Below are 72,089 nucleotides of genomic sequence, written 5' to 3'. Positions count from 1 at the left end.
AGTGGTCTCGCATTAACCACTGAGTTATATAGGATAAAAGCAGCTCTGTTCATATGATCAATGCAAATCATCATGGATCAACCTGGTGCAAAAATAGACTGAGGCCTTCACAAAGATGGATTCTGTCTCTTTTGCCTGCTTTCTCTTCCCACCCTCTAAATGAAGAGTTTCTTCAGGATTTATGCTTGTCTTTCTTCTTGTTGCGATATATGTGATCTGCTTTGTCATGTATCTGGTCCTTACTTAATGCTTTGTGGACATGACCTTCAAATCAACATTTTGCCTTGACTCTCTCCTGAGCTCCAGTTCTGTTTCCAGCAGTCTTTTCTTCTATACCTTGATTTTCTGAAAGTCCCCTACATACTGTATGTCCTTGCCTTACACTCTTGCTTGACTATGACCAAATTTTCATTCAAGTTGCCAAGCAATGAGGGGGTATGTTGTGAAATGAATGTGCCTGGGAACCTGGTGAAAGTGAACATCAAGCATTTAAGAAGAGCAGGAACTGGGGAATGGAGCAGGACTCAAATGGCCTGTATTTTAAATTCTAAAAGTACCTGCTTCTTGAGTGCTTACTATGTGCCAGGTAAGGAGGGAATCCCAAAACACCCAGTTATGGGACCTCAGTTCTACTCTAGTGCTGTTGGTGAGACTCACTTTCTGCACGTCTGCTTCCTCATGTCTTAACTGCTAGCTTAGGTCTTCCCTCTCTCTCACAGTTTCTGCATCTTCATTTTACTTATGCTTATGGTTCTTAAGTTCATGACCCTTTTTTTTTTTTTTTGGAGATGGAGTTTCAATCTGTCACCCAGGCTGGAGTGCAGTGGTATGATCGTGGCTCACTCCAACCTCCACTTCCTAAGTTCAGGTGATTCTCTTGCCTCAGACTCCTGAGTCCTGAGTAGCTGGGACTACAGGCATGCACTGCTATGCCTGGCTAATTTTTTTTTTTTTTGTAGTAGACAGGGTTTCACCATGTTGACCAGGTTGGTCTTGAACTCCTGACCTCAAGTATCCTCCCACCTCAGCCTCCCAAAGTGCTGGGAATACAGACGTGAGCCACTGCACCCAGCCCATGATCCTTCTCAATATCTTTTCAGGGTTATCTACACTTGACAGCTTCATTTCCTTGCTTTTATTCCCCTCAAGTTCCTGAGACAGGTAATCTGATTGGCTGTGCTATGTTTTTGAACTAGGGAAATGCCGAGGTTTCTGGTCAATCTATAGGTTGGTTGCCCTTAGGTCAGGGGTCCACACTTGCTTGACCAGTTGTGGCTGGAGGGATTATGTGGCTCCTGAGAACTGCCCTTACTACTTCAGCAGGGCCAGCGGCTGAGCAGCACAATGGCTGGCATGCCCAATACAGTCCCAAACTCCAATCTCTTTCCTTCCCATTTCTGTTAAAGGAACAACCATCTTGCCTTCTGTTTGGATAAGAAACCCTGGCCTCATATTTGAATCCATCTTTCCTCTTAATATTCAGTTCCAACCTCTGCCAAATCATATTGATTCTTTGCAGGCTATCTTAGTAAGCTCAGGCTGCTATAAGAAAATATCATAGGTTGGGTGGCTTCGACAACAGAAATTTATTTCTTACAGTTCCATAGAAGAAAGACTATAACCTATTCTCTTCTCTTGATTTTCACCTTCACTGTCCAAATCTGGAAACTCCTGATTTCTTTCTCAGACCCACACGACAGCCTCTTACCTTATTTTTCCTTCTCCTGTTATTTTCACATCCTACTTTCAGATTGACTTTCTTTTTTCTTTTCTTTCTTTTTTTTGGGGGGTTGGGTGGGGATGGAATCTCCCTCTGTCGCCCAGGCTGGAGTGCAGTGGGGCGATCTCGGCTCCCTGCAACCTCCACTTCCCGGGCTCAAGTGATTTTCCTGCCTTAGCCTCCCGAGTAGCTGGGATTACAGGTGCCCGCCACCACACCAGGCTAATTTAAAAATTTCTAGTAGAGAGGGATTTCACCATGTTGGCTAGGCTGATGTCAAACTCCTGACCTCAAGTGATCCACCCTCCTTGGCCTCCCAAAGTTCTGGGATTACAGGCATATGCCACCGTGAAGGGCCCAGGTTGACTTTCTTGAAGTTCACCTTTGCTGATGCTACCCTATTGCTCAAATAACTTCAGTAGCTTTCTGCTGTTCATGGAATAAAGTCTGAATGTCTTTCCTTGGCATTCAAGTCTCTTGATGATCCAGGCCCACTGGATACTTTCAATATATTCTCCATTAGTTTTCTTTTTGACTCTTGTATTTCTCAAAGTGTAGTCCTCAGGATGCCAAACCTAGATTTACCTGAGTGCTTTTGAAAGTGCAGGTTCCTCCTGAACCTGCAGAACCCCCAGTTACTTGGGAGGCTGAGGCAGGAGAATCACTTCATCCTGGGAGGCGGAGGTTTCAGTGAGCCAAGATTGCGCCACTGCACTCCAGCCTGGGCGACAGAGGGAGGTTCCATCTCAAAAAAAGAAAAAAAAGAAAAAAGAAAATCATCCCTAGAAACAGTGAATATTACCTCTGCAGGTGGGGCCTAGGAATCTATATGGCAAACAGGAATGCCAGGTGATTCTTCTGCATATTGAACTTAAAGAGTGCGCAATATTGACCGTGAGGAAATGGAGAGTCCTCATTCTTGTAATGCTCTGAAAGGAGAGGTTGGGAGTATTTTTTTCTGGGATAATGAAGGAGTTAGGCTCTTCTCATTGCCTCTTTGTCATGGAAAGTGGCCAGTGGTTCTGATTCCTTAAGGCAGTGATTTTCAAGCTGTGCTCAGAGGAGCACTCAAGAGACCCCAAAGGAGGCAAGGGGGGTGCTGAGTGGATGGATTCCACAACTCGCGGTTCTCCCCTTTCACTAAAAGAACTCCACTTTGATCTGTTTTATAGTTTGAGTTTCTAAGATTATATTTGAAATAAGTATCCTGCTTTAAGTTTTCCTAAAGGTCTCTGTTTTGATTTAAATTACAGCTTTTCTCTGACTTCCAACTTTCAAATCATTTGAGAAGCAAATGCAGCGTTTATTCCATGCAGATGGAGATTGTAAATTAGCTTTATTATTGATAAACCCCCACTAGGGATTATAGCCTGGACCTATGGCAGCCATTGGGCTTCTCAATAACATCCCTCCAAGCCTAGACCTTGGTACAACTCACCCAAGGGAGTAAGTAGTGCCTTTCCTTGCTATTCCTCAACTTTTTGTTCCTTTATTCATCCTTAGCGTTTTCCATGTCCAGTGTGGCGACTTCCCTCAGTGGAGGAGACCATCAGTTTCTCCAGATGTTCCCGTTTCTGCCTTCCTAAGAACACATTCCTAATATAACCATAGCTCCTCTGAGTGTCCTCCTGTGACCACAGGTGGGAGGTTTATCTTCTGCTAATGGAAGAATCTGAAATGGGATGGAAAAGGAACATGAATTAAATTATCAGCAAGGCTGTTCTGCACTCTTGGCTGAAAATAAATCACTATGCTGTTTCACATTTCAATTTATGCCTAACTGTGTTAGCTGATGTAGAATATCAGAGCCCAGATGATGACATAGAAACACCTTAAGTAATATAACATCAGCAAAATAAAATCATCCCACTTTAAAACAATAAACATTTGAAGCTTTCCCATTACTAAATTCCCAGGAAGAAATCAAAGTTCAAGAATTCAACTTTCTTTTATCAATTAAAGTGCAAAAAAATTACAGCTCTTACCAGTTTGTCATTCTGCTTAATCTCAGGGGGTCTCATTCAGACCCAGGGTAGAGTTAAGTTCTTTAGCATTGTCAGCTTTGGCTGTCTTCCACTGGAATGGATGTTGTTTTCTGTGAGAATTATCAGCTCTGTGCAAATTAAGTATTTCCTGCTTTGCTCTTTCATGGAACATGGAAAGATCTCACTTCACTCCTACCTTGCTATATGACTCTAGCGGCCAATGAAATCATACTTGCATTCTTATTTGCAGCACTGTTCACAATAACAAAGATACGAAATTAACTTAAGTGTCTGTCTACAGATGGATACATTAAAAAATGTAGCATGGGCCAGGCATGGTGGCTCATGCCTATAATCCCAGCACTTTGGGAGGCTGAGGCGGGTACATCACTTGAGGTCAGGAGTTCGAGACCAGCCTGGCCAACATGGTGAAATCCCATCTCTACTAAAAATAAAAAATTAGCTGAGTGTGGTGGCGGGTGCCTGTAATCCCAGCTACTCAGGAGGCTGAGACAGGAGAATCACTTGAACTAGGAGGTGGAGGTTGCAGTGAGCTGAGATCATGCCACTGAACTCCAGCTTGGGTGACAGAGCAAGACTCTGTTTCTAACTAAATAAAATAAAAATAAAAATGTACTATGTATACAAAATGAAATACTATTCTACCATAGAAAAGAAATAATTAAATTATTTGAGGCAACATGGATGGAAATGGAGGACCTTATCTTAAGTGAAATAAGCCAGGCACAAAAAGGCAAATAGTGCACGTTCTCACTACATGTAGGAGCTAAAACATTTGAACACATGGAGGTAGAAAGTAGAAAAATAGTCCGGGCGCGGTGGCTCAAGTTTGTAATCCCGTTGGTATTACAGTACATTTTTTACACACACACACACACACACACACACACACACACACACACACACACACACACACAGAGAGAGAAGGTAGAAAAACAGATAACAGAGACTGGGAAGGGTGAGTGGGGAGGAGAGGAGAGGATGAAGACAAGTGAGTTAAAGGGTGCAAATATACAGAAAGATAAAGGAAATAAGTTTAATGTTTGCTAGCAGAGCGGGCTGACTGTGTTTTTTTCTTTTCTTTTCTTTTCTTTTTTTTGAGATGGAGTCTGGCTCTGCCGCCCAGGCTGGAGTGCAGTGGCGCGATCTCGGCTCACTGCAAGCTCCGCCTCCTAGGTTCACGCCATTCTCCTGCCTCAGCCTCCAGAGTAGCTGGGACTACAGGCGCCTGCTGCCACGCCCGGCTAATTTTTTGTATTTTTAGTAGAAATGGGGTTTCACCATGTTAGCCAGGATGGTCTTGATCTTCTGACCTCGTGATCCGCCCTCCTCGGCCTCCCAAAGTGCTGGGATTACAGGCGTGAGCCACCGCGCCCGGCCTCATGTGGCTATGTCTTTAAAAAGATGATAAAGCCAGGCGTGGTGGCGCACAGCTATAATCCCAGCACTTTGGGAGGCTGAGGCCGGCAGATCACTTGAGGTCAGAAATTGGAGACCAGCCTGGCTGACATAATGAAACCCCGTCTCTACTAAAACTACAAAAATTAGTTGGGGACAGTAATGCACGCCTGTAATCCCAGCTACTAGGGAGGCTGACAGGAGAATTACTTGAACCCAGAAGGCAGAGGCTGCAGTGAGCCTGCCACTGTACTTCAGCCTGGGAGACAGAGTAAGACTCTTTCTACAAAAAAAAAAAAAAAAAAAAAGATGATACAATGTTGCCAGGCATGGTGGCTCAGGCCTATCATCCCAGCACTTTGGGAGGCCGAGGTGGGTGGATCACTTGAGCTCAGGTGTTTGAGACCAGCCTAGGCAACATGGGGAAACCCTGTCTCTATTAAAATAAACAAAAAACAAAAATTAGCTGGGTGTGGTGGTGGGCGCCTGCAGTCCCAGTCACTCAGGAGGCTGTAGTGGAAGGATCGCTTGAGCCTGCGAGGCAATGAGCTGATACTGCGCCACTGCATTCCAGCCTGGGCGACAGAGGGAGACCCTGTCTCAAACAAACAAACACAAAATGATAACATGTGGATGTGCATTTGCATAACAATGAACTTCCCATTAAAAAGAAATCCTCAAGAATTGTTTCACTGTTCATTGTGTTCTGTCATAGTTATTGTTTGTTTCCCATTTTTGAAATTCTTTGCACAGTCACTTTCCCTCGCATCCTTGTCTTGTTTCCTCTTTGTCCCTGTGTGTATTTTTAAAGCTTTCTCTTCACAATGGCAAAGACAGCAGCTGGCTCCAACTCCTGTTTAGATACCGGTTGGAGGCCTTCGTTGAATGAAAGAAGATCCATTAAAAGAGGTAATTATGCATCTTGTTTATTTTGTAACAGGCAATTACCTTAAGTCTTACGGTCTCAGAATGTCTTATTGATCAGCATTCTCTGATTTTAAAAGATTTGTGTTTTTGAAGTTTACAACTCAGCTATTTGAATTTGAAATACATTTTCTTGTAGAAACTGCTATAAAATGGTGTTTAAGACTCCTAGACCAGCCCACTGAAGCCCATAATACAGCAGAAATGTTTTACTGTCATTAGAAATCATTAGAAACATTTCCAATGATAGTTTTACAAAAGGAATACATGTAAAGAATAGAAACATAAACTGAGAAAAGGGTGTAAAAATAGATGAATGTTGATGCTTGAGGAAAAGTAAGCACTTAGACAATGAGGAGGGAGATGGCCACATTTACTGATTGCTGAGCATATTGGTCGGGATTAAGGTCTTTTAATTGGAGGTAGTGAGTTTGGTCTCAGTTCAAAAATGGCATGAGGGGCTGGGCACGGTGGCTCATGCCTGTAATCCCAGCACTTTGGGAGGCCAAGGCAGGCAGATCACTTGCTGTCAGGAATTTGAGACAAGCCTGGCCAACATGGTAAAACCCCACATCTACTAAAAATATAAAAATTAGTTGAGTGTGGTGGCACATGCTTGTAGTCCCAGCTACTCCGGAGGCTGAGGTGGGGAATCACTTGAACCTTAGAGGCGGAAGTTGCAGTGAGCTGAGATCACACCACTGCACTTTGGCCTGGGCAACAGAGCGAGACTCTGTCTAAAAAAAAAAAAGCATGAAGAGAATGATTGAGAAAAAAAGATTTTCTGGAATGAGATGACCACCCAGAGGCTGGGAGAGGATGGGAAGGGAGAAGAGGCAATACAGATAGGCAGGTCCTTGCAAAGAAGAGCTTCTGGGAGGTGAAATTAGTTGAGTGAAAAGTGAGGAAAGGTTGGAGCCAGGGGAGAGGGGAGGGTCCCTGGATGCAGGACGTGCTGAGCCGGGATGTGACTGATGAGCGAGAAAACGTGGTGTCTGTGGGACAGAAGCCCCCATGGGCTGCTCACTTTCTGTGCCTTCAACCACATGGGGGTTTTCTCTCAGTCATTCTCCTGTATCCCCAAGCCCCCGAGGGCACTTCAGATTTTCTTAGGTGAGGAGTTGGGGGTTGATGGGAGACAAGAGCTTGGAATATTTCTTTGAGAAAATTAGGAGAAATATTGTATTGCCACATACAATAGTTGTATTGTTAAGTGTGTGTGTGTGTGTGTGTGTGTGTGTGTGTGTGTGTGTATGAAAGAGAGAGAAATATCTTCCCACAGAGGAACTATACTGCCTTTCCTGGGAGGTACTAATACCTTCAGTGTGGCTGGTACCAGGAGACCCGACTGTGCAGTAAGAATGAAGTAGGGAGCTTGGTGCATTATAGGAAATTAAGCCAACTAGTTTATTCCTGTTCAAAATGTTATTTTTTGTTTTTGTTTTGCTTGAAATAAATTCGTTTTAAATAGAAGTCTAAATAAAACACAACTCCAGGAAAGAATGAAATCTCACAATGGTGCAACCATTGCTTAATAATTTCCTGCTTGTCCCCAAATGGACCAATTGCAGAAGGATTGGGGGAGATTTCATCTTACAACATGTTATGACAGAGAAGGAAGGGTTAAGAAATCATTCCACCTCATTGCCACATGTCTGGTGTACTTACAATAACTAGAGATTTTCTGGGGTGTCCTCAATTCAAATATCCTGTTATGTTGACTCATGTACATTACTACTTGTCAGATTGCAGCTCCCAAGTTCTGTTCAGAAGGTAGAGTCGGCATACGAATTCAGTAGCAGATTCCTAGCTGGTGTTCTCAACCCTACTCCTCTCTTCTATTAGAAGATGTTATCTATTAGATATTATCATTTATTTTTGTTTAAACAAAACAAAACGCTTATATGTGCCAATGCTTACAGAAACTCTATAAGTTATAGAAACTTTGATGGTTCTCTATTATACATTGCAACAAGCCCAGAGTTTTTTTTTTTTTTCTAGCATTAGAGAGTTAGTCTTACTTAGGTAACTTTCTTTCTCCTGCTTCCTGGACACCCACCTTTTGTGTCAATCCAGTAGCTCTGTTCTCTTTTCTCTGCAACTGACCTATTCATTCCTATCTGCTATGCCTTTGCTTCCTTTCTATGTCTAAGCTTCTCTCCTGGGATGCTTTCCTCCTTTCTTTACTTATTAGAACTAAACTCACTTGTAAAATTTTAGCTTGAGTCTGACATCAAGCAAAACAAAGCACAGTGTAGAGCTCATAGAGAATAGAATATCTTTGTTCTTAAAGGGTCCTAGATGAGCCACTGCGAATGTGTTCAGTATATTGAATGTGTTGGCCTTGGGTGCTGTGTTAGTCTGCATTCTCCAGAGAAACAGACCAAAAGGAGTTCTATAAAGAGACTTACTATAAAGAATTAGCTCACATGATTATGGAGGCAGAGAAGTCCCAGGATCTGCCGCCAGCAAGCTGGAGACCCAGGAGAGATGGTAATGTATTTCCAGTCCAAGTGCGAAGACCTGAGAACCAGGAGCGCTGATAGTGTAAGTTCTAGTCTGAGTCCAAGTCCAAAGGCAGGAGAAGACTGACTTTGCAGCTTGAAGACAGGCAGAGAACTAATTATTATTTTTTTTCTCAACTTTTTATTCTATTAAGGTCTTCAACAGGTCGGATGAGGCCCAACCAAAGCAATCTGCTCTTCTACCCTACTACCCTACTAATTTACTTTTTTTTTGTTTTTTTGAGATGGAGTATTGCTCTGTCACCCAGGCTGGAGTGCAGTGGCACAATCTCTCTCTGCTCACTACAATTTCCGCCTCCCGGGTTCAATTGATTCTCCTGCCTCAGCCTCCCGAGTAGCTGGGATTACAGGTGTGCACCATCACGCCAGGCTAATTTTTGTAATTTTAGTAGAGACAGGGTTTCACCATGTTGGCCAGGCTGATATCAAATTCCTGACCTCAGGTGATCCACCTGCTTCGGCCTCCCAAAGTGCTGGGATTACAGGCCACTGCACCCGGCCTAATTCAAATGTTAATTTCACCTCAAAACACTCTCATAGACACTGAAAATAATGTTTAATCTGGGCAATCCATGGCCCAGTCATGTTGACACAAAATTAACCATACCATCACATTGGCCGAGTGTGGTGACTCATGCCTGTAATCCCAGCACTTTGTGAGGATGAGGTGGGTGGATCACCTGAGGTCAGGAGTTTGAGACCAGCCTGGCCAACATGATAAAACCCCATTTCTCCTAAAAATACAAAATTCGCCGGGTATGGTAGTGCATGCCTGTAATCCCAGCTACTCAGGAGGCTGAGGCAGGAGAATCACTTGAATCTGAGAGGCAGAGGTTGCAGTGAGCTGAGATTGCGCAATTGCATTCAAGCCTGGGCAACAAGAGCAAAACTCCGTCTCAAAAAACAAACAAACAAAAAACAAAATTAACCATCACAGGTACTATTCCAGCAGGAAACCATTGTATTATTTGTCACCATTGCCTTCAAATAAAATCTTCAAATAAACTTCATTCCAGCATCTTGGATGGTGTCTCAGGCAGAGCCGTTTGTTTTTCTGGACATTAGGGATCAGAATAGTTTCAGCTATTATAAATTTCAGACTGATCTGAATAAAAACTTTAATCACATCTCGAATTAAAAGCCTGTCCTTCCTTATTCTCCCAGAGGCTTGAAGTAGGAAAGGAGGAGGTAAGATCTGCCTTTTTCTTCCACTCTCTACCTCTTGTCTCACTTGTTAGATGCTCTGGTGTTAGCCAGGTAGGAAGGGCTAGAAGTTGAGAGCTATGTATATGTATATTTTTTAACCTAGCCAGTCCTAGTCTGCAAAAACCTCCTGTGTAGCAAACATCCAAATACTGATAATTTTTCAATAAGGGGCTTTTGTGGGTTCTTTGGAGACTCTCTGTTGGAGACCTCTGATAGTGCAAAATTTCCTGATATGGTGCCCTCTTATGACATGCCCTCGTCCCTACTTCAGCAATTTACAGCACGTCATGTCTTTCTGGCTGGACACTGGTCAGCAGCCTTCTTGGGTGGAGTCTCTGCAGTATCTGCTCTGCATTTTGCCTCGCTAAGCTCTGAAAGTGTGATGCTCTCTCTTCTTCATTATAGACAGCGCCAGCCAGCCTCTCCCACTTGGACTTTTCTCTGGACACAGGTCAGTCCTCTGTGGTAGGCAGAATAAGAGTGTCTCACAGATGTCCACACCCTGATCTCTGGAACCTGTAAATATGTTACCTTACCTGGCAAAAGGGGCTTTGCAGATGTGATTGAGGTTATGGACCTTGAGTAGGGGAGATTATCCTGGGTTATCCATGTGGGCCCAGTCTAATTAATTCACCACAGGAATCCTTAAAAGTGGAGAACCTTTTTAGGTGGCTATAGTCAGGGAGAGAGATGTGACTGCAGAAAAAGGGCAGAGACATATGACATGAGAAAAATGTTGCTTGCCGTTGCTGACTTGAAGATAGAGGAAGACAGCCACAGGCCAAGTCAGTGAATAGCCTCCAGGAGCTGATAATGGCCCTCAGCTACAGCCAACAAGAAAGCATGTATCTCGGCTGGGCGTGGTGGCTTATGCCTGTAATCCCAGCACTTTGAGAGGCCTAGGCGGGTGGATCCCTTTAGGTCAGGAGTTCGAGACCAGCTGACCAACATGGTGAAACTCTGTCTCAACTAAAAATACAAAAATTAGCTGGGCGAGGTGGCGGGCGCCTGTAATCTCAGCTACTTGGGAGGCTGAGGCAGGAAAATCACTTGAACCTGGGAGGTGAAGTTTGCAACGAGCCAAGATTACGCCACTGCACTCCAGCCTGGGCAACAGAGTGAGACTCCGTCTTAAAAAAAAAAAAAGAGAAAATATGTATCTCAATCCCACAACTGCAAGTAATTGAATTTTGCCAACAACATAACTGATCAGGAGACAGATTATTCCATAGAGCTTCTGGAAGTCTGCTCACTTTGCTGACACCTTGATTTTACCCTGAGATTCCTACTAGATTTCTGTTGTACAGACTATAAGATAATACATTTGTGTTGTTTTAAGCCACTAAATTTGTGGCAATTTTTTTAATGGCAGCAATAGAAAACTAATGTGCTCTCAGATTTTCTCGCTGGGTCTACCAGTTCTGCCTTTTAGTAAACAGGCAGGTAAGAGGATGGTGAGATGGTGTTCTTTTTTTTGGCAGGGACTGTCTGCTTCCATTCTCTACCATTGCTTTTCTTGCGACTCCTCCTGCATGGTTTGGGAAGGCAACAGAATGTTTTTCTTTTTCTTTTCTTTTTTTTGAGATGGAGTCTCACTCTTGTCGCCTAGGCTGGAGTGCAGTGGCGCGACTTCGGCTCACTGCAACCTCCGTCTCCCGGGTTCAAGTGATCCTCCTGCCTCAGCCTCCCGAGTAGCTGGGATTACAGTCATGCGCCACCATGCCAACTAATTTTTGAATTTTTAGTAGAGATGGGGTTTCACCATATTGGCTAGGCTAGTTTCAAACTCTTAACCTGAGGTGAGCCACCTGCCTGGGCTTCCAAAGTGCTGGGATTGTAATCATGCCTATAGGTGTGAGCCACTGCCACTGGCCAACAGCATGTTTTTCTATACCATGGATTGACAACTTTGTTGTCCTCACTCTTACATATAGGCTCTAGGCTGGAGGTGGATTTTTTGATGTGTCCAGATCTTACTCTCTTATTCACAATGTAGAGGCAGGAAAAGTCTCATATAGCATTGTTGGACACATTTCACAAATCTCCGTCCCTTCTTGTGTGTTTCAGTGCAAGCACATGTAGACCATTTTTAAGCATTTCTGTTCTCACCAGCTACCTGAATTCCCTCTGCCTGCATGAGGTCTACTTCATAGAAATACTGTTACTGATTGTCCTCTGCATTTTAATGAACACACCTCTGATGTTGGATTATGCACTGTTGGTTCTATTGCCTGTTTGAAATTAATTTTATTTAATCAAAATGAAAACTTTAATCACATCTCTAATTATAAAGCTCTCCTCACATGTTCTCCCAGAGGCTTGAAGTAGGAAAGGAGTAGGTAAGATCTGCTTTTTCTTTCACTCTCCACCTTTGTTTGTTTGTTTTTGAGACGGAGTTTTGCTCTTATTGCCTAGGCTGGAGTGCAATGGTGCGATCTTGGCTCACTGCAATATCTGCCTCCCAGGTTCAAGTGATTCTCCTGCCTCATCTCCCTAGTAGCTGGGATTACAGGCGCCTGCCACCACGCCTGGCTAATTTTTTGTATTTTTAGTAGAGACAGGGTTTCACCATGTTGGCCAGGCTGGTTGTGAACTCCTGACCTCAGGTGATCCACCTGCCTCAGCCTCCTAAAGTGCTGGGATTACAGGCATGAGCCATCATGCCCAGCCCCACTCTCCACCTCTTGTCTCACTTGCTAGATGCTCTAGGATTAGCCAGGTAGGAGGAGCTAGAAGTTGAGAGCTTTTTTTTTTTTGACCTAGCCAGTTCTACTCTGCAAAAACCTCCTGTAGAGCAAATGTCCAGTTGACCAAGTCAGCTCTTTCAGCACATAGCCAGCAGGACATCATGGCTTATGCCTGAGCCTTCCAGAGCACAAACAGAGCCTCAGGTTTGCAAGGATAGAAGGCACCCTAAAGATCAGCTGTTTCACTGCTTCTCTTCTCCCACTCTTTGAACTTGAATCCTCACTCTTCATTGGTCTTCCAGGATACATATATGGCAGATCCGTAGGGGATCTCAGTACTTATTTTTTTTTTTAAATATATAAATTAGTTATTTTTTTAATGATTAAAAAATTTTTTTTCTTTTTTTTAATTTTCAAAAATTTTCCATTTATTGGAATACAGGTGGTATTTGCTTACATGAATAAATTCTCTTTTTAAATATTTTTTGAGATGGAATTTCATTCTTATTGCCCAGGACAGAATGTAATGATGCGGTCTCACCTCACTGCAATCTCTGCCTCCCGGGTTCAGGTGATTCTCCTGCCTTGGCCTCCTGAGTAGCTGAGATTACAGACACCCACCACCACACCTGGCTGATTTTTGTACTTTTAGTAGAGACAGGGTTTCACCATGTTGGCCAGGCTGGTCTCCAACTCTTGACCTCAGGTGATCTGCCCACTTTGGCCTCCCAAAGTGCTGGGATTACAGGTGTGAACCACTGCGCCCAGCCATGAGTAAGTTCTTTAGTGGTGATTTGTGTGATTTTGGTGCACCCATCACCCAAGCGGTATACACTGCACCATACTGGTAGTCTTTTATCCCTCACCCCTCTCTCAGTCTTCCAACAAGTCATCAAAGTCCACTGTATCATTCTTATGCATCTGCGTCCTCATAGCTTAGCTCCCACATATTGGTGAGAACATATGATGTTTGCTTTTCCATTCCCGAGTTACTTCACTTAGAGTAATAGTCTCCAATCTCATCCAGGTCACTGCAAATGCTGTTAACTCATTCCTTTTTATGGCTGCATAGTATTTCATCATATGTCTACACCACAGTTTCTTTATACACTCATTGATTGATGGGCATTTGGGGTGGTTCCACGATTTTGCAGTTGTAAATTGTGCTGCTATAGACATGCATGTGCAACTATCTTTTTCGAATAATGATTTATTCTCTGGTGGCACCTTATTCTGTTATGGAGATTTTCTCTGAGTTCTTTTGAGGGCAGGGCACAAATCTTATCCATTGCGTCAACATCAACTCCAACTCAGAGCCAGAAGCCTCACAGGAACTCAGTGAATGAATGAGTGAATGAATGAATGCATATTTTTGAGTCCCAAACTGGCTTCCCTATAGTTTCCATAAGGTGGAGTCCTTGAGTAATTCAGAATGATTTAAATCTCCTCTCTACAGCATGACCTTTAACTGTAAAAAGCTATCCTGTCCTGTCCTAATGAAGTGTTTCATTCTCATTTGATATATTTTCAAACCCTTAAATGATATTTCCACACATCAGTTACAACCTTTTCTGTTTTAGTTATATAATCACCTCTTAAAGAATGTTCAGCTTTCTGGAAGGCATTCAGCTTGAGGGTGGGGTGGAAGTGATTGTGTAACTATTGCAAAAGCCTGTGGTTTGAATCTTTCCAAAAGTCTTATCTCAGCAGCTCAGACGCAGTACTCTGCCAATAGTCACAGCTTCTCTGTTTCCCATTGTGTCATCTGCAGACAGCCCTGACGAGGGCTGAGAGCTCATATGGGAAGTGTCATGGTGTGTTTTAAGTGTAACAGAATATCCAATGGGACTTTTCATGGTGTCTTGAAATTTTATCTGAATCCCCAACGTTGAGAGCAAAAGGTGGTAATTATCCCCAGATTTCTGAATAGGATATTAGCACAGACATATCCATGTAGAAATTATGAAACGGCAGCAAAACTAGTATGGTGATTATCAACCTCAGTCATATTCTCCAGCTGAAAAGGAGGAAGGGGATTAGAAAGTGGCTTTGGGGTAGGGATAGTGTCATGGCATTTCCTGTTCTCTTCCTCTGGGGAAACTCTTGAGAGAGTTCAGGGCTCCTGTGGTGTCCTGGGATTAGAGTAGAGTGGAGGAGGAGAGATTATGGAGTGGGTATGTGTCTTCCAGCAGTTAGGGACATAAATGAATGGCAACTAGGGTTTGCTTCCTGCCTGGTGAGTTGGGGATTTGTGGGGGTTGGTTGAAATCACCAGGGAATCCTAAATGAGAGGGTTGTAGTGGAACCTGTTTACACTGCCAGAATTTGTAATGGTGAGGGCATGCGTTTCCCAGGAGCTACAATGGAAAACAGCTGGCTTTGAATCAGAAGTGTTGCCTATGGGGTGAAGAGACCCCCAGCAATGAGCTGTTATATGCTGTACCTCTGAGCAGGAGCTGAGAAATTTGCAAGAAACTTCTGGGAGAAGGCAGGGCATGGCGGCTCATGCCTGTAATCCCAGCACTTTGGGAGGCCAAGGTGGGTGGATCACTTGAGGTCAGGAGTTTGAGACCAGCCTGGCCAACATGACGAAACCCCATCTCTACTAAAACTACAAAAGTTAGCTGGGTGTGATGGTGCATGTCTGTAATCCCAGCTACTCGGGAGGCTGAGGCAGGAGAATCTCTTGAACCTGGAAGGAGGAGGTTGCAGTGAGCTGAGATTGCACCACTGCACTCCAGCCTGGTCAACAAAAGGAGACTCTGTCTCGAAAAGAAAAAAAAAAAAAAAAAAAAAAAAATTCTGGGAGAAGTGGGAGAGTGTACTGGCTTTGAAGGAAGTTTTTCAGCCAGGTGGTCCCCACAGAGAGCCTTCAAAAGTCCCAAAATTCTTCCGACTGGAGAGAGCCAGCATGTGGGCTCCTCCTACCCCAAGGCCATGGCATACTGTATTACAAGAGCATCTGCCACAAAGATATATTTGCCCTTCTTCCCTTAATCCCTCTGCTCCCTGACTGGACCCTGGAGAGCCCAGACACAGCAGAGCGAGAGGGAGGCATGTGAAGGAGATGGAAGAAGAGCAGACAGTTCCTCCTTCCCATGCTATAGGTCACCACACCAGGCTGAGACTGTACTGAGTACACGATTGAAGTATTTTTTTTTTCTTTCTTTTTATTGTTTTCAGGGACACAGTCTCATTCAATTGCCCAGGCTGGAGTGCAGTGATCTGATCATAGCTCACTGTAACCTCAAACTCCTAGGCTCAAGAGATCCTTCTGCCTCAGCCTGCTTAGTGGCTAGGACTACAAGAATACACCACCATACCTAGCTAATTTTAAATTTTTTGTAGTGACGGGGTCTTGCCATGTTGCCCAGGCTGGTGTTGGACTCCTGGCCTTAAGCAATCCCCCTACCTTGGCCTTCCAAAGCACTGGGAATACACACATGAGCCATGGTGCCTGGTCTGAAGTTTTTAATAGAAATGTTTAATGAGTTTTCATTCTTGAAAGTAATTTCAAAATCTATGAGAGAAGACTGAGATATTTCCCAGAAGTGGGGAAGGATGCTGTGATGGATGATATTCTGAAGGGGCTATCAGAGAAACATGAAACTGTTTTCTGTTTGTACACTAATGAGCTTAGCTCATCTGATAAACTTAACAAGCAAACAATAGTTTTAGGTACATTCTAGAGAGGCTAGTCCCGAGGAATAGCTGGGCAACACACTATTCTCTAGAACTTTGGTATTATAGACTTGTTTTAAAGTTTTTGATATTGTTATTTAATTTTTTAAGGTAATAATAACCTTTATTGACCAGTTACTATGTGCAGGCACTCTGACAAAATGCATTGCAATATTCTTTCATTTAATTTTAACAATTCTGCAATATAGGAATTTTATGTTTATTCTACAAAAATAAGGAAATTGTATGTCAGAGAAGTTAACCAACTTGTACAATACAATGATGCTAATGAATAGCAAAGATAGGGTTTAAAAAGTTTTCATTTTGAAATAATTTTACAATTACAGAAAAGTTGCAAAAATAGTACAGTGAATCCCATATATTCTTCCTTTAGCTTCTCCTAGTTTAACTTCTTACATAACCATATTATAAATATTAAAACTAGGCAAGTAACATTGAGACTTTTTTTTTTTTCAAGACAGAGTCTCACTCTGTTACCCAGGTTGGAGTATAGTAGCGCAATCTTAGCTCACTGCAACCTCCGCCTCCCGGGTTCAAGCAGTTCTCCTGCCTCAGCCTCCCTAGTAGCTGGGACTACATGCTCTCACCACCATGCCAGGCTAATTTTTGTAGTCTTAGTAGAGACAGGGTTTCACCGTGTTGGCCTGGGCTGGTCTCGAACTCCTGACCTCATGTGATCCACCCGCCTCAGCCTCCCAAAGTGCTAGGATTACAGGCGTGAGCCACTATGCCTGGCCAATTCAATATTATTAACCAATAAGGTCTATAGACCTTATTCAAATTTTGAGGTTCCTCAACTTTCCTAATGAACGTTCTTTTTGTGGTCAGAATCCAACTCTTGGTCCCACATTACATTTAGTTGTCATGTTTTCATAGTTTCCTTCTAAATCTTTCTTTGCATCATTAATTTTAAGATTGGGAAGGACATTAAAGGTCTTCTACATGAATCATCCTGTGGATTCTCAAAATCCCTGCTGTTCATTATTCGCACGAAGACACTGCCGGTGGTGGTCTGTCCTAAATGGGGCCACCTCTATTAGAAGGTCCACATTTGCTTTCTTAAAGCTCCCACCTGTTAGTTCTGGTTTTTACCTTATACTTGCCATTTAGAACAAGGCCAGTTTCCCTTCTATATGATAGCTTTCAAATATATGAAGACCATTATATTTCTACTCCCACTGGAACCCCACCCTCCAGTCCTGCCACCAAATCCTTTTTTACAATGGGCATCTTTAATTCCATCAGCTGTTCCCCGTGTGTCATGGGTTTAAGTCCTTCTGCTTAAAACTGTGGACTTTGCCCTAAAATAGCTTCAAACTAGTTTGGGTCATTGTACCCTGAACTAGCTCCAGTTTGTATACATAGATGTAGATGTGGGTCTGTCTACAGCTGACCCTTGAACAATGTGGGAGTTAGGGTTGCTGACCCTGCAGAGTTGAAAATTTTTAAATTACTTTTTACTTCCCCAAAACTTAACTATGAATAGCCCACTGTTTACCAGAAGCCTTACTGATGACATAAACAGTTGATTCACACATATTTTGTGTGATGTATCTATATTACATACTGAATTCTTAAAATAAAGTAAGGTAGAGAAAAGAAAATGTTATTAAGCAACTTGTAAGGGCTGAGTGTGATGACTCATGCCTGTAATCCCAGCACTTTGGGTGGCTGAGGCAGGTGAATCACTTGAGGTCAGGAGTTCAAGACCAGCCTGGCCAACATGGTGAAATCCCATCTCTACTAAAAATACAAAAATTAGCCAGGCATGGTGGTGCATGCCTGTAATCCCAGCTGCTCGGGTGGCTGAGGCAGGAGAATTGCTTGAACCTGGGAGCTGGAGGTTGCAGTGAGCCAAGATCACACCATTGCACTCTAGCCTGGGCAACAGAGTGAGACTCCATCTCAAAAAACAAACAAACAAAAAGACAAAGAAAACTTATAAGAAAGAGAAAATATATTTACTATTCATCAAGTGGAAGTGGATCATCATAAAAGTCTTTATTCTTGTCATCTTCACATTGAGTAGGCTGAGGAGGAGGAGAAGAGAGATTGGTCTTGCTGTCTCAGGGATGACAGAGGCAGAAAAAATCTCTAGCCTTGCTCTAGCCTGCCCTCCTATAAATAGGACTTAATGAGATACACAATTGTAGAATTGCCCCTGCTTTTTGACACTGCCAAATCCAGAGAGAATCCAAAAATCCATATCCTATAGCAAGTCCTTTCTGTCATTTTCATGCTGACATTCCCCATGGTTCCCAACAGCCTGCATTCTGTCCCACTGCAACTGGTAATACATCCAACTTGTTCAATGTGCTACAGGTGGCGTGGAGTGTAGAAGGATTCCTTTTCTCTCTCCTCTCACCGAGACTTGTTATCTTTCAGCTTTTTGTTAATAACCACTCTAAAAGGTGCTGTCTCATTGAAGTTTTAATTTGCATTTTCCTAATGATAATGATGTTGAGCAATTTTTCATGAACCTGTTAGCTGTTTTTAAGTTTTCTTTTGAGAAATGTCTGTTCAGGTCTTTTGCCCATTTTTAAATTGGGTTATTGGTTTTTTTTTGCTATTGAGTTATTTGAGTTCTTTCTATATTTTGGATATTAACCCCTTATCAGATGTATAATTTGCAAATATTTTCTCCCACTCTGTGGGTTGTCTCTTCACTTTGTTAGTTGTGTCCTTTGCTGTGCAGAAGCTTTTTAATTTTGTACAACCTCATTTGTCTATTTTTGCTTTTGTTACCTGTGCTTTTGGCATCATATCCAAAAAGTCATTGCCCAGACTGATACCACGGAGACTTCCCCCTAGGTTTTCTTCCAGTAGTTTTACAGTTTCAGATCTTATATATAAGCCTTTATTTAATTTAGAGTTGATTTTTGTATTTAGTGTGAGATAAGATTCCAATTTTATTCTTCTGCGTGCAGATATCCGGTTTTTTCCAACACCATTTCTTGAAGAGACTGTCCTTTTCTCATTGTGTGCTCTTGACAACTTTGTCAAAGATCAATTGGCTATCAAGTGTGGGGTTTATTTCTGGGCTTTCTATTCTGTTCCATTGTTTGATGTATCTTTTTTTTATGTCAGTACCATGTTGTTTTAATTACAATCACTTTATAATATATTTTAAAATCAGGGAGTGGGATGCCTCTAGATTTGTTCTTTTTGTTCCAGATTGTTTTGGCTGTTTAGAGTTTTTTGTGATTCCATATGGATTTAAAGGATTGCTTTTTTCTATTTCTGTGAAAATGTAATGGAATTTTGATAAGGATTGCACTGAATCTGTAGAATGCTTTGGGCAGTAGAGACATTTTAATGTTGATTCTTCTAATCTGTGAACATGGATTATCTTTCAATTTATTCGTGTTTTCTTCAATTTTTTTTTTCATCAGTGTGTTTTAGTTTTCAGCATATAGGTCTTTCACCTCCTGGGTTAAATTTATACCCAAGTATTTTATTTTTCTGTTGCTATTGTAAATGGGAATGTTTTCTTAATTTAATTTTTGGGTAGTTTGTTATTAGTGTATAGAAACACTACTGATTTTTGTGTGTTGAGTTTGTATCTTATAACTTTATTAAATTTATTTATCAGTTCTAACAGCTTTTTTAATGGCATCTTTAGGGTTTTCTATATATAATATTACATCACCAGCAAACAAATACAATTTCACTTCTTCCTTTCCTACTAGGATGCTTTTTATTTCTTTTTCTTGCCTAATTGCGCTGGTTAGGACTTCCTGTACTATGTTGAAAAGAAGTGGTGGAAATGGGCATCCTTTTCTTGTCCCTGATCTTGGAGGAAAAAGCTTTCAATTTTTCATTGTTTTTAAATTTAATTTAATTTTATTAAATTTATTTTATTTTGTTTTTTAAAAAGAAGTTTCCTAACCACTAAGTATGATGTTAGCTATAGGTTCTCCCATATGGCCTTTATAGAGTCGAGGTACATTTTCTCTATACCTAATTTGCTGAGAGTTTTTATCATAAAAGAGTTTTGAAATTTGCCAAATGCCTTTTTTCCATGTCTATTACAACGATCATATGTTATATATCCTTTATTTTGTTAATATGGAATATCATTTTTATTAATTTGTATATGTTTAATTATCCTTGCATCCCAGGGATAAATCCCATTTGTCATGGTGAATGATTCTTGTAATGTGTTGTTGAATTTGGTTTGCTAATATTTTGTTGAAAATTTTTGCAACTATGTTCATCAGGAATATTGGCCTGTAATTTTCTTTTTTTGTAGTGCCCTTGTTTGGCTTTAATTTCAATAATATATTTTATTTAGCCTATTATATCTAAAATATTATCATTTCCAAATGTAGTCAATATGAAAGTATTATTGAGATATAGCACCTTCTTTTTTGTTTCATACTAAACCATATGTCATTTGAGACTAGGGACATTTCAAGTTGACCCTTGAACAATATGGGGCCAGGGGTGCTGATCTCTCACATAGTTGAATATTCATGTATAACTTTTGACTATCCCAAACCTAACTACTAATTGCCTGCTGTTGACCAGAAGCCTTACTGCTAACATACTATTGATTCACACATATTTTATATGTTATATGTATTATATACCATAATTCTTACAATAGAAAAAGCTAGAGAAAAAAGAAAAGAAAATGTTATTAAAAATTATAAGGAAGATAAATTATATGTATTCTTCATAAGTGGAAGTACATCATCATAAAGGTCTTCATCCTCATCCTCTTCATGTTGAGGAGGCTGAGGAGGAGGAGAAAGAGGAGAGGTTGGTCTTGCTGTCTCAGAGGTGGCAGAGGCGGAAAACAATCCATGTATAGATGGACCTGCACAGTTTAAACCTGTGTTGTTCAAGGGTAAACTATATTCAGTAGTTACATTTGGCTCCTGTATTGAACAGCACAGATCTGGATTCTATTGCTTTAGTTCTCCTGCTGATTTAGCAAATAATAGGTCGGGCACAGTGGCTCATGCCTGTAATCCCAGCACTTTGGAAGGCTGAGGTGGGCGAATAACTTGAGGTCAGGAGTTTGAGACCAGCCTGGCCAACATGGTGAAACCCTGTCTCTACTAAAAATACAAAAAATTAGCTGAACATGGTGGCACGTGCCTGTAATCCCCCCCTACTCGGGAGGCTGAGGCAGGAGAATCACTTGAACCCGGGAGGTGGAGGTTGCAGTGAGCTGAGATCGTGCCACTGCACTCTCGCCTGGGTGATGAGCAAGACTCCATCTCAATAAATAAATAAATAAATAAATAAATAAGTAAATCAAATAATTTTTGGCTGGGTGTGATGGCTCACTTCTGTAATCCTAGCACTTTGGGAAGCTGAGGCAGGAGGATCGCTTAAGGCCACAAGTTTGAGACCAGCCTGGGCAACATAATAAGACCCCATCTTTAGAAAAAAAATTAAGAAATTAGCTGGGCATGGTGGCATGTATCTACAGTCCCAGCTACTCAGGGGGCTGAAGTGGGAGGATACTTTGAGCCCGGGAGGTTGAGGCTACTGTGAGATGCAATCACATCACTGCACCCCAGCCTGGGTGACAGAGTAAAAACCTGTTTCAAAAATACGTATTTTTATAATAATGTGGCATTATTATATGTGATATAATAATAAATGCTAGGACATGGGAGTGGGAAAAGGGAAATAAATACTACAAAATTAACATAAACATTTAAAAAACTTACATGCACCTAGAAATAAGAAAAAAGGAAAGAGAAGCAACAATTTAAATAATTTATGGTTTAAAGTAGAAATTAAAAACCACAATTATAGAGTATTTGAAAAACATGGAAGATGAGAACATCATAAGGGATGAGGCTGAAGATGTGTTCAGAAGCAAATTTATTATTATTATTATTTTTTATTTTTTTATTTTTTTTATTATTATATTTATTTTTTTCTGACATGAAGTCTCCCTCTGTCAGCCAGGCTGGAGTGCAGTGGCACAATCTTGGCTCACTGCAGCCTCCATGTCCTGGGTTCAAGTGATTCTCCTGCCTCAGTGTCCTTAGTAGCTGGGATTACAAGTGTGTGCCACCATGCCCAGATAATTTATAAATTTTTAGTAGAGACGGGGTTTCACCATGTTGGCCAGGCTGGTCTCGAACCCCTGACCTCAAGTGATCCACCCACCTTGGCCTCCCAAAGTGCTGGGATTACAGGCGTGAGCTACCATGCCCAGCTGGAATTCATTATTTAACAAGCAGGCATTCAACCTGAAAAAAACAAACTGAACTGACTTAAGGAGAGCAGTAGTAAGAATGAAGTATTAAATAACAGAAATCACGGAAAACAGAAGCACTGCAGAGTTGATATTAATGCAAGAGATGACTCTGAGAAACCAATGTCTTTAAGAAAATCTTGGGAAAAAATAGAAGAGAAAAAACAAAATTAAAAATGAGGTAAAATTTTAGACATAGAAAGGGCTAAACTTTTATATAAAAAAGTTCTTTTCTGTGAGAATTATTGAAACGTATATGGGTAAGTAATAGGAAGTCTGGGATTTGTTTTAAATCACAGTGCTCCACTTGAAAAAGTAATAGGGAAATCGGCAAAGGAGTATTGGCGAAAATGATTACTTTTGAAGCTGGTAATGGGTGCTTGGGTGTTCACTATACTATTCTAACCACTTATATGTATGCTTAAGCATTTCTGCTATGGTTTGAATATGGTTTGTTTGTCGTCACCAAAACTCATGTTGAAATTTGGTCCCTTGGGTGGCAATGTTTGCAGGTGGACCTATTGGAAAGTGTTTGATTCATGGAGTGGCTCCCTCATGAATGGCTTGGTTTCCTTTTCAAGGTAGTGAGTGAGTTCTCACGCTGGTGAGACTGATTAGCTTTTAGTTCCCACTGGAATGGATTAGTTCCTGAGAGAGTGGGTTGTTATAAAGCTGGGATGTCCCTCAGGTTTGTGTCTTCACACGTCTGCTTCCCCTTTGACCTTCTTCATCATGTTATGATGCAGCACTGAAAGCCTTACCAGAAGCTATGCCCTTGAACTTTCCAGCCTGCAGAACCATGAGCAAAATAAACCTCTTTTCAAGTTACCCACTCTCAAGTATTTCATTATAGCAACACAAACAGATTAAGACAATTTCCACAATTAAACAATTTAGAAGAGAATGTTATGCTTGACTTAATGCTAATACATTTGAAAATCTCCCTAAGGAAGTAGATGGTTTTCTGAGAACACATATTAATAAAATTGACTCAAGAAGTGACAATCTGAATAGAAAAACAACCCAGAAAGAAATTATAAAATAATTACCCCACAGAGAGATTCCCAGATCTGATTATTTTATTTGTTTCTTCAAGAAACATATAAATCTTGGCCGGGCGCGGTGGCTCAAGCCTGTAATCCCAGCACTTTGGGAGGCCGAGGCGGGCGGATCATGAGGTCAGGAGATCGAGACCATCCTGGCTAACACGGTGAAACCCCGTCTCTACTAAAAAATACAAAAAACTAGCCAGGCAAGGTGGTGGGCGCCTGTAGTCCCAGCTACTCGGGAAGCTGAGGCAGGAGAATGGCGTGAACCTGGGAGGCGGAGCTTGCAGTGAGCAGAGATCTGGCCACTGCACTCCAGCCTGGGCAACAGAGCGAGACTCCGTCTCAAAAAAAAAAAAAAAGAAACATATAAATCTTATGCTCTGTTAATTACATAGAAATAAATGATACCAACAAATTCATTCTATACAGTTAGCACAGCCTCACCATTTGGACCTGATATATAAACAACAAAAATATCAAACTATAGAACAATTTTGTGGGCAAATACATATGAGAAATTTGTAATGGAAAAAAATAGGAAAATTAAACTCAATTATATTCATTTGATCAGTCTGTACTTAACTGATTCACCAGATTAAGAAAAGTTCATCATTTTGTCTATAAAACATTGACTTCTGTCCACAGAAGGATGAATCCTTATGGCTAATTTGCTCTCATGTTCCCTGGCAGTTCAGTTCCTGTAATAACACGTTTCCAAACAAGTTTATGTCAACTGTACTTGTTAATATATTTATGGAATCTAATTAAATATTTATGTAAACTGATGAAATATGAGCATGGAAAAAGAATTTTTCCTATGAAAACTAAATTGAATGTATCAGATGAACTCAATACAAGTGATCCATTAAAAATTAAATTAGGTGAGAATGAGACAACTGTAAAATTTGGGAAGAAGTCACAAAACTCTAGAATCCTGTACTTTTTTTTTTTTTTTTTTTTTGAGACAGAGTCTTGCTCTGTCACCCAGTCTGGAGTGCAATGGTGCAATCTTGGCTTACTGCAACCTCTGCCTCCCAGGTTCAAGTGATTCTCCTGCCTCAGCCTCCTGAGTAGCTGAGACTACAGGCACCCACCACCACACACGACTAATTTTTTGTATTTTTAGTAGAGATGGGGTTTCACAGTGTTAGCCAGGATGGTCTCGATCTCTTGACCTCGTGATCTGCCCACCTCTGTCTCCCAAAGAGCTGCGATTACAGGCATGAGCTACTGCGCCTGGCAAAGCCTGTATTTATTTTAAGAGCAATTTGAAATGATTTCCTTTGAAGAAGCTAAATCAGAAATAACAATGCATTAGGGGTTTGATTTAGGTAAGAAAGATGATATAAAATTCTAATTAGGAAACTGATACTTAAAGAAAAGTTATTAGTTAGTTAGTTTCAAAACTAGTTAGGGCCGGGCGCGGTGGCTTAAGCCTGTAATCCCAGCACGTTGGGAGGCCGAGACGGGCGGATCACGAGGTCAGGAGATCGAGACCATCCTGGCTAACACGGTGAAACCCCGTCTCTACTAAAAAATCCAAAAAAAAAAAAAAAAAAAAACTAGCCGGGCGACGTGGCCGGCGCCTGTAGTCCCAGCTAATCGGGAGGCTGAGGCAGGAGAATGGCATGAACCTGGGAGGCGGAGCTTGCAGTGAGCTGAGATCTGGCCACTGCACTCCAGCCTGGGTGACCGCAAGACTCCATCTCAAAAAAAAAAAAAAAAAAAAAAAAAAAAACAAAAAAACAGAAAAAACTAGTTAGGGCAATGCTAGTTTTGGTTATACTAGACAAACCCCTAAATCTCAATGGCTTAATACAATTAGCACTTTTCTTAGTTACGTCAAGTCTAAAATGGGTTCCTGGTGGATAGGCATGAGGCTACTTCTACCTTTTGGCTCTGACATTTTCAACATATGGTTTCCAAGGTGGCCATGCTCTAATGCATTAAGCCACGGAAGGAAAGAAAGCACCAAGGCTACCATGTAGTAGTTCTCATGGATGGGTCAAGCCTGGGAAGTGATCACATCACTTGGGTTCATATTTTAAGGGCTATAACTCAGGCACATGGTTATACTAACTGCAGGCAAGATGAGAAATGTGATTTCTGCATGTGCCCAGGAAGAAGTGGAAACAAAGAAGAATACAGGTTGAGCATTCCTTTATTATTATTAATTTTTTTTGAGACAGAATTTTACTCGTGTTGCCTAGGCTGTAGTGCAATGGTGCAGTCTTGGCTCACTGCAGCCTCCGCCTCTGAGGTTCAAGCAATTCTCCTGCCTCAGTCTCCCAAGTAGCTGGGATTACAGGCGACTGCCACCATGTCTGGCTAATTTTTGTATTTTTAGTAGAGAGAGGCTTTCACCATGTCGGCCAGGCTGGACTTGAACTCCTGACCTTAGGTAATCTGCCCACCTTGGCCTCCCAAAGTGCTGGGATTAGAGGCATAGCCACCGTGCTCAGTCAGGTTGAGCATTTCTAATCTGAAAATTTGAAATCTGAAATGCTCCAAAATTTGAAATTTTTGCCTGTCAACATGATGATACAAATGGAAAACTCCATGCATAAGTACTTAACATAAACTTTGTTTCATGCACAAAATTATTAAAAATATTGTATAAAATTACCTTCAGGTTATGTGTGTAAAGTAGACATATAGATTAAAAGAAGGAGGTCATGTGCTTCAATATTTTCATTTGGCAAGAAATAAGGATTGTCTTTGTGTCAGTACTTATGCAAGAAATATAAATTAAGCTTGTATTTAGACTTGGGTCCCATCACCAAACTATGCCATTATATGTTTGCAGATATTCCAATATCCAAAAAGTTCCAAAATCCAAAATTTTGGAATTTTGGTCCCAAGCATTTTGGATAAGAGATACTCAGTCTGTAGTAATCCTTCCCCCAAATTGGCGAATTAATGTTGTCTTACATGTTTTAAGTTAGAACAGAATTTTTAAAATATGTGTATTTTTAATGATTCCTCACTTTGTCAAGCGTCTTTCAGAGAAGAGTGTTATAGTATAGTGAATAAAAGCATGGCTTCTGGAGCCAGAATTCTTGAGTTTAAATCTCATCTCTTCTAGATGTTAAGCTTTGAACAAATTATTTAACCTTTCTGTGCTTTAATTTTCTTATCTCTAAAATGGGGGTGGTCATAGTTTTAGGGGTGTTAACATCTATAAAACTTAGAATAGTGTCTAGACACATGGAATTACCCAGTAAAAATGTTAGCTATTGTTATTATTACTATTCTTTTTTTGGGACGGAGTCTCACTCGGTCACCCAGGCTGGAGTGCAGTGGCATGATCTTGGCTCACTGCAACCTCCACCTCCCGGGTTCAAGTGATTCTTCTGCCTCAGCCTCCTGAGTAGCTGGGATTACAGGCATGCGCCACCTCGCCCGGCTAGTTTTTGTGTTTTTAGTAGAGATGGGGTTTCACCATATTGGCCAGGCTGTTCTTGAACTCCTGACCTCGTGATCCGCCCACCTCAGCCTCCCAAAGTGCTAGGATTACAGGCGTGAGCCACCGCGCCCGGCTGCTATTGTTATTATTTTTATTTTTTGAGGCAAGGCTCACTCTGTTGCCCAGGCTGTAGTGCAGTGGCACAATCATAGCCCTCTGTAACCTCCAACTCTTGGGTTCAAGTGATTCTCCTCCTTCAGCCTCCAAAGTAGCTAGAACTACAGGTGCACACTGCCATGCCTGGATAAGTTTTAAATTTTTTTATAGAGATGGGGTCTTATTATGTTGCCCAGGTTTGTCTTGAATTCCTGGCTTCAAGCAATTCTCTTACTTCAGCCTCCCAAAGTGCTGGGATTACAAGTGTGAGCCACCAGCCCCAGCCTAATGAAAGCTTCTATTAGACTTTGAAAAAATCGGTGTCTTAGAGGTATTGCTGAATATGCTGTAGATGAAAAACAAAAAACACAACAAAAACTAAAAGCCAAAACTTACTCAAACTAACTTAATAATAAAGTTAATTCCTGGCACATATAAGGATGATATTAAAAATATTTAACAACCACTACAGCATAGGTATTAACCAATTAGAGTAGGCATCTCAGTAATAAGAATGATGTGAATATAAATCATTCTGTTATAAAGATACATGCACATGTATGTTCATTGCAGCACTATTCACAATAGCAAAGACATGGAATCAGCCCAAGTGCCCATCAATTATAGACTGGATAAAGAAAATGTGGTACATGTACACCATGGAATACTATGCAACCATAAAAAGGAACGAGATTATGCCCTTTGCAGGGACATGGGTGAAGCTGGAAGCCATTATCCTCAGAAACTAATGCAGGAATAGAAAACCAAATACTGCATGTTCTCACTTATAAGTGGGAGCTGAACAATGAGAATACATGGACACAGGGAGGGGAACAACACACACTGGGGCCTGTGGGGGGAGGGTGAGGGGTGAGAGGAGGGCATCAGGAAAAATAGCTAATGCATGCTGGGCTTAATACCTAAGGGATGGGTTGATAGGTGCAGCAAACCACCATGGCAGACGTTTACCTGTGTATCAGACCTGCACATCCTGCACATGTATCCCGGAACTTAAAATAAAAAAAGAATGATGTCACCCATGTCCAACCAGGATGACTATTCCAGTGTGCACTGCTCAGTATATCTTCTTGGGTTTATGGAACTAAAATATCCAGAAGTAGGGTCTGCTCAGGTGAGGCTTGATCTGGTAGATCAATAATATTATGCCAAAAACTATTTATTCTCTGCTCTGTTTTCTTTCCTATGATTTTCATCCTAAACTGAGTCCCCAGGTTGGCTGCCGGTGACTTCTGAGGTTGTGTGCATCCATTTTTTATTTAGCAAGAAGTAGGGATTGTCTCTTTGTGTCAGCATTTATAGCAAGAATCTTGAGATTTCCCCTGATTAAAATGATTTGGGTCACATGCCTAGCCTTGTACCAACCATGTTGGTGAGGGCCATGACTTGGCTGGTCAAGGTCTATGCCCCACCTGGAGTTGGGGGTCTAGTCAGCTTTTCTGGTACCACTTGGATCCCCAAACAAGCGTTAGGATACTACAGAGAAGGGGCGAGTGTGGATACTGGGGAAATAATTCACAATATCCTCTATATTAATGCAAAACATGTTATCAATAGATCTAATAAGAAAAACTACATGATGATCTTATTGGATTAAAAGACTTACTATATATTAATTATTTTACAAATTAAAGAGTAAAATATGAATATCCCCAAAGAAAAGTGGGCCAAGTGCATAAATCGATCACTGAAAGAATACAACTGGCCGATAAAAATGTAAAAAAGCACATATAAGTTAGTAATCAAAGAAATGCAAGTAAAAATGATTATTTGTGCTTTTTGCTTAATCAAATGGCTACATTTTATGCAGGGAGTATAATTGTCCCACATAACCCAGTGAGCTTATCTGGGTGGCCTGGCCAAAGGGTAATTAAGACTCGGGGTCTTGCCCTTCTTTTGGTTGGAGGGGCAGTGCCCAAGCTCGGCTTCTCATGTAACTGGTGCTTTCATTCCCTGCCGAGGGCGTGTTGGCAGTGGGCTGAAACATCCTACAGGCTCCAGAGTCCCTAGGTGCTGAGTGTCTGACATTTTAAATAACTCTTGTAAATAGCAGGCAACCCTAAACCACACCTCTTGGTCTACTGATAAGGCCGTCCTTGCGTGCTTATAGAAGAAGGAAGAGCCAGTCAACATCCTTGATATGCCTCTATAGATTACAGGACCCGCTGCGGGGGGCTTTTGTCGAGCTGAACCTGGCCTTGAAAATTTCTTCTTTTTCCCATTAAGCTGATTCCCTAGCTCATAGCACGTGATATGAGATTTCACCCAGACCCTAGGGAATATTGTACACAAAAGAAATATTTAAAAAAATGATATGCTGGGCCAGGCGCAGTGGCTCATGCTTGTAATCCCAGCATTTTGGGAGGCCGAGGCGGGCAGATCACCTGAGGTCAGGAGGTTGAAACCAGCCTGGTCAACATGGTGAAACCCTGTCTCTACTGAAAATAGAAAACTTAGCCGGGTGTGGTGGCAGGTGCCTGTAATCTCAGCTACTCGGGAGGCTGAGGCAGGAGAATCACTTGAACCCAGGAGGCAGAGGTTGCAGTGAGTTGGGATTGTGCCACTGCCCTCCAGCCTGGGCGACACAGTGAGACTCCATCTCAAAAAAGAAATGATATACTGAATGATGATGAAGTACAGGTGATGGATATTCTCATCTTGTCTGTTAGTCTAAAACTAATTGCAACCTTTTGCAGAAGCAATTTATAATATGTTTAAAGGGCCTTCAGCATATCACTTTTTAAAAATATATACTCATTAAATAGTAGATTGATCACTATGGTCAATAATGTCATCAAGATTCCAGGGAAACTCAACAAAAGTACATAACGTACAGAAAATATTTTGACTTTAAGATTACAGTAAAAAATGTCTAATATTCTATTTCCTTCCCTGGAGAGTCTAGATATTAGACACCCGCATTGTTGTTGGTAAACTAGGTTAAAAATCTAGTGAATAATGAAAAAAATCTGTCACTTGATGATTATGATTTTCATGGCAACCTTTAAAATATACCTCTGGGCCCATCATCTGGCTTCAAGGACTGAAACTGTAACTTAAACATGCAGTATAATGTGGTTCTGAACAGTGAGGCCATCTGGTGGCCATCTGGAAAGTTTCTGACTCCCAGTGTCTGCATTCCTGACACTAAACCCTGTCTGGCCTTGAAAGTGAAGCTGCTGCGTGGCGGTGAGAACCTGTGGTATTTCCTGAACTAAATCTTCTGGAATGAGTCCAAGATTTAACTGCAAAATCCAAATTCCATATATGTGGGGTGGTTTGTGTTGCAGAAGGGTTTCATACTATATGGCTAGTCCATGTCCAGCCCATCACCTGTTGACAGACAGGCTTGTCTATAAATTGCCTTGTTGCAGTGGAAGGTCTTAAAACAATTCTGCTGGAAGCGTATAACATGGAGTTATATGAACCAAAGCAGGGCCATATTGGAAGGGCAATATTCAGAAAGATATTTCTGAACCTTCCTTGTCTCAGTCTTTTGTGGATTACTTTATAAAGAATATGGTCAGTTTCCAGAACACATATTAAGCCCTATGTGGGTAAAATAATGTTGTTAAGATGTGGTGAAGCAGAGGTGAGTCCTGTTTTCTAAGAATCTCTTTTTCCCTGGACCAAGCTCTAGAGATGATAATGTACTTGAGTTGTGTAATTATGACTTGAGTAGTGATAAGTAAATGTATCTTTGCTTAACAAAGATACGTAAGTACTTGGACTATTGCCTTAACAATTTTATCTCTTCGTGCTGCAAATTCACAACTCCTACTTGACTCTATCAATTAACTTTATAAATGTAACCTCTTTTCAATAGTTTCTAAATGTGAGATGTAATTTTCCTTTTTAATTCTCAACTTGTCTGTTTCTTTTTGAGACAGGGTCTCACTCTGTTGCCCAGGCTGCAGTGCAATGGCAAGACCACAGCTCACTGCAGCCTTGGCCTCCTGGACTCAAGCAATTCTTCTACCTCAGCCTCTTGAATAGCTGGGACCACAGGTATGTGCCACCATGCCTGGCTAATTTTTTTTATTATTTGCAAAGGTGGGGTCTCACTATATTGCACAGGCTGGTCTCCATCTCCTGGGTTAAAGTAATCCTCCTGCCTCAGCCTCTCTGTCATGCTCAGGGCCAAGTTCCAACCCCAGCTGAGGGCTGAGGGGTGTGGGTGGATGTGGGGCAGGAAAGTGGAACAACACTTGAGAGACAACAGGTAGATGAAACATGGCTTTATTCAGCAGCCCCTCACAGGGTCACTGTTACATTTATACCTACACAGATAATAGTGGCCAAGAGTCAGGTAGGGAGCTTCTCTATGTTGTGTCTACATGGCTATGACTGTATGAGACATGGGAGTGTGTGCGTGTACCTTAACCCCTCTGAGTCATTTAGGTTGTTTGCCTTGGCCTATGCCGGCTGCCCTATGCCTGCTTGGCTGCAGCACAGCCATGTTCCTTACACTCCATCCCCTAGGCCGAGGGGATCCTCTTGGTGGAGACCTGTGCACATACAGCAGCATCCTGGACCCATAGGCCACAGCAACCATACAGAGAGCAACAACCTACCAGGAATATCCTGCTGTGCTACTTATGATTATGAGAGCCCAACGTAGGCCAGAGCCCAAAAGACGCCCACCATCTCTGCAGGGGGTCGTCAGTAAGGTGCTCAATTGCCTTAATCTCCTATGACACCTCTTGCAAAGCTGCCATTACATTCGGGTGGTTTTCAGGGATAAATGTACAACGTTGTGTCCCTACAAGGCACAGGGGCCACCTATGTCCTTGCATGTCTAAGGCTATGTCTAAGGCCATCCTGTTTTGCAGCACCACCTTCCTGACCTGGTCAACTTCATTAGTTAACAAAAGGAGAGAACTTGGGTGTAATTCAGGGCCCCGGCTGTGTGCTCTGCAAAGGCTGTAATCTGCTTTATCACTGTAATGACACCTGCTCCAGGGATAGGTATTGCTAAGGGATAAAACCACCAGGGGGCGCCCCGCACTCAGAAAAAGCGGAAATGCAGTGCCTCCAAATTATGTGGGCGACTAGGCAATGTGGGAAGCACAATGGCAGGCACATAAGGCCACCCCCAGGTAAAACGTCCAGTCCAATTGGCTGGCAGATATGGCCATCCTGTGTCCCCACAGACCCATAAACTCCCAGGGGGCACAAAGTCTATGGGGGCCCAGCCTTGGTAAGATCGCTTGCTCCTCCACACCCTTAGTGTGGTGACACATGTTATATTTGCACAAACCTCAGCAGACAATCATCCTACAATGACTTTACTTCGGTGCTGCTCTATACATCATGGCGCCTGCAATGGGGGCACCACGTGTTCTCCCATTAGCCAGCCTGATCCATCATGGACGCTGCAAGTCAGCCAGGGGGCAGGCTCACCATGAGGTTTGCGATGCCCCCATCCAAAGCCCACTGTGTTGCATCCCATGCATTGTCTGTGGGACCCAAGTCTCTAGCTATGTCCAGTTCTTCATAGAAGCTGGATGCAGCACTGGATGGGAGTTTATGGGTCTGTGGAGGAGGTCATCCTAGATGTATATCTGTAGCCTGGATGGAGGCAGTGGTCCAGTGTAACAGTGCCTCCACCGGGGCTGGGCCGCCTTTCCATGGCCACTCATTCAAAATTTGAGGCACCAGGTCCAACCTGGAACTCCAGCCCCGCAAAGATGGGGGAGTAACATGCAACCGTAACCCGTTCTTCAAGAGTCCCCTATATCGCTCAATCATGCCAGCAGCTTGTGGGTTATAAGGAATATGAAACCCCCATCGTATGTCTATCTGTAGTACCCACTGTTATACCTGCTGTACAGTGAAATGTGTTCCCCTGTCACTTTCAATGGGCAGGGGATGGCCTTATAGAGCACGTAAGTGTTGCAGGGTTCGAATGGTATGTTGCTGGTTGGCCACCTTGCAAGGGTAGGTGAACAACAAGCCAGAGGCTGTGTCTACAGCTGTCAGTGCATATGTGTAGCCCTGTGATTTTGGCAGTGGCCCAGTGTAATCTATTTGCCATCTGCTAAAGGGCATCCGTCCTACCATCACTTGCTGTGTTACCCTGGGAAGCTGTCTCCATCTGGGTTATGCCTGGGCACACACTGGGCACTTCTGTCAGGCCTCCAAAACGTCCTGCAAAGGCAAAGACAGACCCCAGTGCCTACTGACCTGTTGCATCAGTTCACTTCCTGCATGTCCCAGTTTCCTGTGTAGCCACAAAGCTACATCTTGTGTAGGTGCTGACTCTAACCATCGGACCTTGGCTAAGGCATCTGCCTCATCATTACAGGGGGTGGCCAAAGGCACATGACCTGACACATGATAGTTAAATCTTTCTGATGACGTATTTCCCAGAGGTCTTGCCACATCACTTGGCACCAAATGGGCCAATGGCCTACAAGCCAATTCAGCAGCCCCTCACAGGGTCAGTGTTACATTTATATCCTACACAAACAATAGTAGCTGAGAGCCAGGTGGGGGGCTCCTCTGTGTTGTGTCTACTACCTCAGTCAGCAGTCACTTCATGTATGTGGCGCCCCATATGTGGGGGTGCTAAAAGCACTCTAGCCAAAAGCACTCTAGCCAAAAGCACTTGGGGGTGCTGAGCCCAGCACAAGATCCCTCATGTGGGAGGTAAAACATTCATCATCTGGCCCCTGGATATTCAGATCAAACATAGCCTGCCACCTGCCCATCTCCCAGAGTACCTGCACCAAATCAGATGATTGCCATTTACTCACAATTTTTGGTATCTCTCTGACATCATTCCAAACAGTCTGTATGGCTGCCATCAGCCACTCTATTAATGTCCACACCTTGCCTGTGTGCCAACCGTTGGCATAGCTGCAGCCGCTGATGAAGGGAGGAGTGAGTTGCAATAGACGCCGGCTTCTCCTTCCTGGAGGCAGAGCAAGAAATGCTGTCAGACCCTCATCCCAAAGACAGAGTAGCCAGGCTGGCAGGGGCTCCCCTGGGCACTGCCAACCCTGTTTACCCAACTCCTGCAACTCAGTGGGGGTATAAGTACTATAAGAGGTATGTTTCACCACTGTTGGGGAGGAGGGAGCCCTGGGCTCTCCCCTGGGGTCCCATCGGCTCCTCATGTTCTACCTTCTGACGGATCACAGGGCGAGCCCGCAGCGGAATAGCCCCCTCCTCCTTAGCATCAGACCCAACGGACGTGTCCGACTGGGAGGACTGGCTGAAGATTGCACTAACAGCCATTGCTAACTCCTGTTCCAGGCTGTTTATCTGGGCCTCCAAGCACCCTGCTTGTGCCTGCAGGTTCCCCACCCCCAGGTCCTCCTCCAAGCTGTGCACTTGGGCCCCCAGGCACGTGGCTTGCGCCAGGAGGTCCCTTACCTGTGGGACTGAGCATGTACTCTGCCTAGTGCAGTCAGAAACGCCCATCCGACTATGCCAGCGAAGGTGCATTCCTTCTTGGTGTTGTGAGTTTCCAACTGCTTCAGTGCCTTCTCCACACTCGCGGGAGACCCGTCCAATGCCTCCCGCGTTTCCACTGGGGCCCGTGCAAGCAGCACCTCTGCCACCGGGTACCACAGACCACGCTGTGGCCACATAGCCGAGCCGGGAGCCCCAAGAGCTGAAGATCCTCTCACCTCATCCTGCCAACTTTGCCAATTGTCATGCTCAGGGTCAGGTTCCAGCCCCAGCTGAGGGCTGAAGGGAGTGAGTGGACGTGGGGCAGGGAGCTGGAAGAACACTGGAGAGACAGCAGGTAGATGAGACATGGTTTTACTTAGCAGCCCCTCACAGGGTCAGTGTTACATTTATGCCTACACAGACAATAGGGGCTGAGAGCCAGGTGGGGAGCTTCTCTATGTTGTATCTACATGACTATGATTATGTGAGACATGGGAGTGTGTGCGTGCGCCCCAATCCCGCTGAGTCTTCTAGGCTGTTTTCCTTGGTCTATACCTGCTGCCATATGCCTGCTTGGCTGCAGCACAGCCGTGTTCCTTACACCTCCAAAGTGCTGGGATTGCATGCATCAGCCACCATGCCTGGCCTCAATTTCTCTTACTTTTCTGTTTTTTCTCCTCCAAATCAAAATCTAAAATTTCCCTCTAGACTAGAGAAACAAAAACCAAAAATCATATTTTGAGCCAAGTGCTTTTCTTCTCCTTTCGATCACTTAAGCTTCCTCAGACTATCTTTTGGGGTTGGAATATTTCTTGAATAAGTGTGTGAAATATGAAACAAATGCAGACCTATTCTTCGGCAACTTTGAGCTTGTGCAGGAAGACAGATTAAGGGAACTGGAAGAAAAACAAAGACCAAAGAGAATTGGAATGCATAGTGAATCTGCCTGAAAAATGTATCACAGACTTTAGACATTGCACTGTAATATTAACAGCCTATGCTTGTCTGGTGATTTCCAGGTTCTAAAGGGCTTTTATGTCCATTACCTTGAGACCACCCTAAAGAGAAGGGCGGGACAGGCGTTGCTGGAGAGCTTAGGAGAGACTAGCATGCGGCGACTTACCCTGTCAACACGGAAACTATTATTTAAACCTGGCTCTGCTGGCCCCAAGTCCTAGCCTTTTTCTGCCTTACCACAAACTCCACCTGCTTGGGTTACCCTGGAAAGGCGCCCTGTGTCCACACCCCTCTTCTAGTAGGACTCAAGGCTGTTGACTTGCATTCCTGGGCTGCCTTCAGGCCCATGCCCCCACCATCTGGATACTATAAATGCTTTCTTCATGGATGAACTCCAGACATGGAAATATTTTGGTACTGGTCTGAATTAAATACCAAAGCCTTATTTGTAATTCTGCTTAGGCTATGACACGTAAAGGATTCCAAAGGGCGACAAGTGTGAGTCCATTTGTCATTCCTTCTTGGGGCAGTGGGGAAGGAGATGGCAAGTCAAGGGAAGTTAGAGTTATCCAGCCTCGATTAACTCCAGCTGCCAGGGCTTAAGCTGAATCGACAGTCAGAGGAAGAACTAGCAGAGAGCTCTGAATCAGATTTCAGTGGTTCCACCTCAAATGCGAGTTTCTCATTGGTCTGGCAAGAGCCATGGCTGGATTTAAGTGAAATTGAGCCATGAACCCTGGGGGACAGCACAGGATATTACAAATGACAGCTGCTTGTCTCAATAGCAACATCTGGTCAAGAGTCCTGATCCATGGCCCTTGGTATGTGAAGCATGGGGATACATTGACATCCAGGTTGGAGTATCTGAGGAAAGTTGTTTTAGAGCAGAGCAGAGACTCAGAGCATTGGTTCTCATTCATTACTAGTCTTGTGATTTTGAATCAGGCACATGGCTTCTCTAAGCCTCAGTTTGCTAATCTGTAAACAGGAGAGTAATAGTACTTGCCTCTCAGTTTTTTTTTCTTTGGTCAAAAGCATTTTATAAGCTGCAAAGGGGTCTAGAAATGTAGATTATTACAATTATTGTTACTTACAGGTCTGAATTTCCTACAGGAAAAGGGGATAGAGAAGTATAAGAAATAATGGTAGTTTTGCACAGTGGCAGTATGGTAGCCCATGAAGTTTATCCGAGGCCTGATTATGGCTAGTTGAAAACGTTTCCCAATACCCTGCCATGATGATTTAAAATATAGTCAGCATGGGCAATTTTTGCAGTCTGTATTGAAATTGAACTGAGAAAAAAAAAAAAAAAAAAAAAGAAGGAAATAAGGGGAGGAACTGAAGAACAGAAAAAGGAGCAGAAATAACATCCTTTAAATTAAATTTTTAAGTGTTTTTAGGCACCTGGAGCCATGCTAAAAGCTATAAAAATCAGGTTCAGAGATATCACTGTAGATTCAAGGCCTTTGCACGAAATGGTGTAAAGCTGATATGGAATAGGGTAGAGATGGGAGTTGGGGAGGACAGGAGTAACATTAATGGAGCATCTACGATGTCCATGGCATTGCTGAAGATGCCATTATCTTAAGTAAGCCTTTGCATAGAGTACACACCAGCCTCATTTTAGGGAGGAGGAAACCAAGACTCAGAGACATTGAACAACTTGCTCAAGGTCACACGGCCAGTAAGTGATAGAGATGGGACTTGTCTGCCTCCAAAGCACATCCTCATATGCAGACAAATGAGTCAATGAAGAAAAATATAAATTGGGTAATTCATAGGACATGTTATTAAAAAGGTGAAGGCTGAGAGAGAAGAAGAAAGCCCTGGCAGCTTGGGGACTGACTTCAGTCATGTTTGCCTGGGACTTTCCCCATTTTAGAGTGAAAAGTCCTGTATCCTGGGAAGCCTCTCAGTCCTCGGCAATCTGGGATGGTTGGTCACCCTACAGCTAATAGCTAATTGCTGGCTTATTTGCTGCCAGTTGGGTCATGCTGTTGCCGTGGTGAACACAGGCAGAATATTGGTATCAGATGAGGACTTTCAAGGATGTGATGGAACAAGACGAAAACAAGACAACTCTGTAATTACGCCTGAACAGAGATAAAAACACACTGTACAGCTGCAAAAATGACTAAACACCCCCCTCTCCTGGCTAATGGGAGTGACTACTGCTTCTTCTTCAATCACAACTCTAGCCCTACTTCTTTTCTTTTCTTTTCTTTTGAGATGGAGTCTTGCTCTGTTGCCTAGGCTGGAGTGCAGTGGCGCGATCTCGGCTCACTACAACCTCCACCTCCCGGGTTCAAGTGATTCTCCTGCCTCAGCCTCCCAAGTAGCTGGGAATACAGGCGCATGCCACCATGCCTGGCTAATTTTTGTATTTTTTTTTTTTTTTTTTTAGTAGAGACAGGGTTTCATCATGTTGGCCAGGCTGGTCTTGAGCTCCTGACTTTGTGATCGCCTGCCTCGGCCTCCCGCAGTGCTGGGATTACATGGGATTACCGGCATGAGCCACCTCGCCTGGCCAGCTCTAGCCCTACTTCTCTCCTCCTACCCACTAAATCAAAATGAAGATAATCATTAAATTTCCCTACGTTGTATCTGACAGCTTCCATCCTGCACAGATCCCCCACTTCCTTGAGTGCTCCCTGAAATCAGCTAACACACTGATTCAGCTGAAACACTCTCATAACAAGCCCTTTCTAACACCCTCTTTCTGAGACGCTTCATGGATCCTCATGGCGTGAGCCGATCTCACCATCAAGAGCAAATCCAATTCTGTTTGACATCAGATGCGTTCCTGGAGGGTCTTTGACTTGAGGGCATTGATGGGGCTTACATAAGGGTAGTGTGTGTGAAGAGGGGCCACCCCTAGCTTGTGGTGTTATAATTTTCTGTTTCTGGGCTAATCTCATACTAAAAATAACTAGGATTTTTTGAGGGTTCTTACTTGCCAGGCACTGTACTAGGCTCTCTCCGTGGATTGATCCATTTAATGCTCATCTGCACTTTGCAAAGTAGGTGCAATTATTCTTCTCATATCTGGATACAGAAGAGGCATTTGTATAAAACTACAGAAATTGCTCAGAGTTATTAAGTGGCAGAGCCAGGATGACTGTAGAGCCCTGCTGGCACCCACCAAACATTCAGTGTTTGGGGGATAAATCAATGGCCAACTTGTCTTCAAATGAGTCACAGAAGGTCCTGGACTAATAATGAGACGAAGTCCTCCTACTGTGGTTCAGGCATAGTTTTGAACACTTGACATGTATTCACTCACCTGACCCTCACAACAACCCCATGCAGTCAGTATTATTAGTACTCCCAATTTACATATAAGAAAAACTAAGGCCCAAAGGGGTATATAAAACATTTATTTAGCACTTATAATGAATAAAATGCTTTTGTATTTTCTTTTTCTTTCTTCACAACAGCCCTGTGAAGTATTGTATTTGATATAATCTAAGATACCATCAGTTATAAGAAACACCATTGTGATTTTATGTGCCATCAAGAAAAAAACCCACTAATTACATTTATAAGAAGTCCTTGAATTGTATCCAGTTTTCAGAGACACTAAAATGAGAGGAAGAAAGCATTTTAGAATTGGTGAAATGGAATAGGTATTACTTATCCCCATTGTACAGATGCAGAACCTGAGCCTCTGAAATGAGTGCATTTCTCAAAGTCACAAAATTGGCAAAAAAGGGACTTGGATCTAGATCCACAAAATATGCTTTTTCTTTAGAGTTATTCCAAATGTTATGGGTATCTTTGATCTCTGAATTTAAAGGAGGGCTTACTGAGTGTGTCTGGCTCATTGGCACTCCTGAGGCAGAACACTTTTTGGGCAAGGGAGTACTACCTGTGCTGTTCAAATTACATCTTGTGGGCTGCCAGCTACCTCATCTGAATGCAGGTGAGTTTTTCTTCTTTGTTGGTCCCTACCAGCTTGTGGGAACCCTCACCCTGGCCCCAGTCCCTACATGACACATAACCTAGCCAGTCCCTTAGCTTGTGTTTTCAAGCCATTTGGGACCTGTTTGCAAGGCCTGCCATATTCTCCCCAGAAAAGTCTCAATTATGTAGATGATAAACCTTTTCATGTTCTTTTGGTATATGTACGGCTTTATCAGTCTTGATGTCCAGACCAAATTTCGAGTGGGGGTCCCTCCTGCTTCTGCTGAGTGGTTACAACTGGTCCCTAAAAGCCATTTAAAATTCTTTACACAGAGAAAATATTAACCATGTCTTCCTAGCTATTTTTAAAACAAAGAGAGGTCGTGCTGTCAGCTTCCATGTTTAATTGAAAGTCGGCGGACACCTCTCAATGGTACTTCACTGTGCTTTCCTCAAAAGATCCAAAGGAGAGCTGGTGGAAAGGACGGCAGGCAGTGGTTTGGTCATCCTGCAGGGGCCAGCACGTGTGAGGATAAAGGCCAGAAAGGAAAAGACCTTCCATATAGTCGGTCAGAAGAGGCAAGGCTAAGAGAATCTGCATGGCTTTTAAAGGTCCTTCTTGAGTGAATGAGAGATGGGATATATAAATCAGACAGAAAAAGGAAAACATACAAAAAAGATAAATTAGAGGGGGAGAGATTTTGAAATTGGAGGGAAAATAGGGAAATTAGAAAAAGAAGAGGCCAGGGGTGGTGGCTCACGCCTGTAATCCTAGCACTTTGGGAGGCCGAGGTGGGCGGATCATGAGGTCAGGAGACTGAGACCATCCTGGCTAACACGGTGAAACCCTGTCTCTACTAAAAATACGAAAAATTAGCCGGGTGTGGTGGTGGGCGCCTGTAATCCCAGCTACTCGGGAGGCAGAGACAGGAGAATCGCTTGAATGCAGGAGGCGGAGGCTGCAGTGAGCTGAGATGGCACCGCTGCACTCCAGCCGGGGTGACAGAGTCAGACTCCATCTCAGAAAAAAAAAAAAAAAAAAAAAAAAGAGAGGAAAAAAGAAAAAGAAGAATGAAAAACTATAATGAATTGGCAGAGAAACGTGGCACATTGAGAAACGGAAAGAAAAAACGGAGTAATGGACAAGGAGAAGATGGTAACCATGGTGAACAATAATGTGAGGAAATAATACTCCCATTTAGTAGAGGCTTTTAATCGAGAACCATGAAGTTTTACCACATGAAGGTTAAAATACACCCACTTCTGGGGGGTGGTATAAATAGGGTAAGCTAGTTGCTGCTTGGACATGATTCACACAGTAATTACAAGGTCTAACAATGCTGTTCCCAAGACTGAATCATTAATCACCATTTCCGATGATGTTGAAAACCGTAATGAGAAAACCCATACCAATGCTTTCTAGGTCAATTTCAAGCTCTGTTATAAGAAGTATGGAGAGAAATCGATGGCATATTATTTTCCTGATTCTGAGTCAACATTTCAAACAGGATAGTGTGAAAATATAAAGACAGTGCCCTTTTAAAGGTCAATAGTGATTTTCATTACAATCCCTGATTTATCATTCAGCCCAGAAGATTTATTCTAGGCCGACATGTAACCTAAGAGTTTGCTCTACACAAGGGAAAAGCAAAGTAGAAAAAACCCCCAAAACTACATGGTAGTTTTATGTATTTATGTATTTTTTTTTTATTTATTTTTTGAGATGGAGTCTTGCTCTGTCGCCCAGGCTGGAGTGCAGTGGCCAGATCTCTGCCCACTGCAAGCTCCGCCTCCCGGGTTTATGCCATTCTCCTGCCTCAGCCTCCTGAGTAGCTGGGACTACAAGCGCCCGCCACCTCGCCCGGCTAGTTTTTTTGTATTTTTTAGTAGAGACGAGGTTTCACCGTGTTAGCCAGGATGGTCTCGATCTCCTGACCTCGTGATCCGCCCGTCTCGGCCTCCCAAAGTGCTGGGATTACAGGCTTGAGCCACCGTGCCCCGCCTTACATGATAGTTTTAAGGGCCTTTCTCCCCCTTTACTCTTTCCCCTTCAAGTTCAAAGGGAAGGCACCTGAAAAGACCAAGTCTTCACACATTTGGGTTTTTCTGTCTGTTTTATCCAAGTGATAAAATTCTTTTTAAACCCTCCATAGAAGTTCTGCACCCTGCTGGTAGGCTGGGAGATGTGGAGAAAACGCCTCTCCTCATGGCATCGTGAAGAAGGATTTTCAAAGAATGTTAAGGGTCTCTTCCTTGCTCTTCTCCTGTCTTCCTCTATCTTGCTTTGCCAGCCAGAGAGAAATACTGTCAGGGAATTCCTCAGGATCTTTGGCCATCCAGGAAAAGAACAACTTCAAGACAGAGGATCTTGAGTATTTAAGAAAGGGCTATTCTGTGTGGCCTATGCTGACCAATGCAAGGTTCCTACTACCTTCACCAGGAGCTCAGTGGCTTGGGAGTGATTTGGGCCAAATCAGGGAGCAAGCTGGCTGGGAAGCTGTAGAGCAAGCCATGCAACCAAAGATGCATCAATGAAAGTGATAGAAAGTATATTTCAGAGGGCTTTTTTTTTCATAGTTATATTACTGGCCAATAGTATTGTGCATTCCAATACTGATGAAAAAAGGCTAAATCATTTAGGCTGCCTGAACCTCTGTTTGTTTTGTTGACATGAGAATGATGCTTTCTCCTGTAATCATTAACATTGGCCTGATGGGCTTAATGCACACAGCCAAATTCAGGCTCTCTATAGACAGCATCTGAAAATAGGTGTATCTGAAGTCAAGGCAAGGTGGGAGTAGGAGAGGGGAAACTCCAGCCTTGATGTTTTATTTCACTGGAGAGACTGGGAGCCCCATTAGTTTACTGGTCTTTTGATTTCTTCCCTCCCTCTGCCTGTGGGAGGTGAAGTGCTGCCTTTGATCAGCCAGCGTGGACTCACAAACTGCATTTAGGACCCACACTTTGCTGCCCTTGTTCTTGGGATGAGCTGTCCAGGAAACCTGCATTCTCCTCTGCTCTCCTACGCCATAATTTTTAAGGAAAAAATTAGCTCCTCCAACCTCAAACAGAGACTGCTGAGATTTGAGGTCGAGTTTATACAATTGTGAGATTGAATATAATGGGGTCACTTACCAAGTTTTTTGATTTCAGCTTGATTGTTAATAAAGGTAAAATTTTGATCCTCTAACTACAGCTCCTTTGCTTCAGTACTCAACTGGTTCAGAAAGGAGAAGAGAGTGTTATTTATTGTGCCTCTTTAGGCTCCTCCAAAAGGCTGAAATTCTGACTTCCCTTAATCATCTTGGGAATTTAATACAAGTAGTTGATGGCATGGAGAGATTCGATAAGACACTTTGTTCCATACTTGGTGGCTTCACTCATTTCCTGAATTTTTTTTTTTTTTTTAAATATAGGGTCGGGTTCTATCACCCAGGCTGGAGTGCAGTAGTGTGATCTCGGCTCACTGCAACCTATACCTCCTGCGCTCAAGCAATCCTCCCATCTCAGCCTCCTGACTAGCTGGGACTGCAGGCACACACCACCACAGCCAGCTAATTTTTGTGTTTTTTGTAGAGATGTAGTTTCACTGTGATGCCTAGGCTGCTCTTGAACTCCTGAGCACAAGCAATTCACCCACCTCTGCCTCCCAAAATACTGAGATTACAGGTGTGAGCCACTGTGCCCAGCCCTGAACAAATATTTTCTGGACACTTACAGTGTATTGGGACTATGCCTCAGCCATGATCAAGACAGACAAAATCAAGAACTTCTAGAGGAGAAAGATAGCAACAATAAGAAGAAATTGTTATAAATTGTGATTATTCCTATGATGGAAATAAGAGAAGTGAAGAATAAGAGGCAGAGGGTGACTTCACATAGAATGAATCTGGTTAAAAGAAGTTCTCATCTTCGCACATTCTACCATTAATTAAAATTGCTCATGATATTTGAATAGATACAAAACCAATAGTTAATACATATAGTGATTCCTTGATATATACTATTAGAATTTTTAGTCTCCCCATAATTGGCATGTTTCTACTAGACTTTTTACGCACTGTCATACATTCATTTATTCAGTCAATGCATATTTTATGTCAGAAAATTTGCTAAGGACTAAGGATATAGTGATGAATAAGACCTTCTTGCCACCCCAAGGAACAAACTATCTATTTAGGAGGACCAGTGACATAAATAAATAACTATAATATGATGAGATAAGCTGATAAGCTGTCATGAAACAGAGTAAGGAGTGATCAACTTGAGATAGAGAAGTTGGGGATTTTCAGGCAGAGGGGAATAAGCATCAAAAAACAACAAAAAGCATGACGACTTGTTTTAAAAACAAGTGGAGCAGAAGTGGGGTATGCTAAGGAGAGACTATGGCCAAGGTATCAAGGTTCTGGAAAACTAGAGCAGTTTCAGCATTACTCAGAAACATAGGCCCAATTCACCTTTTGCTTTGAACTTGTCCTTAAATGGAAGCTTAATTATTATTTTCATTTTAAAGGCAAACCAAATCTCAAATGGGTGAAGTGCCTCATCCGGGTCACATGGTTGATAAACAGAACAGCCAGGTTAGAATGACCATGAATGTAAAATGATCTTACTGGTATTGCTATTAGAGTATATAGAAAGTCAGTGTTTAGATAGGTTTTAAAAAATGTATCCCACAAAGTACACATTCTTGTTTTGTGCAAAATTTGTGCAGAATTTTCAGAAAAGTACACAAAATCCCATGAAACTTTGATGGTGGTTGTGGATTTAACTGCACTTTCTAGTAACATTTTAATTTTGAGGAGGATCAATTCTCAGCTAAAACATGGCAGACAAAATTTAATAGTGAATAGGAGTGAGATTGAAAAACAAGGAAAAAAGTCAGTGTCTTGGTCCATTTTCTGTTGCTATAACAGAATGCCACAGACTAGGTAATTTTAAAGAAAATTTATTTAGTTCACAGTTCTGGAGGCTGGGAAGTCCAAAAGCGTGGTGCTGGCATCAGAAAGCCTTCTTGCTGTATCATAACATGGCAGAGGGCATCACATGGTGAAGGGCAAGAGTGTGCCAGCTCAGGTCTCTTTTCCTCTTTTTATAAAGCCAGCAGTCCCATCACAGGGATCCTACCCTGATGAGCATGTCTAATCCTAATTACTTCGGAGAGATCCCTCCTCCAAATTCCAGCAACATATGAATTTGAGGATTAAGTTTCCAGCAAATGAAATTTGGGAGACACATGTAAACCATAGCAGTCAGTTTAATTATTATTTATTTCACTTGGCCTGAGCGAAAAGAATTTCTTGCTTAAACTTTTGTTGGGTAGAGTAAAAAGACGTTTTCTAAAATATCCAGGGCAGTCTCTGGTGACTAGGTCTTGGTATGTATTTAGAAGGATAATTAGAGAAAAGGAGGGGTTTAAAAGTGACTTATGCACTATCTCTAATAATTATTTTTAATAAGGAGGGACTCGTGAGGCAGAGTACTATTTTTTTCTCCCTTTGCATGTCCAAAGCAGAAGCAGTGTGTGCTGAGGCATATCAAAGCCTGGCTGAACCTTCCTTAGCAGGTCTGGTAGTTTGATGTTAGTTCAAAGGAAACCTCCAGTCCCAAAGACTTTTAAATTTCTTTCTGCAAAATAAATTAAATGGTAAAAAGCCAAAAGCCGATATAAACCTCCCTGTGCCTCTGTATGTGAATGACATAAGCAAGTTGTTTCTCTCCAGAGTATTCTTTGGAAATGCATGTTTTTCTTGTGCATAGCATATATTTACATGATGTTCAACATATGATGCAATCTTGGAAAGACGGACCAAGAAGATGGGGGCTGCTGCTGCAGATGGCTTAGCTCACAGTTTTGTGCTTGGCTCAGAGTGGGGCACTGTGGGAGGCTGAATGGTTGTATGCTATGCCATACTTTATTCTTCACATTGAAGTCTTCTTATTTTTTAAATTACTTTTTAATTTTTTTTCTTTTAGTTAGAGATGAGGTCTACCTATGTTTCCCAGGCTGGTCTCGAATTCCTGGGCTCAAGCGATCCTCCTGTGTCAGCCTCCCAAAGTGCTGGGATTATAGGCATGAGCCATTGTGCCCAGCCACACTGAAATTTTCTTTTCTTTTCTTGACACAGTCTCGCTCTATCACCCAGGCTGGAGCGCAGTAGTACAATCTATACTACAACTTCCGCCTCCTGGGCTCAAGCAATTCTTCTATTTCACCCTCCTGAGTAACTGGCATTACAGGTGCATGCCACCACTCCTGGCTAATTTTTGTATTATTGGTAGAGACGGGGTTTCACCATGTTGTTCAGGCTGGTTTCGAACTCCTGACCTCAAGTGATCCGCCCGCCTCAGCCTCCCAATGTGCTGGGATTACAAGTGTGAGCCACCACACCTGGCCACACGTTGAAGTTTTCTAAGGCACACTTATAAGCATGTCATCCCCTTCCCCAGGTGAATAAAGAAAAAGATCCTACATTTGACCTATAGGTTCTGCAGGGTCTGACCCTTTCCTCACTTTCAGCCCTACCTAATACCATCCTCATTCTTCTGTTTCTTCACCTTCCTCCTACCACAGGGCCTCTGTATGACCATTTCCTTTCTCATGGAATTGACTTTCTGACCCCTTTGCATTGTATAACTCTTATTATCATTTAGATCTCAGCTATCATCACTTTATACAAACCTTTTCTGATATCCCTGTACAGTTCAAACCTATTACATGCTCCCAGACCACAATGCACCTCCTTTTATGGTGTCATCACAATTGCTGTAGTTACACATTTATTTGTGTGATCAGCTAATTCATATCCATCTCCCCCACTAGACTGTAGTCTTTATGGGCCATGAGACTGTCTCTTTTCACTCACTATTACATCTCCTGTGTCAAACACAGATTCGTTACGGGTGCTTAATAGATATTTCTTGCACGAATGAGCAAATGAATAACAAAGCCAGTAGATTTCAGAAAACGGTGGGTAGAAACAGTGTGGCATGGTGGAAAGAGCACTGGCTTAATGTCAAGAGCCCAGAGCGCTACACTTACTAAGTCAATAAACCAAGTATTAATTTGACCTCCTATGAGCTACACACAGGTTGGTGAGAAGACTAAGATGCCATCTTTGCCCTTGAGGTCTTAATTGTCTGCTTAGGGAAACAGAAACACAAATTGGTCCTTAAAATACATTGTGGTAGGTACCATGATGAACATATCAATGTCATGATGTGTGTGTGTGTAGGTGTGTATGCATGAACAGTAGCATTTACTTTAGCTTGGGTGGTTAGGTCAGGCATCATAGAGGAGACCCCTTTCACTTGGGTCTTTATGGACAATAGGAGTTTGCTTTCTGACTCTGGGAAAATAATTCATCCTCACTCATTCCACAAATAATTTTAAGAACCAATTAATAGGCATTATCATTTAATTTTTTGAAGACTCAGGTTTTTCATCTGTAAAGTGGCAATGATGCAATATTTTTTGAGACAGCGTCTCCGTCTGTCGTTCACACTAGAGTGCAGTGGCATGATCATGGCTCATTGCAGCCTTGACTTCCCAGGCTCAAGCAGATCCTCCTTCCTCAGTCTCCTGAGTCACTGGGACTACAGGCATGAGCTACCATGCCCAGCAAATTTTTATTTTTTTTGTAGAGATAAGGTATCTGTATGTTGCCCAGGCTGGTCTTGAACTCCTGGGCTCAAGCAGTCCTCCCATCTTGGCCTCCCAAAGTGCTTGGATTGCAGATGTGAGCCACCACACCACCAGGCAATGATGGAGTTTTCCCTGCCTGCCTCACAGGGCTTGTGGTGGTTTGATATCGGAACTCATCATCATCCTTTCCAACCTCCATAGGGCACCTTCCAGAACCACGGAAACTGGAAAGGTAGGCACTACATTTCCAAGGCTCTCTTGCAGCTAGGGTTACAACCGTGGTTTAGGTTTCTCCTAGTTCCAGTAACTCATCATATGAAAGATGGACGTTAGGTGGAAGCCATCTTCTTGTTGCTTTGCTGCTTTGACTGTTTGGGCTGGTGAGCCTGGTCACAGAGGCATTTTCCCCCTTGCAGCAATGTTCCAGTGCTTACTACCTAGTTCTGAGGGTGCTGAGAGGTATTTGCAGCACCAATGACTTCCCTGTCCTTGTTTTGCAAGCTCCATGGTATGTCCTTGAACTCAATAGTTCCAGGAGTGGCCTCTCCACTGCCCCTTGTAACTGATTCTGGCAAAGTGGGCACCAGTTCAACAGTGTTGTTTAGGTGGTCATTCCTGGAGGCCCAGTTTAGAACCCATTCTTCTAGCCCTCCAACAATTTTGTAAGAGATGAATTTTTTGGGCCAGGTGCGGTGGTTTACGCCTGTAATCCCAGCACTTTGGGAGGCCGAGGGGGTGGATCACGAAGTCAGGAGATCGAGACCATCCTGGCAAACACAGTGAAACCCTGTCTCTACTAAAAATACAAAAAATTAGCCGGACGTGGTGGCGGGCGCCTGTGGTCCCAGCTGCTCAGGAGGCTGAGGCAGGAGAATGGCGTGAACCCGGGAGGTGGAGCTTGCAGTGAGCCGAGATCATGCCACTGCACTCCAGCCTGGACGACAGAGCGAGACTCTGTCTCAAAAAAAAAAAGATGAATTTTTTTGATTAAAATTTTTCTGATTAAAATAACTGGAGTGCTATCTTCAGTCTCCTTTTACTGAAGTCTTACTCATAAAAGCCTATTGTGCTGTACCAGTGAGGCGATAAGTGTGAAAGCACTGTTCATTCATAATTTATTCAGTAGATACTTTTTGAGTATCTACTATGACCAGATACCAAGCTCAGCGCTTGGAGATACAACAGTTAATAAGAGAATACGGTCCTTGAATCATGGAGCTTATGCCCTAAGGGAGGAAGCAAACGGGAAATAAGTGAAAAACACTTAAGATAATTAGAGATGGTGACAAATGTTATGAAGAACATATGAAAGGGGTTGAGCTAGAGGATACAAGGCAGTGGGAGGAGGAGAACTTAGAACAATTGGAAAACATGTCTCTGGAGAGGTGACAACTGAAGAAGCAGTTATGTGAATGTGTGTGTCTGTGTGTGCGTGCACATGTGCGCAAATTCATGTGTATAGTCAGGGTAGCAAGAATACTCCAAGCAGAGGGAACAGCATACGCAAAGGTTCAAGGTTATTGTATAAACAGTGATATTGCTGACTTGAAGGTGAAAACTTCCTAAACTGGGTGGGTAGGCTTAAGGCGGCATTGTAAAGCCTGTGGTTTATTGTTGGTATTTTCTGTTGGCCCTTTCAGCTCATTCTCTTACCCAAACAGCTCCTTCCCCAACACTTCTGGAAACTTCTGCCACTCATTCAATAAACTCATTCACTTGACACATATTTATGGAGTACTTGCCATGTCTCAGAGTGATGTCGTGCACTGAGACTAGATATGTACATAACTAAGACATGGTCTCTGCCCTTGAAGAGCTTACAGGCTCCATCTGGGTCTGCCAATCTCCAGGTTTTAGACAGTTTACTTCCTTTCTGTCCTTATTAAAATGACTAATCCTGTGTCTCCACCTTCAGAACTCAACTGACCTGCTAGCCATGTTTCTAAAAATACACTAGTGATTTAATTCTACTCCATAGTCCTCTTAGCATATGGTGATTGTCAAATGAACATGGCATGCAGAAGGGAATGCAATTGCAAGCCCAGGAAAAGACTTGGCCGGGGGACCTTATGTTGGTGCATTTACCAGAGTCCAAGATTTAGTCCTTAGCCTTGTGGTCGCAGAGACCTGATTGGCCAAGGGTACCTGAGAGCAGATTCATCTTTCTGGGATGGGCACACATGAACCAAGTCCACAGAGAGTCATCAATGAAACCAGAAAGACTCTTCATAACCTCCATCAAGAACTATTAATTTCAAGTGAACTGGCCACTGGACTCTAGGTGTGTCCTGACCCAGAACATTCTTTCCCTAAAGGCATGCTACAGGGGAAGGCACAGAAGACATTGCTTGGTAAACTTGGAATCAGTATCAGGGTGTGAGTACTGTGCTTAATGACATGGTTTCTGCTTTGGGCTCTTCCTAGCCAGAAAAATACTTGCTCTAGGGCTCCTTGGGCAGTGCCCACATCTGCCTCAGTGGTTCCCCTTTTCCATACTCCTGGGATCAGTCAATCTCACTTCTGAGTCACAGTTTTCTGGATGTGTCAACAAAGAGATGGACTTATATTCTATCCTTGCCATAATTCCTCCCTTGTGTGCATGGCAGACATTACTAATCAATTGTAGCTCTCTTTCCTGCTAGACTCAGAAGAAGTTGCAAAAATCCTTCTCTATGCAGCACTCCAGGGAACCAGTCATTTGACTGGAATTGGCATGTTGAATGTAAAAGACTTCTCTCCCTGGGTCACAAGTTTGGTTAAAGTCTATCCTTGCTTACGATGACTTACATACTGATGTTCGGTTTTATTCCCAGAGGGCAAGTCCAAATTCTTGGTGGGGAGCATGACTGCCCTTCATGTACCACTTCCATGAGATAATTACCATTTCACTAGGACCGTCAATGTCTTCATTTATTCATTCCATGAATATCTATGGGGAGCTATTCAGTGCCAGGTGCTGGGTCTTACTGATGAACACTGCCTTCCTGAGGCTTAGGGTTGAGAGGCCAGAACCTAGGAATGGTTCTTAAAATAGGAACTTGAAGCAGATCCACTGCAGAGTCCATACTGGGCTCCAGTGCTCCCCCAGAGGCAGGCACCTGGTTTCCTCAAGGTATGGCTTGTCCTTTGAAACTCTGGCATTCAAACCCATTACAGATGAGTTCCTTTCAGATTATAAATTTTATATTCTCCTTTGAGTTGTGTCCCCAGGGGGCCCATTCTTATTTACAAAACTATGCAATGGTGCCTGAACTTGGTACCTGAACTTGGTTCCTGGAACACAAGGCTTTTAATGAAGTGACAATCACATGTCTCCTTGCCTTCCAAAGAAAACCACAGAAGCAAAGGTGTTTACATGTTCTCCCAATATCCCAATAAATGTCTGTTATAATGTATTATAATAAGGAGAGGAAGCGATGAGTCCATTCCACAAGTCAAAAAGTAGTAGGACAACAAGCAAACAAACAAACAAACAAAATCCCTTAGGAGGAAGTGAATAACCTAGAAGGAACAGAACCTGTTGGAAGGGGAGGACCAACTGAGTGGGTTAAAAATAGCAGGAAAGTGGCGCGGTGGCTCATGCCTGTAATCCCAGGTGACCGAGGTGGACAGATCACGAGGTCAGGAGATTGAGACTATCTTGGCTCACACAGTGAAACCCCGTCTCTACTAAAAGTACAAAAAAATTAGCCGGGCGTGCTGGTGGGCGCCTGTAGTCCCAGCTACTCGGGAGACTGAGGCAGGAGAATGACGTGAACCTGGGAGGCGGAGCTTGCTGTGAGCCGACATTGCGCCACTGCACTCCAGCCTTAGCCACAGAGCAAGACTCAGTCTCAAAAAAAAAAAAAAAAAAAAAGCAGGAAAGCAAGCACTGCTGCTGATCCTCCTTTGCCTGCCTCCTCCCTGCAGATGAGACAATATGTTAAGGTTAATGGGTTAGGGAAAGTTACTACACAGGCAACTCTGTCTGCTATCTGCTCTGAGTTCCCATTGTGTAGCTCCTGCTTCCTATGCTGGGAAGAGGCCAGCACTTCTCCTGTGTCCTGTGGTGTTCTTCTGTTGACAGGTGACGTGGGGCTCAGATACTTGCAGCTGGGGGCCTCTCTACTAGTTTCTTCCTCTCACTTCCTTCCAGAAAAGTTTGTCCTTGGAAATGATGGGTATTTAGAAGTGGCCTACTTTCATGTCAAGGAAGAAAGTAAGAGAGAGGGGGAGAGAGGAGAGTGGAGGTAAAGGAAAAGCAGAAAGAGGCATTATAACAGAACGTTAAGGGCTTGGGTCAAGGGGTCCGACCTGGGTTCAAATTCTGACTTTGTCATTTACCAGCTTTGAGTTGCTGGACCCGCTATTTAACCTCCCCAAGCTTCAGTTTCTTCCTCTATCAAGTGGAGATCATTATTGGTCACAAGGAGTTGTAAATGAGGTGAGAGCAAAAAGCCTGGGAGGCAGCAAGGACTGAAAAATGGTGTCTATCACAATCATGATGTCATGCTGGTGTTGTTGCTATTGATGATGGTGATGCTGGCAACCACCTCTTGGGGCTTTGGTTTTGTTATTTATGAGTGACTTGGACCAGGCAGTCCATGAAATCCCTTCTGAGAGTCCACACTTTCATGTTGAAGAGGAACAAGACATGATAGGTTTAAAATAAAAGACAAGCATGATTGACATTTGAATAGTACATCAGGCTTGCAAGTCACTTTTATATATGTTTTCATTAGAACCTCATAGCAATTCAGTGACTAGTGGTAATGACTCTAATTTACAGACAAGGAAACTGAGGGTCAGAAAAGTCAAGTGATCGACTTGACTTGATTGACTCAAGGTCATGAGGTTACAAAATGGCGGAATCAAGACCCATCTGTCCAACATGATACCAGAGTGCATTTAAGGTTCCCCGAACTGGCATTCATGTCTGTACCACTGTGTTTCTGCTCATCCTCTTTCCTCTGCCTAGAACATTCTCCCCATCAAAATGTACCTTGCCAGATTCTATCAGTGCGTCTTCCAGGCTTTGAGAGCATGTACTGTGCACATGCTGCTATCACTGCATTTCATCCCCTATGGCTGTCCCCTTCACTGCACGGCGCAGCCCTGTAAGACAGAACCCAGTTTTTATTTATCTTTCCATTCCTAGTTCCTGTCACATCATCTGACATGTAGTAGGTTCTCCATAAATTTTCAACCAGTGAAATGTGTATAAATGATGCACATTGCCCATCAACCTGGCTGGGCAAAGAGATATATTTGATGTGGTATAAAAATATTGGGAAATCAATCCATTTTGAGATGGCCTACATGAATCATCATTAAAAAAACTAAGACCTCAGTCTTTGAAACTTGTATAACATTTTTTTTGTTTTGAAACCCATTAAAAATGACAATCCTTCTTGGGAATTTTTGTTGGACACTGTTTTCAAGATGGCGTTCAGAACCAGAATTACATCTGAAGGGCTAAATTAGATGAATATCATTCAATTCCAGGTAGAGCACAAACAGAGACCAATGCAAAATAATGTGTTGTGAGTGATGTGTTTGATGGAGACCTTACTTCTTTAAGGTCTGTTTTTATTTCATTCTCATCCTGGGCTTATGGATCATTTATTTTATCCCCCGAAGGTTCAATCTGATGGTTGTTTTAGAGTACTCTGATAAGATTTTAAATGTCACAGCTCTGTGGAGGAGGAGGCGATTCAAGGTTAATGAGAACTCAGACCACACTAAGTATAAATCCAGTCTTTGGATTGACAGTCATGGGTGACAGAGACTGGAGATGCCTATGCACAAATAATGGATACAGTTTGACCTTTACCTGTTGAAGCAAATGAGCTGACTCATTCTGAGCTAGCTAGAACTCTGCTGGGATTAAAGTTTCAGGAAGATCAGCTGGTGATTAAGTTGTGATGGTCAGAGCCAAAGAATCCGAGAGCCAGAAGGGACCTTGAGAGATCTCTTGTGTGTATATATATGTGTGTGTGCGCGTGGTGTAATATATGTGCATATACATAAGTATATTTGTGTGTGTATATATATGTGTATGTGTGTGTGTTTGTGTGTGTATTGCCATCTCATTCCCTCTATGTTTAAGGCATTTAAGCATAGAAGGATTTGCAGAGATATACTCAAGGGATTTGTGAAACCCATGAAATTGTGTGAAAAATGAAGTGTGCATATGTACAATTTTCACCATCTTCTCAAAATAGGTCCCTGTATGGTGGATCGTTTCTTCCCCATTCTTTTTTTTTTTTTTTTTTCTGTTTTCTTTTTTTCTTCCCCATTGTTTATTTACTGTTAAGGAGAAGGAATTTTTATTTTACTCCCCAGAAGCATAAAGCATGGGAACATTCCCTCCTTCATTCTCTCGGCCACCTGGCTCACTCCTCCTGGGGGGCCATTTCTCTGGTTAGGGAAGGAACTGAGAGTGCGCTTCTAAGTGCCTGCTTGGCTCCTCTCCAGCTGCATGGGTGTGTGATCTGTGTGGCTGCACAGGGTACTCTGTTCAGAAGGGCCTCATGCTTGGTTTAATGCCCTGCTGTTGCCCTTTTGAAATGATTAACAACGTTTGAACAAGGGGCCCCATGTTTTCATTTGGCACTGGTCCTTGAAAATTGTGCAGCCAGTCCTGCCTGAGAGGGCACATTGTCATCTGCTCTCCAATAAGGGGAAGGCTCTGCCCTTGCAAGGGGAGGCCTGAAGTTTGGGAGGAGTAAATTTCAATCTACAAGGGATGTTTTAGGAAGCCCCTTTGACTATAGAACCAAGGTTTGTTCTCCCCCTAGCTCCATTGGCATGGCCGGTGTTTGAGAGGCAGCGTTGCATCGTGGTTGTAAGTGTGGGCCACTGCTGGGTACAAATTCCAGTTCTGCCACCTACTAGGTATACGACCTTGGGCAAATGATTCAACTTCATGTGCCTCAGTTTCCTATCCTGTAAAGCTTGGGTAACACTATTAAATGACTTAACATATCTAAGTACTCATGGTTCCTAGAACATAATGTTATTAATAATAGCTATTATAATTTTATCACCAGGACTCCTGTACCTTACTCCTTACTTGATTTAGAATTCAGAAGGGAAGACAGGGAATCACTTATGGGGCTCTCTAAAACCTCAGCAGACCGTGTGTCTTGAAAAAGATTAAGAACTGCTGTTAGTTTTTGTTTGTTTGTTTGTTTTATTTGAGACAGGTTCTCACTCTGTTGCCCAGGCTGGAGTGCAGTGACGTGATCTTGGCTCATTGCAGCCTCCGCCTCCTGGGTTCAAGCGATTCTCCTGCCTCAGCCTCCCAAGTAGCTGGGACTACAGGCATGAGTCACCATGCCCAGCTACACTGTTAGGTTTTTAAAGAAGAGTCTGTCCCTGCCCTCAAGGAGCTTGTAAATTCATAACCTAAAAACTGACACTCTGGGGTAACGGGGGATAATAACTTTATAAGAGTTAAAAACTAAATCCTTTAGGCTCAGCCAGTAACAGATGAACCCCTCCCATTAAAAGAAGACTCTTTTATCCTGTCTTTGTAACATCCTCCAAGGGCACATGGATGGGTATTCTCCTTCCCTAGACAATAGCTGCAAGCTAGTGTCTGAGAGGATGATGTATTTATAAGAGATTTGATTTTCAACCCAATAAATCAGACCCAGTGCAGTGTTCACGCAGAGGTGTGAGCGTGTGACTGGATTAGTAATTGTCTAGAATCATTTTGATTGTTCTCTGAACTCCGAAGGGGGATGATTTATTCTGTCATGGCATGTTTGACCTCAGGAAGCTTATAGGCTAGTGAGGCGCCCAAAATATAGGCAAGGATTGAGCAGGGTGTGGGCAGGAGAGGGTAGGGATGTGGGCAGGAGAGGGGGTACTTTAGCCAACAGGGAGAATTTCACAGAGGAGTTAAACTACCTAAAGTAAGAGGAGCGTTTCCATGGCAGACGTGTAGGTGCAGTGTGTGTGTATGTGTGTGTATGTGCACGCAATGTGTGTGTGTGTATGTGTGTGTGTAATGACTCTTTTAAGAAAAGAGGAATTTAAAAATATTAATATGCAGCTATAGCTTCTTCTCATGGTGGTGATTGCTTTCATTTCGGACTCATCGGCGCTGTAAATGAAAATCTTAATTTAAATACTCTTCCCAACAAAGACTCCCCTGCCCTTCTTTTCTCCCTAGAATGCCTTTATTTCCTTTAAAACCATCCTTACTCGTGATTCATGTCTGATTTAACAAAATTTCTCCCTGGGAGTTTATCTCTGGTAAATAGTTTATTCTAGAGGACCATGAAGGCATAAAGATCTGAGAAGCCCCAGATAACTTTGAAGTGGTCTGAGTGTAGATGCCGTGGGGGGAAGTGGGAAGGAAAGAAGGATGACTCAGCAGAGAGAGAGACCCAGTGTGAGCAGCTGAGCCCTCAACAGGAGGTCAATCACAGCTTCGAAGGCAAGCCTTTGGCTTCTGTGGTGAGGATTTTTTGAAAAGACAAGGAAGAAATGCCTCAAAAATAGGTCCCAGAGGCCGGGCGCGGTGGCTCAAGCCTGTAATCCCAGCACTTTGGGAGGCCGAGACGGGCGGATCACGAGGTCAGGAGATCGAGACCATCCTGGCTAACACGGTGAAACCCCGTCTCTACTAAAAAATACAAAAAACTAGCCAGGCGAGGTGGCGGGCGCCTGTAGTCCCAGCTACTCGGGAGGCTGAGGCAGGAGAATGGCGTAAACCCGGGAGGCGGAGCTTGCAGTGAGCTGAGATCCGGCCACAGCACTCCAGCCTGGGCGACAGAGCGAGACTCCGTCTCAACAACAACAACAACAACAACAACAACAACAACAACAACAACAAAATAGGTCCCAGATTAGGACTTAGAATAACATCTCTGCTGAAACACTGTGTCTATGAGTAAAACTAGTGGGGGGCCCTACTGTACTGAACCTGCAGGAAGTTTGCTAGGTATGAAGGTGGCCTCAGCTAGTGAGGAGACCTCAGTTTTGTCTCTGTGCTACTGTGGACTTTGCCTGTGACTTAGGGCAAGCCCTCTAATTTCTCGGGTCTCCGTTTCCATATCTGTGAAACGGTGCCCCGTCTCACTGCAGTCCCAAATGAGATGTTTGTAAATTGTCAAGAACTTTGGGTGTTATTTTTCCACCTCATTATAGATTTACTCCACACCATGCAGCATGTTCGGAAGCTACCTGAAAACAGGAAGAAACTAGACCAAATTAAACAAAAAGCAAAAGAAAAACTAGGGGATCTTTTTGAAGCCAAATAAGAACTTGGAGAGCTTGTAATTGTGATCACACCTACAGCCAGAAAGCCTCAGGAAAATGGCAGAAGTTCTGTTTAGGGGATCACAGGCCTGTGTCAAAACAGACAGAAGAAATGGTTTCTGTTGAAATTATATATCAGTGCTACAGTAAGGATGCCTGCCTCCCATCCTCCCATCCTCCCTTCCTCCCTTCCTCCCTTTCTCCCTCCCCTTTCTTGTCTGTTATATTATCGGCATGGTGCTAAGGAAATATGGGAGTTCACAACCCAGGTGGGGAGAAGTCTTTAAACCTGCCACCATGACACAAAGCAGAAATAGCTGAAATGGGAGTCAAGGGTTCTAGGTGCAGCTGGATACCAAGGAAGGGGCTCCCAAGACTGATGGTGGCAGCTGAGAAAGTGTTCCTTTCATTTTAGCCTGTTTATTAAGGTTTGAGTTCGTATTTTGTTTGCACGTGTTTGTTTATTTCTGTATTTATTTGTTTTGAGACGGAGTCTCACTGTGTTGTTCAGGCTGAGTGCAGTGGCGTGATCTCCGCTTACTGCAACCTCGGCCTCCCGGGTTCAAGCGATTCTCCTGCCTCAGCCTCTTGAGCAGCTGGGATTACAGGCATGCACCACCATATCCAGCTAATTTTTGTATTTTTATTAAAGATGGGGTTTCACCATGTTGGCCAGGCTGGTCTCAAACTTCTGTTGTCAGGTGATCCGCCCGCCTCGGCTTCCCAAAGTGCTGGCATTATAGGCATGAGCCACCGCTCCTGGCCTGTATTTGTTTATTCAGTATTTATTTGTAAAGTGTTAGAAACTGGCTTTATACTGTAGACCTGGTGGACCCCATCTGACCATCATTTAGCCAGAACATACACCGACACCTGACTTTTTGAGATATTTTCTGACGAAACCCTCACCTTGGTGCAAGATGCAGGGAGGATGCTTCCGTTTGGCCTAAAGTATACAGTGCTTGCATGGGTTTAGGAATAGTTCCCCAAAGCCTGGTCTTTGTCCCAAAATACCCCTGTTCATTTTATGCTAATTCAATTCACTTCTCTTTACTCCAACTCAATTACATTTTTTTTTGAGATGGAGTCAACCTCCGCCTCCCAGGTTTAAGAGATTCTCCCGCCTCACCCTCCCAAGTAGCTGGGACTACAGGCGTGCGCCATCACACCTGGCTAATTTTTTACATTTTTAGTAGAGGCAGGGTTTCACCATGTTGCTAGCCTGGTCTTGAACTCCTGACATCACATAATCCGCCCACCTCGCCCTCCCTAAGTGTTGGTATTACAAGCGTGAGCCACCACGCCTGGCCCAATTACATTTAATTCAACTCTATTTGGTTCAGAATATTTCTGAGCATTTGCAAGGCGCTTCAGGTCCAAGGACAACCAAAGCGCGGATCAGTTTCCTGGTTCTGACAGGCTCCATTGTGGCCACTGGGTGGCAGTGTGTCACACGGAATGTTCATTCCGTGGGGCTGCCGAGTGGCTCCTCCCCCAGGCCTAAGGCTCAGAGATTGTTGCCTCTTACTTGGATTTGTTTAATGTACACTTTCAAATTGAACCGACAGCTGGTATTATAGCCGTGCGTGTGCAGTATATGTGCTTAATTATACTGTGGAATTAAATTCAAAAGGGTGAGAATGTGGTTACATGTGTATGTTTCCAAAGCCGGTTCGCCTTCGCAGCTTCTGCCTGGGGCTCAGTCAGGAATGAGGAAAGTGGAGAGGAAGCGGAGGGAAGCCTCAGACCCAGCGGCAGGTGGCATCAAAAGGAAACTCTGCAAATTTGGCTTCCCAGGCCACTGACAGCCACAGCCCCGAGGTTCCCTTCCCTGCATACCTGCTGCCTGAGGGTTTTTCTGGAACGATCAGATTTTTATTATTCGTTTTTTTTCCAGTATCATGGGCATAAAATGGTATCTAAATGTGATTTCAATTTTGTGTTTCCATTTTACCTATGAGGCTGAACATCTTTCCACAAGTTCATTGGCCATTCCTTGTGGAGTAAATGATGGGCTCATTTTTATCTGCTCAGATTTCAGTGTACCCACTGTTAGTTTTTTTTTTTTTTAAACAGTGTTCTCACGTAACAAAGCCTGTCCATGATATTTTTAATACCAGCATCTCAGCTAAGATGCTTTTGGCCTCAAGTTACAGAACACCCAACTAACAATAGCTTAAATAACAAAGATGGCCAGGCTCAGTAGCTCATGCCTGTAATCCCAGAACTTTGGGAGACCAAGGCGGGTGGATCACCTGAGGTCAGGAGTTTGAGACCAGCCTGGCCAACATGGTGAAACCCTGTTTCTACTAAGAATACAAAAAATTAGCCAGATGTGGTTGTGCTTACCTGTAATCCCAGCTACTCGGGAGGCTGAGGTGGGAGAATCACTTGAACCTGGGAGGCGGGGGTTGCAGTGAGCCGATATTGCACCACTGTACTCCAGGCTGGGCCATAGAGCAGAGCAAGACTCTGTCTCAAAACCAAAAACAGAAACAAAACAAATAAACCCCCCAAACCCCCAAACAACAACAACCACCAAAAACAAAGACATAGAATCATCTCATAAAATAAGAATCATGTCTGTAGGTGGTTCTGGGATAGGTAAAGACCTGGCTGTCCCTGTCTTTTTTTCTGCCATCATCAGTATGTTGGCTAGATCTCTTCTGGTGGTCCCAAGACCCCTGCTGCACTTCCAAGGAGCATGTTCTTATTCTACATAAGCAGGAAGCAGGAAGCAGGAAGGAGGATGGCAGGAGCCAAAACTGAGCCTTTGCCTTCTGTTGTTCTTTGACTAGGGATCACATTCTTTCTTAGAATCCTCTTGAAGTCTTGCCCTCATAAGCCAGAATTGGTCACATGCCTTTATTAGATGAATTGTTGGCAACCACAACAATCTACCTCATGGGGCTGTACTGCACACCTAAGCTGGATGTTGCTGATGGAATGAGGCATGATAGATCCAGAGAGAAGGAAGGCGTATTAGATTTTAATTTATAATAACCCATCTAAGACCCAGGGTCTTAGACTGACAGATCCCAATACAAAGGTCAACATCTTGGAGGATTTCTAAAATTAGATTATTGTTTACTCCTAAAATGAAGCTGTGTTCTTCCCTCTAGGGCTACATGAGGTTAAGGGGCTCTCAAAAGGTGGTAGAAAAAAACATTACTTGGAGATTTCACATTTCTGCATAGGAATTTACTAGGCTCTGATGTGTGTGTTTTCAAATTAAAACTAAGTCTTAGTGTAAGGTTTAGGCCAGTCTCAGTTCATCCATGGGAGCTGGGCAGATTGCTGCCCAGACAAAATCCAGTGGCATGGACAAAGGTGGGAAATGGCTGTGGGTAGGCAGTCAACTGTGCCTCCCTCTCCCCAAATCAAATATAATATGATAATGAGTCCTCTCTCCTGTTGTTTCCTCCATGGCCTGCTTCACAGCTCTCTCCCTTGGACTTCCCTCCACCACCCTTCTTTGGTGGGTCACTTTTCTGAAAACCCTGTCTTCCTCTTTTTGCTTTCTCTCTCTCCTTTTGCAAAAGCCTAATCCTTCAGTAACTTCCTAAGAGATAATGCATAGGAGATACAAGCTGAACCTTCCTTGTGTGAGAATGTCAATATTCCATCCTCACATTAGACTCATCATTTGGTTGGAATAGAATGCTAGGCTTCAAATAATTTTTTTTTTTTTTTTTTTGAGACCGAGTCTCACTCTGCTGCCCAGGCTAGAGTGCAGTGGTGCGATCTTGGCTTTCTGCACCCTCTGCCTCCCGGGTTCAAGTAATTCTCCTGCCTCAGCCTCCCAAGTAGCTGGTACTACAGACGTGTGCCACCATGCCTGGCTAATTTTTGTATTTTTGTATTTTCTTTTGAGATGGAGTCTCGCTCTGTCCTCCAGGCTGGAGTGCAGTGGCATGATCTTGGCTCACTGCAACCTCCACAGCCCCATTCAAGTCATTCTCCTGGCTCAGCCTCCCAAGTAGCTGGGATTACAGGCACATACCACCACGCCCAGCCTAATTTTTGTATTTTTAGTAGAGACAGGGTTTTGCCATATTGGCCAGACTGGTCTGAAATTCCTGGCCTCATGTGATCCCCCTGCCTTGGCCTCCCAAAGTGCTGAGATTATAGGTGTGAGCCACTTCGCCCAGCCCAGGTAATCTTCTCTCTCAATTTTGGAGGCATTGCTCCGTTATTTTCTTATTTCCAAAGTCTAGAAGTCCACAGTCATCCAGATTCCAGATCCTTTGATGAACATCCTACTTCTATTCTCAAAAGCACTCCAATTCTCTTTATGTCTGGCCTTCCGGCATCCACAGGGCTGTACTGTGGTGTTGAGCCCACATGGAGCTCTCTCAGCAGAGCCTTCTACCTACAGTCCTGGGTAATGTGCTTGTTTTATGCCTCGAATAGTTCCCTTCCCTCCATTTTTCTTTGTGTCAAATTCCTGGAACTCCTGTTGGTTGCATGGTAGACTTCTTGGATTAACCCCCTAGCACACATCATTTTTTGGCCAAGTTTTCCTCTCTTTATCTCTTTGTTTTACTATTTTTGAGATTTTTGGCTTGATTGTTCAAACTCCAGTTGTTTATTTGCTTCATGGTCTTCCTAAGAGCTCATTTTTGTTCTTTAATAGATTCCCTTTTGCAGCATCATATTTTATGTATGAAATATTGCCTTGAGGATTTATGTTTTTTGAGATTTTCTTCTGTTTCTTGAATTTTCTGTTGTCTCTAGGTTCCTTTTGTTTTGCTTTGTTTTCAGTATGTTTTCCTGTCCTAAGAGAAAGAAGAGCATACTAAAAACAAGCAAAACAAAAGGAACCTAAAGACATTGGTCTGTCCACATTCATGAAGCAGGCACCAAATGTCAGTTGGAGGCTCTGAGTGTGTGGATTGGGTTTGTTGACAGGAGGGCCTTATGTAGGATGATTGGGCATAGGCTAACCTTTGGATGAAATAGTCCAAAATGTCAAAGTATGTAGGCCTTTACTCTAGACCATTTCCAGCTTGGTCTTGGTACTACCCAACAGTGGATCTCTGTAGCATTGTTTCTGCCTTGGTGATTTACTCATATTCTTTAAGATACCAAACTTCCTCAGGCCTCAGTTTCCTTGTCTATAATCAGATGGAATTGGGCTAGGTGACCTCAAATGACTCTTTCTACTCTACAGTTTTATCATATGATTCAAGACAGAGATTAGTTAAGAGATGGAAGCATATTAGAGGGAATCAACTATGCTAAAATATAAAAATCCTTTGAAGCTGTCAGGAGATAGGCTTCTAGAATCTAATAAAAATTTTGACTCATTGGAGACCTGACTCAATGGGAGATAATTAGAAATAAACTTGGGAGGGAGGATTCAAGGAGGGCTAATATTTGTGGCAGCGCCTTAATTAATTTTGTCTATGCCCTTGGGATGCTGAAGTCACCAGATTTTGCAGTCTACCTCATGGGGCTGTATTGCACACCTAAGCTGGACGTTGCTGATGGAATGAGGCATTATAGATCCAGAGAGAAGGAAGGCGTATTAGATTTTAATTTATAATAACCCATCCAAGACCCAGGGTCTTAGACTGACAGATCCCAATACAAAGGTCAACATCTTGGAGGATTTCTAAAATTAGATTCTTGTTTACTCCTAAAATGAAGCTGTGTTCTTCCCTCTAGGGCTACATGAGGTTAAGGGGCTCTCAAAAGGTGGTAGAAAAAACATTACTTGGAGATTTCACGTTTCTGCATAGGAATTTACTAGGCTCTGATGTGTGTGTTTTAAAATTAAAACTAAGTCTTAGTTTCAACTCTATTTGCTTACTTAAACTGTCAGTTCGTGCAAAATTGGTGCCTGCATCCCTCCTTTTAATGTATCACTCACATAGTGTGTGTAGTTTGTGTTTATTACATATTCCAGTAAATGCATATATTGAGATCCAAACATGCCCTAGAAAACCACTTCCTTTTTATCCACCTCAAACTCACGATGAAAATCTATAGGTCACTCTTCAAGTACAGCGTGTTCTAAGCAGGCTGAGGATCAGAACTGGGGCTAGTTTAAAAGATGAACATACATTCAGCTCCATTTGACGGAATTCCAATGTCACAAAATTCCTTGAGGAATAACATCTTGGCCAATACTCCTCACCTTGGCAGCATGACTTGTCTTGCAGTCACCTCAATATCATATTGCCTGAGTAGAAATATAGCTAACCTGTCATAATGATATTTACACAGAGCACAGGCGAGAGTGATGATGGGGGAGACATTTAGGGGAGATTTCCTGGATTTACGATATTGATTTTTGTTCTTTGTATGTGGAAGAAATTAACATCCTTCCTCCTGGAAATATGTTCTCTGTAATGAGCCTGGTTAACTTCATGAAATACAACTTACCAAGTTAGTGTTTGCCAAGGAGGAGGACTGTGTTGAATTCAGAGAGGGACTGGTCTCACTTCAGGAAGGAGCTGTATTAAATTGCAGTCGAGAGAGGGGAAAACTTAGGCTGCCTTTGGTCCTGGCAACATTGATAAAACCACAAGTCTTCGTTGGGGAAACTTGTTTAAGAAATCATTAGGGAGGGCCGGGCGTGGTGGCTCATACCTATAATTCCAGCACTTTGGGAGGCTGAGGCAGGTGGATCATCTGAGGTCAAGAGTTCGAGACCATCCTGGCCAACATGGTGAAACCCCGTCTCTACTAAAAATATAAAAATTAGCTGGGCGTGGGGACACATGCCTGTAATCCCAGCTACTTGGGAGGCTGAGGCAGGAGAATTGCTTGAACCCGGGAGGCGGAGGTTGCAGTGAGCCGAGATTACACCACTGCACTCTAGCCTTGGGGACAGAGTGAGACTTTGTCTCAAAAAAAAAAAAAAAAAAAAAGAAAGAAAAGAAAAGAAAAAAAAGGAAATAATTGGAGAGGAGGGAGGATTTGCATTACAGCACAGAGTTACGGGCTGCTTTTTATGTTTGTGTTTTAATAGAACAATTCACTCGTTCATCTATTCAACAGACATTTACTAAGGGCTAGACATTGTCTTCATCATTCAGGGTGTGGGGAGTTGCTTTTAGGGAGCTTACAAACCAGAAGAGGAAACCAACGAAACCATCTTCTTAGCAGCTGAGCGTGGAGACTTAGACTTGGGAAATTCAGAATCTCCCAGCTTTGTTAAATGGGAAACTTAGTTCTGGAAAAGCCTAAATCTGTGTATCACCTTTTGTTCTCTGGTGCCCAGCACATTATCTGACTTGCACTGTGAAATCAGTCCTTCTAAAAATACGCCTTTCTTCATTTTCCCGTTTCTTAGGGATCTACAGTGACTTTCTATGTTGCCTGTTGCACTCGAGCTCAAAAGCCTATGCCTGAGTTTTAAGTCTGCTCATAATTTAGCTTATCTTCCTTTCTGGCCACATGGGTATAGTCCCCTGGGGTGCAGATTTTGTCTCAAGGTTGCTCTCATCCGCTGGTACCCTCTCATAGTCTTCAGATTGCTAAACCACTGGTAGATAGCTGCTGTCCCAGAAGCACTGTCACCCCCACAAACCAAGGTGTGCTTTTGCCTGGGACTCATCTATCTGTCCGCAACCCAGCAACTAAACAAGGGTTAACAGCTGGCAACCAGGAAGCACCAGCCTCATCACTGTCTGCTCTGCTCCATCTGAGCCCCAGCCAGACAGCTAGTGAAACACTTTGTGTACACTGTGCACAGACCCAGGGAACACACTCTACTCTTTCCACCTTCCCTGCTTGCTCCTCTGCTTCTGTGCTTGTTTAGGTGCTTTCCGTTTTTCAAGATCGAATGCAGCAAATGTTATCTATGCAGTTAATGATGATTTATTGAAGGCCTACCAAACTGGGCCCAGTGGTACAAAACAGACATCGCCAGACCTTCATGGAGCCTAGAGTTCAGATCGAGGAAAGAAGTTACATCAAACAATCATGTAAATCAGCATAAGTTGTGTGGTGTGTGCCATGCAGGCAGTACCCTGGGGGAGTGGTAGCAGGGTGTTAGGGTGGTGGGGTCTGTGGGAACTCTCACCTCAGTGTCTGGCTGGGACTTTGCACCTGGGCCCTGGACCTGCTCTGCGGATGGGGACGGGGAGGTCAGAGAAGCTTTCCCTGCAGTCCTGGCGTTTGGGCTGAGGTCTGAGTAGATGTTAACTAGGCCTATAGGAGGAGAGGGAGTGTCATGCAGTAGGAGTGGCATGAATAAAGTCCCTTGGGTAAGAGAAGTATTGTGCATTTCAGGAATTGACAGTAGCCAGTGTGGTGGCCTAGAAGTCCCATTTCTCCCATGGACTCTTCTAGAACTTAGAATTATATCCTTATAGCCTTTTTTTTTTTTTTTTTTTTTTGAGACTGAGTCTCGCCCTGTCGCCTAGACTGGAGTGCAATGGTGTGATCTCGGTTCACTACAACCTCTGCCTCCCGGGTTCAAGTGTTTCTCCTGCCTCAGCCTCCCAAGTAGCTGGGATTACAGGAGCGTGCCACCACACCTGGCTAATTTTTTGTATCTTTAATAGAGATGGGGTTTCATCATGTTGGCCAGGCTGGTCTTGAACTCTTGACCTCATGATCTGCCCGCCTGGGCCTCCCCAAGTGCTGGGATTACAGACGTCAGCCACTGTGCCTGGCACCTTATAGCCTCTTATTGATTCATTCATAAAGAGATTGATGGCTTCAACAAGCAATAGTTTGGGACCTATTGTGAACTGTGCGAGGCACAGAGAATACAAAGCCTGCTACAAGTGCCCATGGTACTTCTTCCTTTCCCTTTATGCTCAGGCCACTTTTATTTTATCATTTTTTTAGAAATGTGATCTTGCTCTGTCACTCAGGCTGAAGTGCGGTGGTGCAGTTACAGCTCATTGCAGCCTCGACCTCCCGGGCTCAAGTGATCATCCCACCTCAGCCTCCTGAATAGCTGGAATTACAGGTGCATACCCCCATGTCCAGCTAATTTTTGTATTTTTTGTAGACAGGGGTTTCACCATGTTGCCCAGGCTGGTCTCAACCCTTGGGCTCAAATGATCCTCCTACCTTGGCCTCCCAAAGTGCTGAGATTACAGGCGTGAGCCACTGCACCTGGCCTCAGCTCACTTTTAAATATTGTCTATTGCTTATTACCCCTTCCTTGAACCCCATCAGAGGCTATAAGTTATATTCTGAAGGGACTGTGTTCTAGAGTATCCTAGATACTGGGGGACAGAGCCTGGCACATGGAAGGTGTTCGACATATGTTTGTTGAATGAATACGTGTGTTGAATTAAAGCCTGATGAGACATGCTTGTGACCTTAAGGATCTTACATCTGGAAACGGCTTAGCATACTACTCTGCATTATTCTTTAATTGCTTCACGTGCAAGTCCTCTCCTACCAGACTGTAAGCTCTCAGAGGGCAGGACCAGTCAGTTAGGAATTGGCTGTGAAGCATTAGTCTAAGACTTTATAAGGAGAGGATATGATTTGAGTTAGAATTTAGCTGATGGACACAAGTTTGCAAAATAGAATCCATCATGATAAAATGAAGTCTTTTGAAACTTCTAGGAAAAATCATTTTGAGAGTTAATAGTAATAATAATTATAATAAAGTTTAACTTAATTCTCTCAGCACTATGGTGCTGCTTCTGTGAATTCTTGGCTTTACAATACAGGGTTCCGTATTTATTGGGATTGAGGAAGGTATGTAGCCTGCCAGGTAAGCATCATCTGTATTTTATTTTTTGACATTTGAGAAGCACTACAGATAGACCCAATCTCCGTCCACTTCCCATCTCAGTTTCCTGGGTCACTGCCTGAACTCTCACATAGAAAGGTGACACGAAAAGTCGGTGGGGTTATTATTACCTCTATCCCATGGCTTATTGCCTCCATTAAAGAAAAATGGGTCTGAGATGGGATCCTTTGGTCAGGGATCTGAAGAGGCTGGCCTCAGGCCCAGGGGAGGGGCAGGGGTCATTTTTTACCACAGTGAGCCTGATGCAGGGAGTTCTTAGAGGGAAAACTCGTTAGCCACCGAATGAAATTCTATCTGGGGCTTTGCAGCTCCGTAATAACCCCTCCAGTGACCTCACCCGGATGCATAAGTCCACTGATGCAAGCTGGCCAGTTTGGCCTTCTCTTCTGTGTTGTAGGCAATGGCTTCGGGGAAGAGAAGAGGGCGAGGTGCACGGGAAGAAATGAGCCCAAAGGAGATAGTGCCAATTACTGCACCTGTCAGTGTTCAACAACAGATAAAATTAATTTGGAAACCCAAACAGTCTGCAGAAAACCGAACACAATTATCTAAGAAATTAAGTTATACCGTTGCCATGACCTTTAATCAATCATCCAACCGTTAATGTTAATTTTGTGATCTAAAAATCATAGTTCTATTTGCATTTTAATGGCTGCTAAATGAGTGTCATCAGGAAGAAATAATGGCAGGGTGGCCTTTTGCTACAAATTCTTCCTTCCTAATGGTGATGCACAAAGCGAGGAAACGGGTGTTTGGAAAAGGTTTTGTTTCACCTCCCAGCAGATGTATGGAGCTGCCCTTCTCAAATGAAAAAACAAGCAATTCCCCACAAATACCACCACCTGTTGTTATAAATAAATCCAAGCTGTAAAATGGAACGAAAGCTTAATGGCAAAATCATTATGCGCCTCCCAACCCCTCCCGTCAGTCCTTCATAATAGCCTCTTAACAACTTGTTCCTCAGTTGTGTACCTTTTTAAGCTTTCGACCAGCCATCAGGTCCCAGCCCTAACCAAGAGAAATGGCCTGTGGATTTGTGACTAAAAATAAAAAGTTACCAACCTCGGGGAGAATGATCACACGTCCATTTGCACGGTTTAAGTGGCTAGAAACTGGCTACGTGCCACTCTACACTTAGGGTTCCCTTTAATTCTTAATCCAGACATCCAGTGGCTTATTTTACAGCTAATGAACCTAACCTTCAGGTGGGAACATAAAACCCTAATTAAATCAGGGCATCATGATGTTATTGGCAGCCTGTCTATAATTCAGCAGAATCTTGCTTCTGTGAGTAGCGATAGGAAAATTATAAAACATTTGAATTGGAAGCTTGTATCCTTTAATTATCCTCTTACCCATCTCCAAACTCTAGTTCCCGATGGACTTTATCACTCCATCTATAAATATTGATTGTTTAGCAGGTCTGGGATATTATACTTATTAAAAATATTGCATTCCTCACCTGAAACTCGGCTTCTTTCCTTAAATCTCCCGGGAGAAGACTTATATGAATTATTTCTTCTGATGAAAGAGGTCTTAACATTATAAATTGGGGGAGAAAAAAGCTTTAAAATTAAAGCGCTTCAGAGATTTTTTCTGAGTATAGGACACTCAAATAAGGAAGGGAGGGTAAAATATTAGAGATGGACGCTAACATTTTTTTCCTGCAAAGGAAAAGTGTGTGGGGGGGTGGGTAATGTTCCTGCAAAGATTGCAAAACTCCATTTCATAAAAGATTTATTAGCAATGACAGAGGGAGATTGCTGAGTGGGACCCTGATAAATGCCTCGGCTTTTTTCCCCTGCTTTAAAATTATGGGTTCTGTCTATAAAGTACTGATTAATTCATATTCACTCAATGACATACCCTTTTTTTTCCTCCCCCAAGCAAAGATTGTAAGCATTTTACTTCAACAAATACAGTACTCTGGGTGGGATGCATACTAATTCATTTAGCACTGGAACTCGCACCACAATTTATGCAGCTAATCACAGCAAAGCAGGAAAGAATCTTTTCTTTTACTGTGACAAGACCTGCCTACCTTTCAGCATTTTTTCCCCCTAAGGTATTATTAATCTTGAAACTTTACAAAATTGAAGACTTATCTAAGACCCTTCAAAACAGAGTAGCGTCATATGTAGCAACTCCCCAAGAGAGAAATTTCTTTACTTTTTTAAAAGACTGCAGCAATTGGGAGTCCTTTCTTGTTTAAAAAAATCCAGATAAGTAACTGGTATGTGTTCTGAATTTTCAGATTTAAAAATACAGTATTTATTTTGGAATACTGGAAGGTTCCAGAAGAGAAAAAATGGCAAAGGACCTCGAGGGAGGAGAGTAGATGTTGGGCCACAGATCAGGAGCCAGTGGTGGCCATTTGCTCAGGTTTACTTGGGAGAAACATGAGGGTAGTAAAACGAGATGGCCAGACCTCCCTGCTTCCAAAGGTTACCTTCATGCAGTCAGCAAGCATTTTTCCTTTTTTTTTTTTCCTCGAGGTGGAGTCTCAGTCGTCTCCCAGGCTGGAGTGCAGTGGCGTGATCTCGGCTCACTGCAATCTCCACCTCCCAGGTTCAAGCGATTCTCCTACCTCAGCCTCCTGAGTAGCTGGGATTACAGGCACCTGCCACCATGCCCGGCTAATTTTTGTATTTTTAGTAGAGACGTGGGTTTCACCATGTTGGCCAGGCTGGTCTTGAACTCCTGACCTCAGGTGATCCGCTCACCTGGGCCTCCCAAAGTGCTGGTATTACAGGCATGAGTCACTGAGCCTGGCCACATTTTTCAATTTTAATAAAGTTTTAAAATGAGAACAAAAATACGTTTGAAATATTGGAAAACATAGGGAATTACTAGCAAAAGAATGATTTTACCAGCTAGCACTGTGCTAGACACAAATCTGGATTAGTAAAAAATTTTCCACAAAAAAGGATCTCTTTAATTCTGGTTTGGGAAACAGGGACTGTAACCTCCATGAGGGCAAGTACCATGTCTGTCTGATACTCACATGGCCCAGTGCTTGGCATACGGTAGGTGCTCATTATATATTTGTTGAAGGAATGAAGTTCTAAATAAATATTAAACAACCGTGTATGTCCAAATTTGATTTTGGATAACTTTGGTTTGAAGGACCTAGAAGTACTGAAGCAGCGTCGTTCGTCTGGGGTAATACCCGAGGCTTGTTGTTCTATGCCAAGGAAATCAAAGACAGGGACACACATGGAATGAGGTTAAGAGCGGAGGTTTAATAGACCAAAGAAAGAGAAAAGAGAATAGCCCTCTGCAGAGAGAGAGGGGTGCCTGAGTGGGTCTTCTGGTTTCATGGTGAAGTTGTGTCCAGGGGAAGAACCTGTAGGATTCCTGAACCTTTTAACCAGGGTCTACTAGGGATCCAAGATCTGAAAACTGTTGGGATGAGACTCCCACAGCTTTGAAAAGGCTGAGTTCCAGTCAAATACAGGGTTTTACAGACGAGCTTGACAGGCGGTGCCTGATTAACATAGGGCCCAAAGGTGGTTGGACCAGGTGTGCTATTTACGTAGCCTGTGAAGAAGCTGGCCACCCCACCCTAGTCTTTTATTATGCAGATGCGTTCTCTAGCTGGCGGTTCCAAGTTGTCTGTTCCTTACCGAATGTGGTTCACAAAGAAAAGGGACGAGGGAGCCGGCATGTTGAACATGCCTGGCCCACAGGTAGCCTTTTTCTATTGGCATAGCTGCAGGTTATTTACCCATGCAAGCTTTTAGCTTGCTGATCTATGCTTGCAGCTTGATTTTTCAGGCTGCTTTTTGTTAGAAAAGAAATGATTTGGGGGCTGCCTTTTTTTTTTTTAAAGGAAACCTTACCGAGGAACTAGCTTACCCTCCCTATTTGCCTAAATAATTTCTTTTTAGCTCCTGTATCAGTATTGTCATTATCTAGGCTTTTGAGTAATTTCTAAGTAGTTTTGTTAAGGGTCTAGTTTAAATAGGTGGAGAATGGCTAGACATCAAGTTGCAGTGGAGGGGGGATATGCTACAGTGAAAGATCCCTTCCATCAAGAATAACACCGACTTATTGAAAACTTCTCTGTGACAACTACGGAACTAAATCTCATTTACCTCTTTCAGTCTTTACAACAACTCTGAGGGGTATGAGTTTTTATAGCTATTTTATAGTTTGGCTCAGAAAGCATCATAAGTGATTGATCAAGATCATACAGCTAGTAGGTGGCAGACCTAGGACTCAAATGCTCCTTGTATGACTGCAGCCCTTGGGCTCATAAATGCCATGCTTTAGTGTCTGGAGGCTAGGTCAAAGATAGGAGCCAAATGTAGCACATCCAGGGTTGGTGCGTAGGGGTGTGAGTTTAGAAGATCCCTCTCAAAGAGTTTTGTCCAGGAAAAAATCTGTAGGATTCCTGAACCTTTTAACCAGGGTATACTAGGGATGCAAGATCTGAAAATTGTTGCGATGAGATTACCACAGCTTTGAAGAGGCTGAGTTCAAATCAAACTGGCACTAGCACTGGCAAAGCCAGGAAAAAGTAGTCAGGGAGCTGGTAATAGGTGTTGAAAGACAGGAAAGGTAGCCACGGTGGCTGGGTCATAGAACTCTGCTTTCAGGGACTGGGAAGGTTGAGGCTTTACAGTGGAAAAACTCAACATGTAAGCCATGGGGCTCAGCCCCTGGTGGAAACAGAATTAATCAAGATGGACTCCATAAGTCTCCCTGTTGACAGAGAGGTCAACCTATTCGTCTTAACTGGGGACAAATTTAGTACGAGGGCCTGGAATTGAACCTAAAGGGAATCACGTTGACTCAGTTACCAGGTTTGGAAGGTATGATTCAGTGAGGGGTAGCCTATCTCATGTTTGTCTGACCTGCGGAAATAGTCACATTAAATACAAGAGACTCAGGTTCATTTTTGCTAAAGTTAATTGAAACGTTGCCTATTTTAATCTTTCTCCTTTAATAGTAACAATAGCTTATATTTATTGTGCATCTAATATGGGTTGGCAGCAGTGCATGACACTTTGCTTGCATCTCATTTAATCCTTGCAACAATTCAGGGTGATAGGCAATGTTATCATCTCCATGTTATAAATAAGTGAAATGAAGGCTTGGAAGGGTTAAGTCATTTGTGTAAGGTCACGAATCTAAGAAGTGTGGAGTTCCTGAGTTAATTTTTGTGTAAGGTGTAAGGAAGGGGTGAGTATAGCAGGAAGTCTCTGGGGCCAGCATCTCCTCTCTTGAACTAGGTGTACATATTTTGTTTAAAAATTAAAAAATACGGCCGGGCGAGGTGGCTCACGCTTGTAATCCCAGCACTTTGGGAGGCCGAGGTGGGCGGATCACGAGGTCAGGAGATCAAGACCATCCTGGCTAACACGGTGAAACCCCGTCTCTACTAAAAATACAAAAAATTAGCCAGGCGAGGTGGCAGGCGCCTGTAGTCCCAGCTACTCGGGAGGCTGAGGCAGGAGAATGGCGTGAACCTGGGAGGCAGAGCTTGCAGTGAGCCGAGATCGCGCCACTGCACTCCAGCCTGGGAGATAGAGCGAGACTCCGCCTCAAAAATAAAATAAAATAAAATAAAATAAAATAAAATAAAATAAAATAAAATAAAATAAAATAAATTTAATCGACAAATTGTATATATGTGTGATGTACAACATGATGTTTTGGCATATATATATAAACACTGTGGAGTGGCTAAATCAAGCTAATTAGCTTATCTATTGTCTCATATGCTTAATTTAAAAAAATTATTTTGAGCTGGGTGCGGTGGCTCATGCCTGTAATCCCAGCACTTTGGGAGGCCAAGGATAGCAGATCACAAGGTCAGGAGTTCAAGACCAGCCTGACCGACATGGTGAAACCCCGTCTCTACTAAAAATACAAAAATGGGCCAGACCTGGTGGCATGTGCTTGTAATCCCAGCTACTCAGGAGGCTCAGGCAGGAGAATCACTTGAACCTGGGAGGCAGAGGTTGCAGTGAGGCGAGATCGTGCCACTGCACACCAAGCTGGGCGACAGAGTGAACTCCGTCTCAAAAAAAATTATTTTAAGTTCTGGGGTACATGTGCAGGATGTGCAGGTTTGTTACATAGGTACACGTGTGCCATGGTGGTTTGCTGCACCTATCAACCCATCACTTAGGTATTAAGCCCAGCATGAATTAGTTATTTTTCCTGATCC

General features: G+C 43.1%; 1 non-coding gene across 1 annotated transcript; it reads left to right on the top strand.

Moving 5' to 3' along the window:
- The first annotated feature begins 36,525 nt into the window (after nucleotides 1-36,525).
- On the top strand, nucleotides 36,526-36,666 carry LOC115900247. The gene has a single exon (XR_004059903.1). It is a non-coding gene; the product is annotated as a U4 spliceosomal RNA (small nuclear RNA).
- Nucleotides 36,667-72,089: the final 35,423 nt, after the last annotated feature.

Source organism: Rhinopithecus roxellana, chromosome 10 (genome assembly GCF_007565055.1).
Source record: "Rhinopithecus roxellana isolate Shanxi Qingling chromosome 10, ASM756505v1, whole genome shotgun sequence".
Classification (NCBI taxonomy): domain Eukaryota; kingdom Metazoa; phylum Chordata; class Mammalia; order Primates; family Cercopithecidae; genus Rhinopithecus; species Rhinopithecus roxellana.
This window is presented reverse-complemented; position numbering and strand designations above follow the sequence as displayed.